Source organism: Elgaria multicarinata, chromosome 1 (assembly GCF_023053635.1).
Source record: "Elgaria multicarinata webbii isolate HBS135686 ecotype San Diego chromosome 1, rElgMul1.1.pri, whole genome shotgun sequence".
NCBI lineage: Eukaryota > Metazoa > Chordata > Lepidosauria > Squamata > Anguidae > Elgaria > Elgaria multicarinata.
Window position 1 is genome coordinate 216801283 of NC_086171.1, and position 60948 is coordinate 216862230.

Consider the following 60948-nt stretch of genomic DNA (forward strand, 5'->3'; position numbering starts at 1 on the left):
TTTTTTTAGTTTATTCAATTAAAGATAATGGATGAACTTGATCCAGTGATATCCTCTTTTCAAAGTCTGATAGTCATTTAGCAAGAATATCAGATATCACATTTAGTAACTAGGGTAGAGGACCTCACTATTCTGTAAATTCTTAATGTGATGGATGGGCTTCTGAAATGGTATTAATACATGTGTGGATTCTTCCCCTATATGGCTCGGAACCAAACTACCTTCTCCCATAAAAATGTCCCTGGATTTTAAGACCTTCTGGAGAGGCGCTTCTCGGAAAAGACCACCTCGAGTGCCCCCCTGCCGCCCCTTTGCCTCTTAACGCCCCCCTATGCAATCCCACCGCCCCCAAGGGGGCGGTACTGCCCACTTTGGGAACCACTGCAAGATGAGAGTAATTTTTTTAACAAGGAGCTAGCTCCTTGTTAAAAAAATTACTCTCATCTTGGTAGTGGATTGCAGGAAACAGTTTGATTCCAGAGAGGGGAGGAAGATCCTTAAGGAGGGATAGATTTTGAGTGGATTGATTTGCCAGAACCTCCCAATCCAGTTGGTTTCCTATACAAATAGATTTAGAGGTCCAGCTGGTTTTCCAGCCATTCACTCTCAGATTTCCTGGTGGCTCAAAAGATGAACTGCCATGCTGTGTTTTTTCAAGGAGGTTGAGGTGCTGATAGGTTTGAGAACACAATAGCACAGAATATGAAGTTGCCTTGTAATACACGTCAGACTCTCAGTCCATCTAAGCCAATATCGTTAACACTGACTGGCAGCAACAGCTGTCTGGGGCTTCAAACTCAGGTCTTTCCAGCTTACTTGGAGAAGCCGGAGATTGAACCTGGGACCTGCTGCACGCAAAGCAGCTGCTTTACCACTGAGCTACGTTCTACTCCTTTCCTCCAAGGAAGCCAGATTCCAGCTGGACATCAGGAAAAAGTTCCTGACTGTTAGAGCAGTACGACAATGGAATCAGTTACCTAGGGAGGTTGTGGGCTCTCCCACCCTAGAGGCCTTCAAGAGGCAGCTGGACAAGCATCTGTCAGGGATGCTTTAGGGTGGATTCCTGCATTGAGCAGAGGGTTGGACTTGATGGCCTTGTAAGCCCCTTCCAACTCTGCTACTCTATGATTCTATGATGCTGCTTAGTGGTGGTGTGTGGGGTGGCTGGCAACATGGGGCCCTCCAGATGTTTTAGCCTACACCTCCCATCAGCTTTAGGCGGTGGTGTGGGGTGATGGGAGTTGTAGGACTGAACATCTGGAGGACTACCAGCTATCCAGTTCCGTAGTAGAGAAAGGGAACTAGTCATCATTTAGTTGGAAAACCAATTTTTATCAAATCAAATTACTTTCATATTTAACCTCCCCTGCAGATTAAAAAAAGTTTTTCCATCATCAGCCCTGTCAGATACTGTATTTTCAACTGAAACACACTGGCCCCATTCAGAAGACACCTTAAACCACGGCTTTAACCATGGTGACTAAGGCAAAAAGCCGGGCCGTGTTTAGAAGGCACCTTAAACCATGGCTTTAACCACGGTGACTTGGGCCTTAGCTTAGGGTGACCCTATGAAAAGGAGGACAGGGCTCCTGTATCTTTAACATTTGCATAGAAAAGGGAATTTCAGCAGGTGTCATTTGTATGCATGTCGCAGCTGGTGAAATTTCCTCTTCATCACAACAGTTAAAGCTGCAAGAATTATACTGCAGCTATACTGTGACCAGATTTAAAAGAAGGCAGGGCACCTGCAGCTTTAACTGTTGTGATGAAGAGGAAATTTCACCAGGTTCTCCATATATACAAATGACACCTGCTGAAATTCCCTTTTCAATACAACTGTTAAAGATACAGGAGCCTGGTCCTCCTTTTCATATGGTCACCCTACCTTAGCTAGACCTAAGGTTTATCCTGGGATCGTCTCAGGGTCGTCCCTGCCTGCGCCCGGGATCCCCTGTGTGTCATTTACATGAACAGGGATGACCCCGGGATTATCCCGGCATAAACCTTAGGTCTAGCTAAGGCCTAAGGCAAAAAGCTTTAGTCATCATAGTTAAAGCCATGGTTGCCATGGTTTTAAGGTGTCTTCTGAATGGGGCCACTAAAACTTGCCAGCATTTTAACATCTTCATTGTTCTGGAACATGGCAGCAACTGAACATTATGAATGACAACGAGGTGTTGAGAAGTCAAATGAGGGATCCTTTTTAGGAACTTCATAAATGTTTTATGGTTCACATGGAAAAGCCCAGTAGCAAAAAAAAGATGGGTTAAAAACAGTAAAACTATACAGCGGTTATCAATCCTGCAGAATCAAATTGTCCCATTGATGTTTGTGGATGCTTTGGCAAGCAGCTTCCAGCAGGGGCAGTAGAGAGATGATGCATGGAGTTGGAAGAGTTTATTGATTTGAACCCATAGAGTTGTAAAGGGAGGACATTCCAGAACTGAGGTGCTAGTACTGAAAAGGCCCCGTGTATGAACGGGGGAGTAGTGGAGAAATGAGCAGAACTATAATGTGTGCTTCTAAATATTCTTCAGGCCGTTAGATTGAGCAACTCCACCCCCTCCTCCAGCAGTAAGGTCAATTGAAGATCAGCCTACCTTTGCCCCACCGTTTTTGGCGGAAAGGTGGTATATAAATAAAATAACTCTTTTAAGAAGTCAGATGATCAACCTACAAGCGAGTGCCTTGGACTGAGGTAGTACTGGGAGCTCCTGCCCCCCACCCCCACCCCCGGGGCCGGCCTTTCCCCTGGTGCTATTTCTCTCTTTCTGCAGGAGAGAAAAGCAGAGAGACCTTGGGTCCGGCCTTTGAAGCCAAGGGAATAAATGCAGAATGGCTCTACTTGCAAAGGCTTATCAGGGTGGACTCCTTCCCCCTTCCTGCCAGTTGAGCAATGGCTTCTTCACTTATCTCATGGCGGCAATCCAGTAGGTCCATGTTGCCTGAGGATTGGGCCCATAGTTTTCACAAGCTAGGTGTTTGCAGACTGTCTGAAGCTGTTGCTGATTTCAGACAACACTGCAAGTCCGGTCATTGCTGTGGGGCGCCCTCTCCACCAAGGCCTGGCCTGATCAGGGGTCTGGAAACAAAACCCTATGAAGAGCGACTGTAGGAACTGGGCATGTTTAGCCTGGAGAAGAGAAGACGGAGGGGAGACATGAGAGCACTCTGCAAATACTTGAAAGGTTGTCACCCAGAGGAGGGCCAGGATCTCTTCTCGATCCTCCCAGAGTGCAGGACACGGAATTATGGGCTCAAGTTAAAGGAAGCCAGATTCCAGCTGGACATCAGGAAAAACTACCTGACTGTTAGAGCAGTATGACAATGGAATCAGTTGCCTGGTGAGGTTGTGGGCTCTCCCACACTAGAGGCCTTCAAGAGGCAGCTGGACAACCCTCTGTCAGGGATGCTTTAGGGTGGATTCCTGCGTTGAGCAGGGGCTTGGACTCGATGGCCTTGTAGGCCCCTTCCAACTCTGCTATTCTATGATTCTAGTTACTTGTGCATGCTATGGGGCAAGTGCAAGGGGACAAAGTCAGCGCAGCCCTTCTCCTTCTGTGCCCACGGCCACCTCAGGATCTGCACCTCCCTTTTGCCTTCTGCAGGGCCTCCATGCAATGCCCCCCCATTAAATGCCAAATTGCAAGCAATTATTTTTGCATCCCTGGTAACAGAGCGGTGGGCAGCTCTGTCAGGATAAAAGTGTGGGATTAACTCGAAAGAAAGAGGCAGGCGCAAGGAAGTGGCAACGGGATGGATCGCTGGCAGAGGCGCTTCAATGGAGCTCCATGCTGCTTTCCACTGAGTTGCGACAGCTGACCTCCAGGAATTGAAACCACCTTGCTTTGAGTCCGTCGCTGAGTAAGAAGAGAGAAAGAGGGCTAAGATCCGTGTCCCCACCCTCCACTTTTCATTGTGTGATATTTAAGAGCAGTGAGATCTCGTTTCTGGAGCTGGGGTGTTCCTAGAAGCAGGTGGCTTATTCTTTCCCCCCATAGAATCATCATAGAATCATAGAATAGCAGAGTTGGAAGGGGCCTACAAGGCCATCGAGCCCAACCCCCTGCTCAGTGCAGGAATCCACCCTAAAGCATCCCTGACAGATGGTTGTCCAGCTGCCTCTTGAAGGCCTCTAGTGTGGGAGGGCCCACCACCTCCCTAGGAAACTGATTCCATTGTTGTACTGCTCTGACAGTCAGGAAGTTTTTCCTGATGTCCAGCTGGAATCTGGCTTCCTTTAACTTGAGCCCGTTATTCTGTAGTCCAACCTATTTGGAGGGCACCGTGGCTATCTTAGAAAGTATATATAGGATTGAAGCCAGTGTGGTGTAGTGGCTAAGGTTTCGTGCCAGGAATTGGGAGATTCGGGTTCTTGTCCCCACTCGGCCATGGAAACCCACTGGGTGACTTTGGGCCAGTCACAGACTCTCAGCCCAACCCACCTCACAGGGTTGTTGTTGTGAGGATAAAGTGGAGAAGAGGAGGATGTATCCTGCCTTGAGTTCATTGGAGGGGAAAAAGGCGGGATATAAATGCAAAAATAAATAAATAAATAGATCTTACTATAAGTGCTTGGAATGCACCGCTTTCCAGAAATCAGGGCGCCATGGAGGCTACCTTTGAATGCATCCTTTTGACTGATCAGTTGGGCTTAGGGTGACCCTATGAAAAGGAGGACAGGGCGCCTGTACCTTTAACAGTTGCATAGAAAAGGGAATTTCAGCAGGTGTCATTTGTATATACGGAGAACCTGATGAAATTCTGTCTTCATCACAACAGTTAAAAGTGCAGGAGCTATACTAGAGTGACCAGATTTAAAAGAGGGCAGGGCACCTGCAGCTTTAACTGTTGTGATGAAGAGGAAATTTCACCAGGTTCCCCATATATACAAATGACAGCTGCTGAAATTTCCTTTGCAATACAACTGTTAAAGATACAGGAGCCCTGTCCTCCTTTCCATATGGTCACCCTACTTAAACTAGGCTTGTCCTGGTGCTGGTGACAGAGGAGAAGAAAGGAAATTGAATCATAGAATAGCAGAGTTGGAAGGGGCCTACAAGGCCATCGAGTCCAACCCCCTGCTCAATGCAGGAATCCACCCTAAAGCATCCCTGACAGATGGTTGTCCAGCTGCCTCTTGAAGGCCTCTAGTGTGGGAGAGGCCACAACCTCACCAGGCAACTGATTCCATTGTCGCACTGCTCTAACAGTCAGGAAGTTTTTCCTGATGTCCACCTGGAATCTGGCTTCCTTTAACTTGAGCCCGTTATTCCGTGTCCTGCACTCTGGGAGGATCGAGAAGAGATCCTGGCCCTCCTCTGGGTGACAACCTTTTAAGTCTTTGAAGAGTGCTCTCATGTCTCCCCTCCATCTTCTCTTTTCTAGGCTAAACATGCCCAGTTCTTTCAGCCTCTCTTCATAGGGCTTTGTTTCCAGACCCCTGATCATCCTGGTTGCCCTCCTCTGAATACGCTCCAGCTTGTCTGCGTCCTTCTTGAATTGTGGAGCCCAGAACTGGACGTAATACTCTAGATGAGGCCTAACCAGGGCCGAATAGAGAGGAACCAGTACCTCATGGGATTTGGAAGCTATACTTCTATTAATGCAGCCCAAAATAGCATTTGCCTTTCTTGCAGCCATATCGCACTGTTGGCTCCTATTCAGCTTGCGATCTACAACAATTCCAAGATCCTTCTCCTTTATAGTCTTGTTTGAGACTGAGAGCCTTGGCCCATGGAGGTCTCGCCACCCTCTTTGGGGAGGTTACTTAGCCTGGATCAAAACAGGAAAAAGCAAAGCGCTCTGGTGATGCAGCCACTTAAGCGTTAACTTAAAACATACAGATATCCATCAATGAAGCATCTCCTGGTTAGTTAACATTTCGAGTTTAAGCTTCTCACTAAACTACTCAATAAAGCTGATCTAAACAGCTGCTGCTATATCTGAGCTACTCAGGCCCCAATTCTAGGCATGTTTAGACGCTGGCTGGGGAATTCCGGGGGTTGAAGGACTTTTTCTGTCTAAACATGCCGCCCTCAGCAGCTCAGTTATAGCTGCGTTATCATAACCTGAAAAGAATCTGAGGTCTTGCATAGGTTTGCAGGGGTGTTGGTGGTGGCTGAGCCTTTTTAAAATAATGGGTTTGATCTAGCCAGCTCAGTGCTTGGGCAGCTGACTCAACTGCCAATCAACTTGCAAGGAAAGGCTCCCTGGAAATGAAACCAACCTGGAGGAGGAAACCAGAGCCAAGCAATCACTTCAATGTGGAAGGAAGATTAGCTCTAAAAATAGCTCAGTGGGAGGAGGCATCTGCTGCTGATAGAAGGGAGCCAGACCTTGTATCCTGTTTACTCTGGAGCAGGCTTCCCCAACTTGGCATTCCAGATGTGTTGGACTATACATCTTCCACAGGAGGTGCAGTCCTACACATCTGGGGAGCACCAGGTTGGGGAAGGCTGCTCTGGAGGATCTTGGTCAGCCTGGCTACATATATTCCCTCCAGTATCAGAGGCGGAATGCCTTTCAGTGCCAGTTGTTGTTGTTATTATTATTATTATTATTATTATTATTATTATTATTATTATTATTTATTTATTTATTTATTTATATAGCACCATCAATGTACATGGTGCTGTACAGATAACACAGTAAATAGCAAGACCCTGCCGCATAGGCTTACAATCTAATAAGTTGTAGTAAACAATAAAGAGGGAAGGAGAATGCAAACAGGCACAGGGAAGTGTAAACAGGCACCGGGTAGGGAGAAGCTAACAGTATAGAGTCAGAACAAACTCAATATTTGAAGGCTATAGGGAAAAGAAAAGTTTTTAGCTGAGTTTTAAAAGCAGTGATTGAGTTTGTAGTTCTCAAGTGTTCTGGAAGAGCGTTCCAGGCGTAAGGGGCAGCAGAAGAAAAAGGACGAATCCGAGTAAGGGAAGTGGAGGTCCTAGGGCAGGCGAGAAGCATGGCATCAGAGGAGCGGAGAGCCCGAGCGGGGCGATAGTGTGAGATGAGAGAGGAGAGATAGGCAGGAGCTAGACCGTGAAGAGCTTTGAAGGTCAGCAGGAGAAGTTTATATTGGATTCTGGAGTGAATTGGAAGCCAATGAAGAGATTTCAGAAGTGGAGTGACATGGTCAGAGCGGCGGGCCAAGAAGATGATCTTAGCGGCAGAGTGGTGGACAGAGACCAGCGGACTGATGTGAGACGAAGGAAGGCCAGAGAGAAGAAGGTTGCAGTAGTCCAACCGAGAGATAACCAGTGCGTGAACGAGAGTCTTGGCAGAAGAGACAGACAAAAATGGTCGAATCCTGGCAATATTATACAGGAAGAAACGACAGGATTTAGCTACTGCCTCGATGTGAGGAGTAAAGGAGAGCGAGGAGTCAAATATAAAGCCAAGACTACGAGCTTCCTTGACCGGAGTAAGCGTGACATCGTTGACAGTAAGAGAGAATGAGAGGTGAGGAGAAGGTTTAGGAGGAAAAACAAGCAATTCAGTCTTTGCCATGTTAAGTTTCAAACGACGATGAAGCAGCCAGGCTGAGATATCTGAAAGACATGCCGAGATACGATCGTGAACATCTGGAGAAAGTTCCGGAGATGAGAGATATAATTGTGTATCATCGGCATACAGGTGATATTGGAGGCCGTGAGATTGAATAAGCTTACCCAAGGGCAGCATGTATAGAGAGAACAACAACGGGCCAAGCACCGAGCCTTGTGGAACCCCAACTGAAAGGGGAAAAGAGGAGGACGAGCTGCCGTTAGCCAACACGCTGAAAGAGCGACCCTCTAGATAGGAGGCGAACCAGTTATAGACAGAGCCACAGAGTCCAAGGTCATGGAGGGAATCTAAGAGAAGATCGTGATCAACCGTGTCAAAGGCTGCGGTTAGATCGAGGAGAATAAGAATGGAAAAATGGCCTTTAGACTTGGCAGTAAGAAGATCATTGGTGATCTTGGTAAGGGCTGTTTCAGTGGAATGCAAAGGACGGAAGCCAGATTGAAAGGGATCCAGAGCAGAGTTATTAGAGAGGAAGTCAAGACAACGAGAGTAGACCAGACGTTCCAGGATCTTTGAGACAAAGGGCAAGAGGGAGACAGGTCGGTAGTTAGACAGGGATAGTCGATCAAGAGTGGGTTTTTTGAGAATGGGCGAGACTGTAGCATGTTTAAAAGCAGAAGGAAATGAACCAGAGGACAGAGAAGAATTAATGATGTGAAGCAAGGACGGGAGGATAGCGGGGATAAGATTAATAAAGTCGCGAGAGGGAATCGGATCACGGGAACAAGTGGAAGGCTTCGACGAGCGCAGTATTTTAGACAGTTCATCAGCTGAGACCGAAGGGAATGCCGAGAGAGTTGCAGGAGGAACTGACAGGTGAGGGACAGGAGCTGGAAGCGGAGCAGAGCTGGCTAGATCGGAGCGTATAGTTTGGATTTTAGCATTGAAGAAAGAGGCAAAATCATTGGCAGACAGAGAGGCGGGGAGAGATGGTGGATTAGGCTTCAGAAGAGAATTGAAGGACGCGAAGAGCCGCTGAGGGTGCTTAGCATTTGACTGGATCAACATTGAATAGTGCTGTTGTTTGGCCAGTGAAATGGCAGAAGAGAAAGAGGAGAGAACAAATTTGTAGTGGACAAAGTCCGCCCAGTCCTTGGTCTTACGCCACAGGCGTTCGGCTGCCCGGGAACAAGAGCGAAGGTAGCGGAGGAAAGAGGTGAGCCACGGTTGGGGTTGAGAGGGGCGAACTATCCGAGTTGTAGATGGAGCAAGATTATCAAGAGTTGAAGATAAGGAGGAGTTAAAGGAGGAGACGGCTGAGTCCAAGGAGACGGCTGTGTAGACAGAAGGAAGAGAGGAGGCTAAAGACTGAGAAAAAGCCTCATAGTTGATAGAATGCAGGTCACGACAAGGGCGTGAAGCGGGACGTGAAGGAGGGGGATTGTGAGTAATATTGAAAGAGACTAGATGATGATCTGACAGAGGAAAGTCAGCAATAGAAAAGTCCAGGACAGAGCAGTTCCGAGTGAGGACAAGATCCAGACAGTGTCCAAGGGAATGTGTGGGTGCTTCAGACCAGAGCTTAAGATCGTAAGAGGAAGATAAGGAGCGAAATCGTAAAGCTGCAGCATCGTGAGGGTCATCTACATGGATATTGAAGTCACCTAAGATCAGAGTAGGAGAGTTGTCAGAGAGGAGAAAGGACAGCCACGAGTCGAGATCAGAGAGAAATTTAGAGGATGAGCCAGGGGGGCGGTAGAGAACTGCAATCCGCAGTCGCAGCGGAGTGAAGAGTCTCACCACATGTGCCTCAAAGGAGGAGAAACAGTGTGAAGGTGGAATGGAAAGAGGCTGGAACTGGCACAAACTCGATGATAAAAGACCCACACCACCACCTCGACCCTCTGGGTGACTCGAGTGAGAGAAAGAGAGTCCTCCAAGGGAGAGGGCAGCAGAGATGGCGGTATCATGGGCAGGAAGCCAGGTTTCAGTAAGAGCAAGGAGGTGGAGAGATCTAGAGAAGAACAAGTCCTGGATGACAGGGGCCTTGGAAGCAATAGAGCGACAGTTCCATAAGGAGCACGAGAAAGGCAGCTGTGAGGGGGGGAGACACCGAATAGGAACTAAGTTGGGAGAGATGAGCTTGGAGCGAGCCATAGGGAACAGATATGATGAGAAAGGAATTAGGAGAAGAAATGGGGAGAGAGATAGCAAGTAGGCAGGGAAGTAAGACATGCGCAGGACGGGATTAGCCAGAACTAGCCTGGCCAAGACCAGTATCAGCAAGCATGAAGGTAGGTACAGTGAAGTGCAGACAGATAGGGTATGATAAGGCAGTCACATTGCCAGACTAATAACCCGACAGTGCGGGAGAGCATGTCTTGTAGCAGAGGTGGTGAAGACCGGTCCGGGGCTGAGGTTCTACCTCTGAGGTAAAGAGTTCCGCTTGACGGCTTCACACTCGCGCCGAAGGCTCGCGCCTCCAGCAAGCTGGAGTCTTAATTACCTGCAGGGAGGGGAGAAATCAGGTTTCGGTTTCAAACTGGCCAATGCAGCTGGGGACATGAGCGAGAGGAGGGTGCTCTTGTGCTCCTGTTCTTCTGGGCTTCTTGCTGGGGCATCTGGTTGGCCACTCTTGAGAGACAGGACACTGGGATGGACCTTGTTCCAATCCAGCATGGCTCTTAGGTTCTCTGCCCTGCCGTCCTGCCTGGCTAGTAGCACCATAATTTTTTGTGAACCGCCCAGAGAGCTCCGGCTATTGGGCGGTATAGAAATTTAATAAATAAATAAATAATGCCAAGGAGTTCCAACCAAATACCTTCACACTCCCAACTCTTCGTCTGCCTGGGTACGGGGTGGGGAATGATCTTGGCTCAGTGGAAGAGCTCAACTCTACAGCCCCTAGGCAGAGTCCGGGTGGGTGGGGGGCATCGGATAGTTTGGATTCGTGGATCCGAGATCGGAGACCGTACTCTGACCTTGGAGCCAAGGATCCGAGCTCCTCTTCCCCCTTGCAGCCAGCATGGAGGGAAATGTGCCAGCTGCCGCTTAAGGTCGTAAAGGTGACCTTGGAGAAGAGGGAGAGGGGACTGGGCAGGCCAGCTTGTGCTGTCCCCCTAGGGCCATAGCTAGACAGGACGATATCCCAGAGATCATCCCTGTGCGTCCACATGACACACAGGGGATTATGGGAGCCCTCCCTTTCCCCAGGATATGGCTCCACTTTTGTAGCCCGCTTTTTCCACAGTATTGGGGATGATCCCGAGACCGCGGAACATGTGGGTGGGCATCGTGGTTTGTGCTGGCTCCTCGTGATTACTACAATGCGTTATACGTGGGGCTGCCTTTGAAAACGGTCCGGAAACTTCATCTGGTACAAAACAGGGCAGCAAGGTTATTAACAGGGACTGGCCGGCGAGACCACATCACGCCAGTCCTTTTCCAGCTTCATTGGCTGCCAGTTCAGGTCCGGGCCTGATTCAAAGTGCTGGTATTAACATTTAAAGCCCTAAACGGCTTGAGGCCAGGCTATCTGAAGGAACGCCTCCTCCCGTATGTAAATGCCCAGACCCTAAGGTCATCTACAGGGGTCCTTCTCCACGAGCCCCTGCCAAAGGAAGTGAGGCAGGTGGCTACCAGGAGGAGGGCCTTCTCTGCTGTGGCACCCCAGCTGTGGAATGAGCTCCCTAAGGAGGTTCACTTGGCCACCTACATTATATGTCTTTAGACGCCAAGTGAAGACCTTTTTATTCTCCCAGCATTTTAGCAGTTTATAAATAAATTTTAACTCGGTGTTTTAAATTTGTAATTTTGCATTGCTGCTGCTGTTTTTATCTGGTTGAGCTTTTATATTGTATTTTATAGTATGGTTTTATACTGTTGTTTTATACTTTGAACGTTTTTAATTTTTGTGAACCGCCCAGAGAGCTCCGGCTATTGGGCGGTATAGAAATGTAATAAATAAATAATAATAAATAAATAAATAATAATTGCGAGCAGCTGGGAACCACGCATGGGGCGCAGAGATCCTCAGGAGCTCTGCGCCCATTGGGGGTGAGGTGGGGGAGTGGGAAAAATTGTTTTAAATAAAAAAAACCCTTACCATTTGCGTACAAGCGCTCCTGTGCTCGTCTCCTTTAAGAAAACAAACAAAATGGTGGGCATGACGTCCTGTTCCTCACGTCGTCGCGCGCTGTGTGTAAACAGAGGGGGAGATTTCGCGATGATAATCTCTAGCCTCCTTTCTCCCGCTCCGCAGAGCCCCAGCTGGACGGGCGGCTTTGGAGGCTGACGGCCATCCTGAAAGGATTGCTCCCTAAAAGGATCAGGCAGCAGGTGATGGGAGGGAACTTTGTCTGAGACCCCGAATTGCTGCTGCCAGTCACGGCAGACATCATGCAGCCTCCTCTGGAGACTTGACAATTCCGGTGTGCCTCTTCGCATCATAACCATGGGATGGGTCCAGTTATATCCGACTCAGGGGCTGCTCCAGGATCACCTGCCCTGCAAACGGAGCCAACTGGAAGGTGTCAGCCCTGGAGTAATGACTCCTACAGAGATGCAGCGGGCACTGCCTTTTGCGCTTTGGGTCCACAGGCGCTTTTAATTATTCGATGTGTCGTGGCACCTGGTTTGGGCATTAATGCCTGAAACCAAGGCATGGTGTTTATACGCATTCGTGTTCCACAGGAGGCATCTCAGGGACGATGCACAACTGGTGCGTTCTTCTTGTCTGCCTGAACCGCAAGCAGGCCCTTTCAGCTCTGTGAGCAGCGGAGCGGAATCCGGCAAGCCCGGGCAGCTCCCACCAGAAATTGTGTCTTTGGAGCAGATGTGCAGGATCAATGAGATTCCGACAAGCCGCTGGAGGGTTTACTCCACCCGGACACGAACGTGCCCTTCCTTCTTTTCCTTTGTCTGCCCTTTTGTCATGGAGGCTGCGGTGCTCCGGCAAGGAAGTGCTGAACGCACAGCGGTGTGTTGGAGGCGCTTGGCGCCGGTGAGCGCAGAGGGAGGACCCGGTCCATTTGGGCTCAGAAACGTATAGGCAGCCAATGCAAGCGGGCCAGAATAGGTGTTATATGCTCAGACCTCCCTGCTCCAGCTATCAATCTGGCTGCTGAATTTTGCACAAGCTACAGCTTCTAAACCATCTTCAAAGGCTGCCCCATGTAGAGGGCATTGCAGTAATCTAATTTGGAGGTTACCAGAGTATGGACAACTGAAGCCCGTTTATCCCTGTCCAGATAGGGGCGTAGCTGGGCCACCCACCGGAGTTGGTAGAAAGCACTCCATGCCACCGAGGCCACCTGAGCCTCAAGTGACAGAGATGGTTCTAGGAGAACCCCCAAGCTACGAACCTGCTCCTTTAGGGGGAGTGCAACCCCATCCAGAACCGGTTGAACACCCCCCCCCATCCGATCAGAAGAACCACCCACCAGCAGCAACTCAGTCTTGTCTGGATTGAGTTCCACCAAGTCTGCTGAGACCTCCTTTTCCTGCATGAGTGTTGATGTTTTGGCTCCATGAGCAACGGCACTCACAGCCTGAACATCAGAAATGGAGGGGATGATGATAATAACCAAACATTATAAGAAGAAAATACATCGGAAACAGAATAGCCAGAGAAGTCAACTTGCATCATAAGGATGAGGCCTTCCTCAGGCAGCCTTATGAGCCATCACAGTGAAGTCCCTGCTGCTCCTAACTGCCATCATATGAATCTACAACATAAGCATGGAACAAAACCAGCGGACTGGATCTCAGCTGATGTGTGGGCTCATATAGGAAGATGTCAAGGATGCAATCTGTGATCCAGTTCAACTTTCCCGATCCTGTTCATGTAAACCAGGATTTTTCAACCTTTCTACCTTCACGGGGCAGCTCCTACATCGATTTGTGAGTTGCAGGATCCTTGCGCATCGCAGAAGATTCTGGGGCACTTATTAAGGCATCGCGCTCGGTTCCTGCAAAGCGAGGCTCCTTCGCCCTCCTCACTGTTGCTTTCACAAGAGCTAGAAACTTGGAAATTGCTTCCCTAAGATGCTCAGGAAACCTGAGATTTCTGGCCAGTGGCAGAGCTTTGCCGGTGATCCTGACACAATTATTACTGGAATCGGGGAGGAAAAGATGGCCGACGGATCCCAGACAAATTATTATCGTGATGGGGCTGCGATAGAATTTAGTCCCAGGGAGGAGGCAGCATAGCTATTCTCTGGGGAAAATGCTACTGATTCTGTGGTTGAAGTGAGAAGCTCTCTTGGGCTCATTTAACCTTGGCCTTGTAAGTGAAAATCCATTTTTATCGCACCTTCCAGAGCAGCTTTTTACATAACGCCCCATGCAAACAATCCCTTAGAAATGCTGAATAGCCTTGGACCGTGATAAAGTCAGCCTCTGCTTTGGCTGAGAAGGAAAGGGATGTTGTCCATCTTCATTCCAGTAGCAAGCCATTCTCCTGCTCTGCCTCCCCTGGCAGCAAAAGGCTGGCGCATGTCTACACCAGTTCAACGGCAGACTGGTCCCAGTTCTCTGAGGGCTGCACTGGGTATTACAGAGTGGGTTCAGAAAAGGTGCTGTGATGACAGTTGCTACAAGGTCTTGTTGACCATGTATAAAGCCCTGCATTGCTTGGGTCCTGGATACCTGAGCACTCGCCTTTCTCCTGGGTCTCACCATTGGCAGACTCGCTCTCAGGAGCAGGGTGCCCTGATGGTCCCCCGCTACAAATTGGAAGGTGCGGGGGCCAGGGCTTTTTCAGTGGCTGGCCCCCGGTTATGGAATAATGTGCAACTGGAGATTAGACAGGCTCCCACTCTCAATTGCTTCAAACGCCTTTCTAAGGTAGGGTGACCATATGAAAATTTGGACAGGGCTCCTGTATCTTTAACAGTTGTATTGAAAAGGGAATTTCAGCAGGTGTCATTTGTATATATGGAGAACCTGGGGAAATTTCCTCTTCATCACAACAGTTAAAGTTGCAGGTGTCCTGCCCTCTTTTAAATCTGGTCACTCTAGTATAGCTCCTGCAGCTTTAACTGTTGTGATGAAGAGGGAATTTCACCAGGTTCTCCATATATACAAATGCCACCTGCTAAAATTCCCTTTTCTATGCAACTGTTAAAGATACAGGAGCCCTGTCCTCCTTTTCATATGGTCACCCTATGTAAGGCATTTTTTATTTTCACAAGAGTTTGGGGAGGGGGTGGTTTAAATTGCAGTTGAGGGCTTTTAATGGTTTCAGGGTGAGGGTTTTAATGGAATTCTCTTAATGTGGGTTGAGGGTTTTTAATGGAATTGTTTTATATGAGATTGTAAAGTGCCTCGATGCCAGAAATGGTGAGGCGGTGCTATAAAAATGCTTTAAATGATAAATAAATAAATAAATAAATAATACATTACTATAGAATATTCCAGTTGCCCTCGCCTAAACTTGGTTGGGTCTCAGAGTGTCCATGTGGTGTCAGCATTAGTGCAGGGATGAGAAATTTTAGGACAAATCTTTGGCCCTAATGGGGTCCCAATCCGTCCCTCTCCATACCGTGTTCCCCTGGTTCCAATGGCTTTCCCTTGACCACCAACTCTTTGGTGGCTTCCCAGATTTTGCATAGGTTTCCCCCTCCCCATCCTAAAATGTAGAAATGCCTTTCCTAAAGCTTAGTGATGGTAGTGAGAGCTTTAAGTTACAGTATGCTGGAATCTTTTGGTGTATTGGGCCCTGCCACGACACAGGCTCTGAATAACAGACCCGGCCGCGGCTACTCCCTGCTCAAGCCAAGCACCACCCACCACTTGATACGCCTGAGGCAAGGGACAAAAACCACCTTCCTCCAAACTATGTGGAGAAAGGGGTTTAAATGGAGATGGATTTTAATATATAAAATAAAACACTGTGAGTTATATGTGCTGAGGTGAATGATTGTCAGAGTGGGTGTTAAATGAGTAAACTTTAGATGATAAATGCCAAACAGACACGTGGGATTTTTGTGGTAGTTTTAAAACAAAACAATCAAAATTTATTTTTAAAAGTTCACAAGCTTTGTTTCAACTAACAACATTTAAAAACCTTTTTGAAACCTTTCATACAATCCTGTCACTCATTCACATACGCGTTTTCCTTTTTCTCACACAATCACTCTTGAACTTCCTTTATTATCAGTATTGATTAATATACATCAACTAAATGTGTCTGTAGCCTTAGGGGGCAGGATTGAGAAGAACAGATCTGGGGATTTTATTGATGAATGTATTCATTTGATTCATAAGTATGTAATATGTATTCATTTAATTGTTGTAAACTGCCCAGAGAGCTTCGGCTGGGGGGCGGTATATAAATGCAATAAAATAAATAAATAAATAAATAAATTCATACCCTACCCTACCCATTTCAGGCTGGATATTGCTTTTAGCCAACACAACTCGAAGATTTCGCTGTTCTTTCATGGTTTCTTGTTTTTATGGATACACCCCAAAGTGGTGCCGTTTAAGTACAATGGTCTGTTTCCAATGTTGGTCCTGGTTGAGGTAGAGACGTCGAAGTGAACGGGACTTCAGTTAGATGAACATTGGCTGAAACCCAAGCGTAGGACTTCTTTCCATTGAAAATTAACTCTGCCTGTTCATTGTGTGGCCGTGCTTTGACTTCACTTCCTGGGTCACATTTAGAAGAATGAATAAGCACAGAACAATGGTGAGATTTCCCAATAAACTTAATGGTGTAAATTGATGTGTACTGTTTTTGGTGTTAGCTGAAGACCACATTTCCTGAAAGCCCATCCCGAAGGTTAAGATGAAGAGGGAAAGGCATGCCAGCTGGGAGACGGAAAACGATGAAAATCTGGCTTTGCTCAACGGGAGCTGCAGCGACGAAGCCGAAGACAAGCGAGAGCCCACGTTGGCAGTCAAAGGGAAGCGGACGAAGTCAGGTATGGTGGTGGAGAGAGTGCAGCCCCTGTTCCCGCAGCTCTTTCATTCCCATCAGTTGTTAGAGGAGCCCTGAACACCTGCCAGGTCAGACTGTGTGATTCCCAAAACTGTTGTGCTTGAGGCCAGTCAAAATATTTTGGCACTCGGGAGCAGAAGATCCTCTCCCTGTTCCCAGCTGCGAAAACACAACAACAATAAGTGACTACTCATTTTGCTGCCCTTTCAGGACACCCAAAACGGCTGCCTGAGGTGGCCTCCTCACTTGGAGGAGGCCCATAGGGGGAAGGACCGTAGCTCAGTGTGACAGAGCCCTGGCTTTGCATGCAGAAGAGCCCAGTTTGAGCCTTGGCATCTCCAGGTAGGGCAGGGGAAAAACTCCTGCTTAAAACCCTGGGAAACCGGCTGCCAGTCAGTGCTACAATACTGGGCTAGGTGGACCCAGGGTCTGACTCAGTAGAAGGCAGCCCCACAATGTTCCTATTTTGCCTAGTGGTAGGACAGGCCCTGGTTGTGCTCAGAAGAACGATAGGGGTTGTGTGGTGGTGGTCTTAAAAAGAGGAGCAGTGAATTGGAGGGAGGCTGCCTTGTTTGGCCATGCCGTCCTTTTGCTGACCTTCCCGGTTGCTACCCCTTCCGTAGAGCCAATGGGCCGTGGATTTACCAGCGACTCGGCCAAACAAGCAAGCATAGTCAGCTTGGGCTTCTTGCTCAGGAGGAGGCAACTGGTGATCCATGGCCAGCTTGAGGAGATGCTTGCAAAACACAGGGGCCGAAAAGGAGCCCATGGAAAGTCCTGGGATTTGTAAGCATGGAGGGGGTCAAAGGCATGTTGGTAGCCTCTCAACGTCGCTGTCTGTTCTGCTTTGTTTAAGGCCAGCTAAAGGAGCTGGAGCCATACTGAACAGTTGGTTGGGCGTGGATAGGCTGCTGAACCTGGGGTCCGGGAACTCTGGGGGAAGTGGGCGGGCTCAGAATCATCAGGTGCCTAGTGCATGGAAGATGGACCATCAAGGCCCCAGTGCAGCTTTGGACAACTGGTGAGCGTGCCTTCCCCGACCTGGTGCCCTCCAGATGTGTTGGGGGATTATGGAACTTTCAGTTCAACATATCTGGGGGGCACTAGGAGGGGGGAGGCTGTGATGGGCAACAGAAGGAAGGAAGAACTCGAGAAAAGTTCGCCTGTGGTACCACCAGAAGCCACCTGTGGCTGAACAGAGTGGGATGAACACATTTCGAACGGGATGTTTCCCAGAGGCTGCGGTTTATCCCAACCTGATTTCTGGAGAACAGGTGGGGAAAACGTCCAGGCTTTCCTGTTAACTCGAGACAACGTTCTCCTCGATGCAGATGCCGGTGACTCAGAAAAACTGTCTCACAAGACAAAGGAGAAGAAGAAGGGAGATGTGGTTGATGAGATCCCTAAGGAAGGCCAGGAGGTAAGTTCTTCCATGTGCTGGATGCCAAGTTGTGTACTCTGGGTCCTTCCTACTCGGAAGGTGTGCATGGATTGACCTTTCATGTTTGCAACGTTGTGCCATGTTTGTAGGGAGGGGCTCTTGCCTTCATGTCATGCCTGGGGGCTTCCCAGAAGCTCCTGGATGGCCCCAGTCAGAAACCGAATGCTGAACTAAATGGAGATTGCCTCTGATCCAGCAGGTGCCATTTTTGGCCTCCACCCGCCTATCCCGTTCTCTCTGTTTTCCCCTCTTCTCTGCAGTGGCCATTTTCCTTGCTTGCTCTCACTCCCTTGCCCAGAGTATGCTGAATTTTGAGAAAGGTTAAAGGTCATGGTTGCAGTGGCTATAGGTCCCTAGAGCTTGAAGGCACCTCATGGGATCACCGAATCCAATTCCCTGCCAGCAGCAGTAGCAGCGTCCTACTTCCAGGTTCTTTGTCAGGAAAGCATTTCACTCACAACTTCACCCTGAAAGCAGATCAAAATACCCACACACAGAAGTAGCCCTACCAATGTTCTGAGTGTGGGAAAGGTTCAGCAGTAGATTAAGCCTTAAATGGCATCAAGGAAATCACACAGGGTAGAAGCCCTATAAATGCTCAGAGTGTGGAAAGAGCTTTGTGATGTTTCACTGTTATATGCTATATAACTGATATGTAAATACCATTTAGACTTCATATGATAAAGCTGGTAAGTAGTTAATTCTGTTGGGAGGGGAAGTGAGTGAATGGCATTTTGGAGTGAATGCTGATTGGCTGTTGGATTTGAGTGTGTGACGGGGAATGACAGTATACTGTTTTCATGTCTCTGATGGTTTTTAAATTTTGTATATTTTTAATGTTCACTGTTTTTAGCTTTTGTGAACCGCCCAGAGAGCTTCGGCTGTGAGGCGGTATATAAATATAAATTAAATAAATAAATAAATAAGGAAGCCTTGCTTGAGCCTCCTTCCCATCCTCTGATACAGGGCTGGAAGTGACCTAAGAGACCAGGTTTATCTCTTAATTGGCAGGCCGCCAGTCTTGGCTAGTGAGCTGCATTTCGCTTGGTGTGTGTGCGCCAAAAATTGAGATTCTCGGAATGATGCGTTTGACTACAGATAGCAAATTCCGTGCAATAGCCAATGCAATCGGGGAACCGTAGAAGATGCATGTCCCTGATAAAGATTCTCCACCCACCAAAGTCTGCTCTTGAAGTTGAATGCTGTGTTTCCTATTCATTGCATCAACATAAAAACATCAGAAGTGCCCTGATGGATGGTCCATCTAGTCCAGCACTCTGTTCACACAGTGACCAGCCGACTGTTGACCAGGGACCAAGAAAGCAGGCCATGAAGCAACAGCACCCTCCCACCCATGTTCCCCAGCAACTGATGCATATAGGTTTACTGCCTCCGATATTGGAGTTAGCACGTAACCATCAGGAGCAGTAGCCATGGACAGCCTTCACCTCCAGGAATAGATCCAACTCCATTTTAAAGCCATCCAAATTGGTGGCCATCACCACATCTTGTGGTAGTGAATTCCATAGCTGGACCTATGCTGTGTCCAAACTCCCATAACCCTGACTCTTCTGTTGTTCCACTGCCTTGAATGGGGCATTTTGCTCTTTTCCTGATGTACATAAGAGGAGCTGTGTTGGATCAGACCAAGGCCTTTGCTAGACCATGGGTTAGCCCAGGATGAACCCCGGGCTCGCCCCTGTGCGTTCAGATGACACACAGGGGATCCCGGGCTCAGGCAGGGGTCAACCCTCCCTTGCCCCAAGGTAACAGGCTCTCGTTGTAGCCTGGTATTTCCCTCGGGCTGAGCGTGTAGGCCATCCTGCTGCTTTTCCCAGCTACAGCAATTACTCGCGAGTAGCTGGGAAAAGCGATGGATGGGGCGCAGCGCTCCACAGGAGTGCTGGGCCCATCGGAACTGGGGGGGGGTAGATCGGGGAGGAGGAGATTGGAGCCGGGGGGAGATTGGGGGTGGGGAGATCGGGGGCAGGAGGAAATGTTTTTTTTAAAAAAAACAATGTTACCTTTCGTCGTTGGTGCACTCCTGCGCACCCTGCCCTTTAAGAATTTTCCAAAAATGGCGGACGCGACACGGCTTTCCTGCAGCCCGTCACGTCTGATGTCTGGATTGGAGCGATGGCCCGTGCTACTTGTACCACGGGCTCGCCCCTCCTCCTGCACGGATTCCCAGGTAGGTCTAGCAAAGGCCCAAGAGTCCATCTAGTCCAGCACTCTGTTCGCATACTAGCCAACCAGCTGCCTGGCATACTGCCTCTTAATACTGGAGGCAGCATGGAGCCATCAGGACTTGTAGCCATTGATAGCCTTCTCCAGGAATTTGTCCAATCCCCTTTTAACTACGTAGTCCATCACAACGTTCTTGTGATAGCGAATTCCATAGTTTAACTATGCATTGTGTAAAGAAGGTCTTCCTTTTGTCTGTTGTGCATCTCCCACTAGTTTCATCGGATGATGAGCCCAATGGGTTCTAGTATTAGATCTTCTCCAGGCTAAACATGCCCAGTTCTTCCAGTCTTCCGGGCACCACAGCTCAAGAAGGATGCAGACGAGCTGGAGGGTATTCAGAGGAGGGCAACCAGGATGATCAGGGGTCTGGAAACAAAGCCCTATGAAGAGAGACTGAAAGAACTGGGCATGTTTAGCCTGGAGGAGAGAAGATGGAGGGGAGACGTGATAGCACTCTTCAAATACTTGGAAGGTTGTCACACAGAGGAGGGCCAGGATCTCTTCTCGATCCTCCCAGAGTGCAGGACACGGAATAATGGGCTCAAGTTAAAGGAAGCCAGATCAGGAAAAACTTCCTGACTGTCAGAGCAGTATGACAATGGAATCAGTTCCCTAGGGAGGTTGTGGGCTCTCCCACACTAGAGGCCTTCAAGATGCAGCTGGACAACCCTCTGTCAGCGATGCTTTAAGGTGGCTTCCTGCATTGAGCAAGGGGTTGGACTTTATGTCCTTATAGGCCATTTCCAACTCTACTGTTTTGTGATTCTATGAGAGAGGGAGAAAAATGTCTCCGTATCCACTTTCTCCGTGCATCATTTTGTACACCTCTACCAGGTCTCCCCTTAACTCTTCTTTTCTCTGAGCTAAACAGTCCCAGCTCTTGTAACCTTTCCTCTTAGGGGAGTTGTTGCTGCCCCTGGATAATTTTCGTTGCTCCTTTCTACACTTTTTCCAGCTGTACAATACCTTTTTTTTTAGGTTTGGTGGCCAGAAGTATACACAGTATTCTAGGTGTGGTCGCACCATAGATTTGTATAAGGGGAGAACGATGAAAGCGGAGTCTTTCCCATTTGTGCTTTTTATACTGTATTTTGTATTTGTGCTTTTAACATGTTGGTTGTTTTATTATGGTTTTAATTTTTGTGAACTGCCCAGAGAGCTTCGGCTATTGGGCGATATAAAAATGTAATAAATAAATGAATAAATAAATTGTTTGCATGAGGAGAATTTAGGCAATAAGCTGCCTCTGTCGCCTTGGTCCCCAGGTACGGACACGTGGTAACGCTGGTTGGGAGAACAGCTTGCGGCAGAAGCCCCCACCCCGCATAGTCTTTCAGGCTGGACCAGCTTCACAGGAGAAGAAACCGAAAGATGATGTGGAAAGTGTGGAGGGCTTCAAGGAGCGACACAAAATCAGGGTAGGGTTCCTCGTGGGTAAGGCGTTGGTTCAGGTTGGCGCCTGCCAACGGGGCATTTCCAGGGAAATAACACAGAGGTCTAACTTGTGATCCTGAAAATGTCCCAGGGCTGCAGGTGGTACTTTGCACTGCTAGATCAGGAGAGGCCAAATAACCTCTCCTGATCTAGCCCAGGAGAGGTTATAGCCCAGAAATAAGTTCTGGGCTTCACAATACAAGAAGGACGCAGACAAGCTGGAGCGTGTTCAGAGGAGGGCAACCAGGATGATCGGGTCTGGAAACAAAGCCCTATGAAGAGACACTGAAAGAACTGGGCCTATTTAGCCTGGAGAAGAGAAGATTGAGGGGAGACATGAAAGCACTCTTCAAATACTTAAAAGGTTGTCACACAGAGGAGGGCCAGGATCTCTTCTCGATCCTACCAGAGTGCAGGACACGAAATAACGGGCTCAAGTTACAGGAAGCCAGATTCCGGCTGGACATCAGGAAAAACTTCCTGACTGTTAGAGCAGTACGACAATGGAATCAGTTCCCTAGGGAGGTGGTGGGCTCTCCCACACTAGAGGCCTTCAAGAGGCAGCTGGACAACCCTCTGTCAGGGATGCTTTAGGGTGGATTCCTGCACTGAGCAGGGGGTTGGACTTGATGGCCTTGTAGGCCCCTTCCAACTCTGCTATTCTATGATTCTATGAACCCAGCTTTCTTCACTGGTATGTGTCTATGGTAACTTCGAGGCTCGACTCTTGCAATGCACTGCACATAGGGATACCTTTGTGCCTAGTCCGGAAACTTCAACTAGTTCAAAATATGGCAGCCAGGCTGGTCACCGGTATACCACATTACACGTCTTAAAATCTCTTCACTGGCTGCCAAGTAGTTTCCGGGCGAAATATAAAGTGTTGGTTATCACCTTTAAAGCCCTACATGGTTTGGGTCCAGGCTACCTGCGGGATCGCCTTCTCCCGTACAATCCGCCCCGCACACTCAGGTCCTCTGGGAAGCGTTTACTCCAGTCAGCCACAACTAGGCTGACAACTGTTACCCAGAGAACCTTCTCTTCTGCCGCCTCCAGGAATGGCTTGCTGGAGGAGATTCGTCAACTTAATGCTCTCTCTGAGCTTAAGACAGCTACAAAGACTAGTCTCTTCCAACAGGCCTACCCAGATGAATTTTAAACCTGAGAATGTTAAGATGTTGTGATTGTTATTTTAATATTGTATTGGTTTTATATTCTCTTTTAACAAGTTTTTTGTATTATATTGTATTTAATACAATATATTAAAACTTCCTGACTGTTAGAGCAGTACGACAATGGAATCAGTGACCTAGGGAGGTTGTGGGCTCTCCCACCCTAGAGGCCTTCAAGAGGCAGCTGGACAAGCATCTGTCAGGGATGCTTTAGGGTGGATTCCTGCATTGAGCAGGGGGTTGGGCTTGATAGCCTTGTAGGCCCCTTCCAACTCTGCTATTCTATGATTCTAATGTTGTTCCCTGTCTAGATCCAGAGGGAGAGGCGGGTAAGAAATATTATTATTATTATTATTATTATTATTATTATTATTATTATTATTATATCACAAATAATCATGGTAGTCCTCATGGGATGCGTATATGTGTGGGAAATGGGATGGGGATCTTCAGTAGCCTTCAGCCCTAGTTTCTGGGCCATAACAGACAAGGATGATTCATCCCATTGTGATGGTTGGCTGCTGTCTCTTCTGTCTCCTTTGGAGTCTCTCCTCCTTTAGTCCTGATGGAAATTCAATTCCTTCTTCCTCTCACCAGTATTCCAAGAGGATCTCTGCAAACTTCCAAATTGACTTCTCAGAGGAAAACTCCATGGAATCCAGCCATAACACCAGCAACACTGGGGTCCCAAATAGATGCCACTACTCAGGGGGGCTGAGAAGTATGGAAGAATACCAGGTAGGAGCAAGCTGCAGAGGTGTCCCAGCCATGCTGGCCACAGAGGGGGCTGACGGAGTTCTCCTGCTGAAGCCAAGCAGGTCTGGGGGTCAGTCCCAGCTAGGATCACAAGTCAGACTTTTGGGTTCAAGTGATTTTTATCCCCCTCTTTTAGCACAAGTGCTCTCTGGGCAACTTACAGATCCACAAGCTAAACAAAAGACAACAATTATGCAAAGCAGCAGCTTAAAAATATAGCAGCCGGATTAAAAAATCACAGTTTTATTATTTTAGTTTATCTATTTATTACATTTATGTACTGGCCCATCGCCGAAGCTCTCTGGGCGGTTTACAAAGTAGATGAGTCATTAAATGGTTTGAACGAAGGTTGCGATGGGTTCTGCTGTTGGCGGTGGGGATCACTGCTGTGCAGAATTCCAGCCCTCAACCCCCGGGGCTTTTCCTCCAAGCCGCTTGATAGAAACCTCAGAAGAACCTTGAAGCTGGATCACCACCAAAGGGGTCCGACAAGCCCGCTATACAGTGGCTAGTCAGATAGCCCCCAGGGAAGACCAGAATCAGGGCCTGGGGGCAATGGCTGCCCCCCATTGCTTGCCTCCAGCATCTGCTACTCAGGTTGACTGCCTCTGAATCTGGAAGTTCTATAGAGCTGTGACGCTCTATAACAGCCTTCCTCAACCTGGGGCGCTCTAGATGTGTTGGACTCCAACTCCCAGAATGCCCCAGCCAGCTCTGCTGGCTGGGGCATTCTGGGAGATGCAGTCCAACACATCTGGAGCGCCCCAGGTTGAGGAAGGCTGGTCTAAAAGATGGACCATCGCTCCGACCCAGCAACTCACTCCTGGGCATTCTGGGAGATGCAGTCCAACACATCTGGAGCGCCCCAGGTTGAGGAAGGCTGCTCTATAAGAACATAAGCAGATCATTGTGGCTCAGACCGGGGCAGTTCTGCTAGTCCCAGCTGCATCCATCCCCAACCCTGGCTAGCCAACGGCCTCTGGGAGGCTGACAGGCAGAGCCGATGACCTCACAGCACAGGTATTCACTGGAGGTGCTGTATCATGGTCATGACTAATTAATTGCCTTGGTCAACCTCTTAGTCATGATGGCTACGTGATGCCTCCCGTGAGCTCCATGAATTATAATCCCTTTTGTTTGTATACCTTTGTCTCACTTGGCTTGCAGGATGGAAAGGATTTTAGGATCGGGGAGCTGGTATGGGGGAAGATCAAAGGCTTCGCTTGGTGGCCCGCCATCGTGGTGTCGTGGAAGGCCACGTCCAACCGCCCAGCGGCCCCCGGGATGCGCTGGGTCAAGTGGTTTGGCGATGGGAAGTTTTCAGAGGTGAGGGGAGCGGAAGGAGAGACCCTCGAGTGAACCTGCCGTTTAGTCAACCCCGAGGGGGTCGGTGGCATTTCAATTATTATTATTATTATTATTTATTTATATAGCACCATCAATGTACATGGTGCTGTACAGAGTAAAACAGTAAATAGCAAGACCCTGCCGCATAGGCTTACATTCAAGCGATGCCCTTTGGCGTCGCGCCCTTTCAAAGAGGCCTGCCCCCTCCGTGAAAGAGGGAAAACCAAACCCAATGCAAAAGGAAAAGCCAGCCATGGGCACGATCCACCGGCTAGTTCGCCGGCACGCACCCCTTTGATAAAATAAATGAGAGAGAGCGACAGAGCGTGCTGACTTCCTTAGCCTTGCTTTGCCTTTCTTGCTGTGTGAATTACAGAGTTGAGCTGTTAATACTGACGAAGGAACAAGAAGTCTTTGCAGGCCGAATCCTCCTTTGGCAGATCTCAAAGTTGCTGCCTGCCTCTGCCAGAGGTTGGGAGAAACGATGACAAATCTATGGGTACTAGATGATGACAATGATAATAATGAATAACAATAACATGAGCCCTTTATGTAGTACTTTAGAATACTCAACAATCCTTATGATAGCCTTGTTAGGTGGGCTAGCATTTTTCTCCCAATATTGCAAACTCTTTGGGGTGGAAACTGAGTTGTTTAATCCCACACAGGGAGTTGATGGTTGAGGCTAGATGTGAGGGCCTTCTCCAGATCCTCTGAACTCACACTGACAATAGCTCTGCTCCGTTACCCTACTAGTAATGGTGTCTAGTAGCTCCAACGTCAGTGGGGTAGTAAATCCGCTCCGGGTTTCAGTCATAGAGTTCCTTTAGATTTCTGACTGGAACCCGGAGCGGATTCTCTACCCCACGGGCATCAGACCCACCAGACCCCATTGCTTCTCCCTATCGCTTTAAACATCTTCTGAGATTCACAGGAGGGGCAGACATATAAAACAGTGCCGTAGGTCTGTCCCTGGCCCCCTTGCTTTCTATGGACATCCACCCCACCCACCCATTAAAACTAAGCCATGGCCCTTCCCACTGCAGGTCTCTGCAGACAAACTGGTGGGACTGGTGGCATTCCGGGAGCATTTCAACAACACTACCTTCAACAAGCTGGTGTCCTATCGACAAGCCGTTCTTCATGTTTTGGAGGTAAACAGGGAGAATGAGTGGGAGTGGATTGGCAGAGACGTGTGTAACCTGGCCACTGGGGTGGGTGGGTGGCATTCGCACCCAGCGGGGTTGCAGCTGCAGCAGCGGTGAAACATTCCTTCACATGCAAAGGCAGTAGGGCTGGCTGCTGCAGGAACGTTGGCCCTCTAGGTAAGGTGCAATTTTATTAGTTCTCTTAGTTCCTGAACGGGATGAAACGGGTTCATGAGGCTTCTAGCTGTTCCAACGGCCCCCTGCCTGGTCTTTCTCTGTGATGAACAGGGCGTTTCTTCGCCTTCCAAGGAGGAGGATGGAGCGTTCTGGGGTTTTGCCTCTGATCTGGCACGTCCATGAGATCCCACAGCCGCTCTTTGGCAGGGGCTGGATGTGTGTCTTGGCCCCAGTCCCCCTACTTTGTAGTCACCGGTTCTGTTTGGTAAGAGTCTCAACGACTTTTGCACATTCCAATGCAGTGAGACGGTGGCTAGCGAGCACCGAGCAAACTCCTTTGCCCCCCCTCCCCCCGCACCCACCCACAAGCTGGGCTGCCCACTGAGGCTGCTGGGAGATTTTGGCAAAAACTTCTCCTCTTCCTCCTCCCGGCAGGTTGCGAGCAGCCGAGCCGGAAAAGTGTTCTCCAGCGCTCCGGGGGATTCTCTGGAAGACAAGCTGAAGCCCATGGTAGACTGGGCTGACAACGGGTTCAAGCCCATGGGAGGCAAAGCGCTGAAGCCCCCCAAGACCACAGGTAGGGAGCTTGCAGTTGCGGGCTTTGGCGGGAGGAGGTTTTGGCAGGAGGGGGGCGGTCATGCGTGGCTGCCACTGCAGGAAACGCGCTTCCACCAGATCTGCTCATTGCAGCCCCCATTTTGAACACGGCCCATTGCCTAGGGTGACCCTATGGAAAGGAGGACCGGGCTCCTGTATCTTTAACAGTTACATAGAAAAGGGGAATTTCAGCAGGTGTCCTTTGTAGATATGGAGAACCTGGTGAAATCCCCTCTTTACCACAGCAGTTAAAGCTGCAGGAGCTATATGAGAGTGACCAGATTTAAAAGAGGGCAGCTTTAACTGTTGTGATGAAGAGGGAATTTCACCAGGTGCTGCATGCATACAAATGACACCTGCTGAAATTCCCTTTTCTTGTACAACTGTTAAAAATACAGGAGCCCTGTCCTCCTTTTCATAGGGTCACCCTACCGTTGCCTTGTGTACCAGGCCCACCTTGCTAGTTCAATTTATTTATTTATTTATTTATTACATTTGTATCCTGCCTTTTTTCCGCCAAGGAACCCAAGGCGGCGTACATAACCCTCCTCCTCTCCACGTTATCCTGTCTATTCAATGCTGCGTATTCTGCCTAGAAGCAGCCTTCGTGGGTCTCAAGGCAGGAGCCACCCAGGGCCGGCGCCAGAGTATATTGTGCCCTCAGCAGGCGCGTTCTGAAGCCTCCGCTCCCCCCACTCGCTCACTCACCACTACCCCCCTGCCCACTTGCCCCCCGCCCCTCCGTTCGCCCACTGCTAGCCCCCTCGCTCGCTCGCTCGCTCGCTCACTTACCGCCCGCCCGCTGCCCTCACCTGCACACTCGCCACCCCCACCCGCTCCCTCCCTCATTCACTCACTGCTCCGGCTCCCCCCTCGCTCGCCGCCCGCTCCCAGCTTTGAAGCCAGGATGCTGGGGTTGGGGGGCGGGGCGGAGGCTTTGAAGCGGCGCGCCTGGAAGTGGCTTCCTGGCGCGCCGTACTGAAGCCTCCGCCTCCAACCCCAGCGTCCTGGCTTCGAAGGAGCCAGGACGCTGGGGTTGGGCGGAGGCCGGGGCGGCGGCTTTGGAACAGTGCGCCCGGAAGCCGCTCTAGGAGAGCAGCTTCCGGGTACGCTGTTCGGCGCCCTCGTTTGCTTGGCGCTCTAGGCTGCCGCCTGAGTTGCCTCTATGGCAGCACTGGGCCTGGAGCCGCCCCTGAGAGGTCATCACCAAACTTGCGATCTGCCTCTGGCGCAGCTGCCTCGCTCTGTTTCTGACTATTTCTTTCCGTTCTTCTTCGTGGTCTCTGTGCATCACACTTAATGGGGCTCTGCGCCTGCGCGGAGCCTCGATCGGACTTTTAATAGCTGAGAAACTTTTGGGTGGGAACTCCTCCCCCACCGTCAGGGCGTATATATGTGGTGTTCCCGCCCACTCCCTCAGTTCCTCGAGACCGCCGCCGCTTTCGCTGCGTCAGGACTAGAGTTACTTCTTACTCACCTCTGCTGAGATCTTCTTCGTTTCTTGCTTCTCTCCTCTCCGTGTTTTTCTTCTTCATCTCTGGAGATAATAAGGAAAACAAGAACAGAAATCAGAAGGGTAACATTATCCATAGCGTTCCCCCGAGCGCATGGCCTCGAAGGCCCCGTTTACAAAGTGCAGCCAGTGTGGTAGTAAATTGCCACCATCCGACGGACACAACCTCTGCCTTCTGTGCCTCGGAGAAACCCACATTGTAGAGTCCTGTAAACACTGTATGTCCTTTTCCAGACAAGCAAGGAAAAACAGGGCAGACAGACTGAAATCTCTTTTGTGGCAAAAGGCCCTTAAATCAGTCGACGCTGGGCGTCAACCCAATATGGCGTCCATCGACGAAAATACCGCGTCTACCTCAAGAAACCCGCCTATCAGTCTCCCTAACTCTGGGAACTCTACGGCGCAAAATGCGGCTAAAAAACTTGCTAAAAAGGCAAAAAGGCCTAAAGCACCGGCCGAAACCCGGCCGAAGAAAAGAAAGGAAAAGAATAATAATTCTACTCCTAAGACGCCACCACTGCCGCCTCCCATTATGGGTTCCCCAATCCGAGTACTGATACGGTCTCCATTACCTCCTCTGGTGATCGAGCCTATCTCAACAGCATCGGAAGGGGAAATTGTGGAATTACCTCCTCGCAATCGAGAGCCGACCCCAGCTACTCGAACCCGAGAATCATCTCCGGACCGACCAGTTCCATCGAATCAAGCAGCCTTTAATACTTCCCCTCGGAACCGGCGTACTCCACCTCGTTCACCCTCACAATCCCGCTCTAGGGATAGGGAACGACAGGCCTACCAACGCTCGGAACATGATCTATATCGTGCTCGCTCCAGGTCACCGCATAGGGACTGGGATCGGTTTTATGAGCATTACCCCCCACCAACACATCATGTGTATGATTATTGGAGGGGGTACCCACCCCATCCGAGCCCAAGGTACCAGGACTCGTACTATGAGCCCTCATCGCATACGCCCAGACAGAGGCCTCCCACGCCTCCCCCACCGATACCACCAAGAGGGATATCATTGACCGCCACACGGAGAGTACGGAGATCCCCACTACGGGACCGTCCGCTTCCACCTCCACCGAACCGGCAACAGCTACCACCGCGAAGTGCCAGGCAGGCCTCTCCTATATCGGAGGATGACTACCAATCCGATTCATCCTCAACTCAATCGCCTGTTCCATCCATGCCATCCCCGGCCAACACGGTACCGACAAAAGGCAGAGTGTCCCCATCGGAAGAGCTTGGTTTTTTCTCGGACCAAGTACTTTGGATGGCCCAAAGTCTTGGAGTTGATGCCCAACAACAAACTGAACAGGTCAAAGACCCTGTGTATGACGCGATCTACACAGCATCAGCGGTACCAGTATCCGTCCCACTTCTTCCGGCTCTCCTCCAGACCATACAACAAACTTGGGATACCCCAGCAACCATTACTTCGGCATCGAGATGCCTCGAATCCATGTACAGAGTGCAAGAGAAGGATGCCGCTTTTCTTTTCTCACATCCGCGCCCAAATTCCATAATAGTGGAATCAGCACAAGGGAGAACTCACAGACAACATAGTGCACCAACCGATAAAGAAGGCCGAAAACTCGATGCCCTCGGAAGGAAGTTATATTCCACTTCCGCCCTGGGCCTTCGAGTCTCTAATTATGGAGCGATGATGTCCAGATACCAGCTTTTTCTTTGGGACAAAATTGGATCGCTTTGCGACTATCTCCCTGAAGACCAACGAGAACTGGCTAGAGTTTTTCAGTCGGAGGCAATGAAACTCTCCCGTCACCAAATAAATACCACTCGCCATCAGACAGACTGCCACGCAAAGTCTATGGTTGGAGCCATCGCATTGCGCAGGCATGCGTGGTTGCGTTCAGCAGGTCTCACTCCAGAAACCAGAACCAGAATCGAAGAGTTCCCCTTCGACGGGGAAGGCCTTTTTAATTCTAAAACAGATGACCAACTGGATTCTGTACAGAAGGCATGAACCACGGCGAAAAAGATGGGAATCGGCCAACCACCTGCACAACCAACCACTAGACCGCGCAAGTGGTTCAGACAACAAAATCCCTACTATAATAGGCAGTTCACGGATCGCACTCCACGGTACCAACCTCAACAACAACATAAACAGTACCAAGCTCCCAAACCGCGCCCGACCCGAGGTCGCACTGAGCCACCACAGCGACGTCATCTTTGACGCCCATTCCGTTGCGCCCGTTATATTTGGCAACACGTTAGCCCAGTTTCGTCACACTTGGGGCTCCATCACTACAGACACATGGGTATTAGACATTATCTCAAACGGATACCGTCTAAAATTCAACACCCAGCCACCACTCGGAATTGTAAAGATCACCCCTTCGACACAGGCCCTTCGGTTGGAAACATCCACTCTCCTACAAAAAGGAGCCATACAACAAGTGACCACCAACCCCTTTTCGGGCGGTTTCTTCTCCCGATATTTCACCGTCCCCAAGAACGACGGGGGACTCCGCCCCATCTTGGACCTCCACCCCCTAAACAAGTTCATTTCGACCGAAAAATTCAGAATGAACTCACTGGGAACAATCCTACCCCTGCTACGTCAAGGGGTATGGTTCGCATCTATCGATCTCCAGGACGCATATTTTCATATTCAAGTACACCCCAACCACCAGAAATACCTCCGTTTTGCAATCGGGTCACAAGTCTTCCAATTCAAAGTCCTTCCATTCGGCCTCTCCTCTGCCCCCAGAGTCTTCACAAAATGCATGGCTCCCGTGTGTGCATTCCTCCGGACTCAGGGCCTCGAAATTTACCCATATCTGGATGATTGGTTGATCGTATCGACCAAAAAGGACAAACTCCAATCCGACCTCGAATACACCCTCCGTCTCCTAAACGACCTCGGCCTCTGTGTCAATTCCGAGAAATCCAACCTACAACCTTGCCAAACTATACAGTTCATCGGAGCACAACTAAATTCTCAGAAAGGAAGGGCCTATCTCCCCAGAGACAGAGCCACCAAACTCCTATCTCTCGCCTCCACAGTTTTTTACAGCAGACGCACTACTGCTCACACCATTCAGAGACTACTAGGCCATATGGCCGCAACCGTAGCCGTGGTGGAATGGGCACGTCTCAAAATGAGACCCACACAACTCTGGCTACAAGAAGTCTTCGATTTCGAGTCCGACGGCCGTCGGATCCACCTAACCATCCCAGATACCGTAGCCCGATCCCTACTCTGGTGGATGGACATGTCAAATCTAATTCATGGAATTCCATTCCTGACTCCCCCTCACACAAAGACCATCACAACAGACGCTTCCCTTACCGGATGGGGAGCACATTGCGGCCCCCTCCAAGCCCAGGGTCACTGGTCTTCCATAGAGGCACAGTTCCATATCAACAGGCTAGAACTCCTGGCCGTTTGGAAAGCAATGCTCGCATTCGAGCCAATAATAGCGAACCAGTACATACAAATTCTAACAGACAACACATCCGTGTTATGGCACCTGAACAAACAAGGTGGCACCCATTCGCCACCTCTCGTCAGCCTCACCATTGACATATTGACATGGATTGTGTCCAAAAACATACGGCTCAACGCAGTCCATATCGCTGGTGTCTCCAACACCCTAGCAGACTCCTTAAGCCGCACACCAAAAACATCCCACGAATGGGAACTAGCAACCGAAGTTCGCCATTCTATATTTCTGGAGTGGGGACAACCCACCATAGACCTCTTTGCTTCCCCACGGAATGCGGCATGCAACAAGTTTTGCTCCAGAGTGTGGCACCGTGCATCCCTAGGGGACGCGTTCTCACTCCACTGGTCCGGGACATTATTTTACATCTTCCCGCCTTTTCCCCTTCTCACGAGGGTCATAGCAAAAATAGCCAAGGACAACACAGATGCCATTGTCATCGCGCCGTGGTGGCCACGCCAGACCTGGTTCCACACACTCCTCCGTCTAGCGCAACGAAACTATATCAACCTTCCGTTGCTACACGACCTCATATCCCACACTCAGAACAGGGTTTACCACCCAGACCTCAAAACCCTGAAACTCACAGCATGGAGGATACACCAAGAACCTCGATACCTACTCGAGTTCAAAGAATCCTAGACGCATCTAAAAGACCTGCAACAAGACGCTCATATGCCGCTAAGTGGAAAACTTTCCAACGTTTCGCATCCGATAACTCACTGGATCCTCTCCAGTGCTCAATAACGGATATACTTCAATTTCTGACTAACCTCTTCGACTCCAGCCTTAAACCATCATCGATCAAGGTATACCTAGCGGCCATATCGAACACCCGCTCCGCTGTCGAGAGCTACACACTGTTTCGCCACCCTTTGGTGCGATCCTTCCTAAGAGGTCTGAATAACCTTGCACCCCCGCTCAGAGATCAAGCACCAGCATGGGACCTACCACTGGTTCTGAAAATGCTTACTACTCGCCCATTCGAACCCATGGCATCCTGCACTCTCCAACATTTATCTTGGAAAGTCGCATTTTTAGTGGCCATAACCTCAGCCAGAAGGGTTAAGCGAACTTTCAGCCCTAAGGATTGACCCTCCTTACCTGACATTCCACAAAGAATCGGTGTCCTTGCGCCCGGACGCTTCCTTCCTTCCGAAAGTTGCATCCGATTTCCACGTGAATGAGGCCATCTCCCTTCCAATCTTCTTCCCGAATCCGTCTTCTGACCTAGAAAAACAATTACATTCATTAGACGTTCGCAGAGCCTTGGCGTTCTACAAGAATAGAACCCAGCCTTTCAGCGCCTCGCAAAAACTGTTCATCTGCTATGGCGAACCTAAAAAAGGCACACCTGTTTCTAAACAACGTCTCGCTGCCTGGATTCGACAAACAATCCAATTGACATACGAAATTGCAAAAAGGGACCTTCCACCTACAGTGAGGGCCCATTCTACACGCGGTATAGCAACCTCTACCGCTTTCGCCAGAGGAATTCCCCTTAGTGACCTCTGTAAAGCAGCGACTTGGTCTTCGCATTCCACATTCATCAGACACTATAAGATGGATGTACAAGCAAGATCTACGGCTCGCTTTGGGAAAGCTGTGCTCTCATCAATCCTACAATGAGACACCGACCCTCCGCCGGTAAGTCAGCCTGCTAATCGCCCCATTAAGTGTGATGCACAGAGACCACGAAGAAGAAATTCAGGTTGCTTACCTGTAACTGTAGTTCTTCGAGTGGTCATCTGTGCATTCACACTACCCTCCCACCGTCCCCATTATGGTGTCTATACACTCCATACCGATGTTGGTTTCTCCCGAATCCAGAGATCGTCGTCGGTCTCGAGGAACTGAGGGAGTGGGTGGGAACACCACATATATACGCCCTGACGGTGGGGGAGGAGTTCCCGCCCAAAAGTTTCTCAGCTATTAAAAGTCCGATCGAGGCTCCGCGCAGGCGCAGAGCCCCATTAAGTGTGAATGCACAGATGACCACTCGAAGAACTACAGTTACAGGTAAGCAACCTGAATTTCGTAATCTGCCCATCTTCCGTGGAGCCCACAATAGGTTCCTCAGTGATGTCTGTCCAGGCGCTGGCAGAACCTGCGAGGCCCTGGGCCTTTTACGTCCAGGAAACGATCACCCTGGTGGGTTGACGGTTGGGGCACTGCTCCTTGTACCCCACTGCCTTGCAGGGTTTGTAATTTCTTGTATTGTTCGTTTACTGCTATGGCTCCATTTCTTGCATCAGCTCTGACCTTCTCCTGGGAGCTACAGTGGAGTAGCAAGAGAGCGGCAGGTGCTATGACTCAGGCCCAGGTCACACCAATTAGCAGATTCATTTAAATATTTGGCTTCACTTCTATTCCCATCCCCCCCCCCCCCCCGCTTTGACATGGCTTTCCTCCAAGGAGTTTGGGATGGTGGACGTGGTTCTCTCTCTGCTCCCCGGTTTTATTTGCCCACGAATCCTGTGAGGGAGGTTAGGCTGTGGCTGGCCGCAGACAAGCTGGAGCGTGTTCAGAGGAGGGCAACCAGGATGATCAGGGGTCTGGAAACAAAGCCCAATGAAGAGAGACTGAAAGAACTGGGCATGTTTAGCCTGGAGAAGAGAAGATGGAGGGGAGACATGAGAGCACTCTTCAAATACTTAAAAGGTTGTCACACAGAGGAGGGCCAGGATCCAGCTGGACATCAGGAAAAACTTCCTGACTGTTAGAGCAGTGCGACAATGGAACCAGTAACCTAGGGAGGTTGTGGGCTCTCCCACACTAGAGGCCTTCAAGAGGCAGCTGGACAGCCCTCTGTCAGGGATGCTTTAGGGTGGATTCCTGCCTTGAGCAGGGGGTTGGACTCGATGGCCTTGTAGGCCCCTTCCAACTCTGCTATTCTATGATTCTACGATTCTATATTACCCAGTGAGTTCATGGCTTTTTGGGCATTTGAACCCAGTGTCCCCAGTCCTCGTCCTACCATTACACCACACTGCTCTCAGGTGAAGTGTTGAAGCCTTTCCTGGGATGTCCAAAATTGGGCTGCTGACGCAGGGTTGGCGCGTTCAAATGTGCTCCCCTAGGGAAAGCCTAGATGGCACAGTCCAGGAACCGGTTGAGCTCCTTGCCTGCCCCCTGCCTGAAGGAAGCCTGGGCCACGGGTGCAAAGGGCCGGCTTCTGTGGACGGCGGGACCTTGCAGGACCTCAAAGTGGGGCAGCCACATTCTGCAAAGGCAGGGGAAACCGGACGGCCACTCGAGTAGCGGGGATTGGGATGGGAGCCTAGGCATGTGCTGAGCGGAGGCCGCAAGGCTGCGTGTTCCGGGAGACGCTGCTGGAAGCATGGAGGTAAAGCCCTTTGCAACGGAGGGCGAGATGCTTGCAGGTGAGGAAGGCTGGGAGCCAGCACAGAGCAGCTCTCAAGCGTGGCTAGAACAACCGTGGAAATGTGGCCGCTTGAGCAGAGGTGGCGCCCCAAGCCGACTGGGCTGCCGCCCTTCCACTCTCCCGTGCTAACGTGGGCTGCTGCCCTGTCCTTTCAGAGAGCAGAGCCCTCAGCAAGAGCAGCGCCGAAGAGTCCGCCCCCCCTGAACCTGCCCCCCCGACCAAGCGGGTCAAGACAAATGTCTGCAGTGGTGGCAACAAGGAGCAGACGGAGGTGAACCAAAGCCGAGGTAATGTGTGTGTGTGTGTGCGTGTGCAGGAGGGGGCAGGGCCCTTCAGAGGCTCAGTTTTAGGGTGACCGCATGGAAAGGAGGACCGGGCTCCTGTATCTTTAACAGTTGTATTGAATGGGGACTTTCAGCAGGTGTCCTTTGTAGGCACGCAGCACTTGGTGAAATTCCCTCCCCATCACAAAAGTGAAAGCTGCAGGAGCCCTGCCCTCTTTTGTATCTGCCTGGCACCCTGATTGTCCAAGGGGGGCTGTTTGAGAAGCAACGGCGTGCCTGCCTGCCTGCCGGTTTGCACGCTGAACTCTCTAAGGGAGAGGATCATAGGCTTGTAGAGTTGGAAGGGGGATGGAGGCCATCTATTCCACCCCCACCACCCCACGCTCAACGCAGCACCTGCCATGCAGGATGCAACGACCACATCCCTGACAGAGGGACCCGTGAGAGGGGCTCGCTCACTCACGCCTTGTTGCCACTTTCTTTCCAGAGCGGATGGTTTCGGAAGTGAGGAATAACAAGAAGAGCTTGGAAGGTAAGGAGTTCGCTCAGCATCAAAAGCTGGTCTGTGGGCAGACCAGGAGTCTTGTCTGACAGCCCCCTTCGGTAGACATGGCAGACAGGAGACTCACCTGCACACCTGAATAGCTCTTTGGAAAAAAAGTAATATTCAACTCACTAATGCTGGTGTTGCCTGTGGGTGGATCTACGTTCTTCCGTTCAGGATATGGGCCTTTCCAGGGGTGAGATCCAAGCTGACAATTCAGTAGCTAGAGGAGAAGGCTATCCATCACTACTAGCCCTGATGGTTGTGTGCCATCTCCAGTATTCGAGGCAGTAAGCCTGTGTGCACCAGTTGCTGGGGAACATGGGTGGGAGGGTGCTGTTGCATCATGTCCTGCTTTGTTCATCCCTGGCCGATGGCTGTTTGGCCCCTGTGTGAACAGAGTGCTGGACTAGATGGACCCTCGGTCTGATCCAGCAGGGCACTTCTGATGTTCTTAGCTTCATTTTTATCCAGTTTTCAGAGTTCTGTGTTGCTCTCATGCCTTCTGTGCCCGATAAAAAGCAACGCCCACATTGCCCTTCCTCTTGGCCTTTTTTTACCTTCCTGGAAAGCAAAGTCCATGCAGCAAAAGTGGGCTGTTGTGAGCCTCCTGTAAGAGGGTGTAAGGGTTGCGTGAAGACCCTTGGAACACAGGTGACAATATAAATGAAATGCACTTATTAGTGGAGGGCGGAGCTTTCTGTAGATTCCCCCCACATTTGGGGAGATTTATGCATACAAGTCAAATTTGCACAAATCTCAGTGAAGGTGGGGGAAAAGTGCTGCTGTCCAGGGAGGCGATGAACCAAAGGAGTAAATTAACTAGCGTCCTGTCAAGATATAATAGGAGTTATTATTAGAAAGCTTGCGAGGAGCAGCTGGATTTTTCGCTGCTCTTGCCAGGGGACTCTGTAGCTCTTTCTGACAAGCCACACACAAGCCATCACGCCGGCTTTGCAGGTCACAACAAGCCACTCTGAAAACAAGCCACTCTGAACAACCCCTCAACAAGCCATGGGTTCTCAGGGTGGCTTATGCGTGGTTAACAAACCATGCTGAGGAAACTGCTGGGTTCGGATGTCACAACAAGCCACCATGAAACAAACAAGGTTGACAGCCCACCATGGGTTGTTGTGTCATGCCAACCAGGGCAGTGCCTCCTAGATTCTCCTACTAGCAACAGGGTGTGTGGACTTGCGCTCCCTTCTTCTACCAAGATGAGTAGCAAACAGATGTTCTGAATACCGCTGAAATAGATGCAATGTATAAGATTAAACTTGGCACGAGCTTATTTTTTTGGTCTTTGTTGTCATGCAGTCATGACAATTAGCAATTCATTTCCAATTTCCATTCTGTCATTTATGAATGTTCATATACCAATAAGGAAGAACTAATTGGTGTGAAGTATGATGGAGATACAACTGGAGTTGGAACTTGCAACCTCCTGTACACCAAGCATGCACTCCATCACGAAGCTGGGAGCCCTTGCAGATGGGCCTGGGCCCCCAAAAGCAAGCACCCCCCCCCAGCCTTTCACATTATAAACATACATCGAGGGAGCAATCCTATGGTCCCTAGACAGCGTCTCGGGGTGGAGCATAGGAGATTTCGGATCCTGGATCTGAGGTTGGAGCCAGAACTCTGACTTTGCATCTAGAAATCTGTGCTCCTTTCCCTTCAGCGCTGACGGGATTGCATCCCTCCGAGGTCACCGAAGAGATAAAGGGGGTGTTTTCATGGGTGAGGGTGGTGGTGGAGAGGAATGGGGAGGCTGGCTCACACAGTATCCACAGGCCCCTCCAGCCTCCTTCCCACCTCCTCCACAGCACCTCAGCTAGATGGGCGAAAAGCCCGTCTAGCGAACCTGCAGAGCGGGAGGTGCGTTGGAGGCCACGGTTGCCTCTTCTGCACCGCCCACTCGGCACTGGACACTCACAAGCTGTCGCACTGGGAGGCTTTCGAGGATCAGGCGTGGATCTCATGGGATTGTGCCCTTATTTGCTTTCCCCAACTTTGCTCTTCATTTCTGTTCCTGGAATAGAGCTCATAAACGCTGTGTGTTTTGCCTAGCTCAGAGCATTACGTTTATCTTGGATTAGATAACCTTTCCTGACCTGGCACCTTGTAGAGGTGTCAGACTACGACTCCAATCATCCCCAGCGAAATACAGCAATTGGCCCTGCTGGCTGAGGTTGACGGGAGTTGTAGTCTGGCCCCTCTGAAGAGCAGCTGGTTGTGAAAGGCTGCCTTTGCCTTAAGAAACGCTCTTTGCAAACCTTCTGACCCGTCTTGTGCTCCCTGAACAGACAGCTGTTTATCGTGTGGGAGGAAGGACCCCGTGACTTTCCACCCGCTGTTCGAAGGGGGCCTCTGCGTCACTTGCCAGGTGAGTGGTCAAGCGCTGGGGATTCCATTCTGTGACATAGGTGAAGCAAGAGGGAAGGGGAGGGCAGGGTCATCTCCAGAAGCTCTCTTTGGAATGAAGCCACCTGGTCTTCCTTGTCCTGTTTTGTACACGTACACCTGCCCCTCTCCGCATCGGTTTGCATGAAACTGATGCAAAACAAGAACACCTGTAAGGGGGGTGTTTCCCAATCCGCAGCAGCCCACAGCACTCTGAGGCAGATGTAGAAGAGTCCTGTGATGAGGGTCCAGAGAGTGACCTGCTAAATTCTAGAAGGTTCCTCCCGTCTCCCCAGGTCCCCCCCACACCAAAGGGGCCATGAAGTCACCCCGTGGCCAACCAGTGAGAAACCCACAAGCAGGACATAAGTGCAACAGCACCCTCCCACCCATATTCCCCAGCAATTCTGCCTCTGATACTAGAAGTAGCATCGACCCATTATTTCTGGTTGCCTTCTTTTCCAAGAACTTTTAACGCCCCCTTTAAAATCCATCCAAATTGACGGCCATCATGACGTCTTGTGGAAGTGAATTTATGCACTGCATGAAGAAGTCCTTCCTTTTATTTGTCCTGAAACTCCCCCCACACTCAACCAGCTTCATGGGATGACCTGTTGGGTTCTAGTATTATGAGAGGCGGAGAAAAATGTCTCCCTGTCCACATTCTCCACACCCTGCATAATCGGGGTTGAATTGGATGGAGGGGAGGCATCATTAGGAGGCAGGGGTGGGCGGGCATGTTCTGAATTGCTCAACACACTGACTAAAATCTCTGCAGTACTGGAGATACAGCCCAGCAGGAAGCCTAGGTGGCCTCTCTGGAATTGGCCACTGAGAAGGTGCAGGGAAACCAAGGCTGTCCTCCAACAAGACCAGGGCATATTTTGTTCCAAAGCCAGGCCCAAAACCAGATTGAAACAGGCCCAGAAAGTCTCCTCACAGATCGCCTGTAGCGAGTGGTATCAGCTTGCCCCAAAGGAGCAGGTTCAAGAGCGGCTGGTCCTTTCCTGTGTCCAAAGAGGGCTTCTAGAGCCGTGGCCAGGCGGCATCCCTTCCTTCGGAGAGATGTGGGACTCGCGATCGCCTTGACCAGCCACTTCTCAGCCAGGAACGGCAAGGCTGGGAGGGACCCTCAGGCTGGAACCCACGGCATTTATCCGAGCGAAAGTTTTGGCCCTTACAGGCCCAGAATGTGTGCAGAACTGCTTGCAGGCAAAGCCTGCTTTTAGCCCATTGGGGCACGTGCGCCCATGGGCCAAGATGGGCCGAGATAGCAGCTATGATGGCTGAGGAATGGTGGGAGTTGTGGTCCTCTCCCCAGGGTATGCTGTAGTCCCAACACATCCGGAGGGCATCAGGTTGAGGGAGGCCGGTCTGCTGGCTCTGTGTTCTTTGATGCCTGGATTTGGGCCTCGTGCTGCCCAGGCAGTCCCAAACCATTGTTCCACCGTGGGCCTATTTTCTTCCAGGATCGGTTCCTAGAGCTTTTCTACATGTACGACGATGATGGCTACCAGACCTACTGCTCCATCTGCTGCGAGGGCAGCGAGTTGCTGCTCTGTGATAATGCCAGTTGCTTCAGGTGGGCTGCACCCTCTGCCTTGTTCCAGGCCTGGCGCGCCTCCTCTGCCCTCGTTCCCCTGTCGCAAGCGCCCTTCCCTGCGCCGGAGAGGTCGCTCTCCAGAAGAACTCTTGAAAGCCTCTAGTGTGGGAGAGCTCACCACCTCCCTAGGTAACTGGTTCCACTGACTGTTAGAGCAGTACGACAATGGAACCAGTTACCTGGGGAGGTTGTGGCCTCTCCCACCCTAGAGGCCTTCAAGAGGCCTGGACAACCACCTGTCAGGGATGCTTTAGGGTAGATTCCTGCACTGAGCAGGGGGTTGGACTCGATGGCCTTGTAGGCCCCTTCCAACTCTGCTATTCTATGATTCTATGAACTCTCTTTTTTAAATAGTTTTTATTTTTATAGTTCTTGTTACAAAGGTCAAATAATACAACACATATATACATTCTGACTCCGTACAAAAATAAATACATGTTCCAGTCTGTGTTTGAGGTTGCTTAACATTAATTTAATCATTTAATTTAGGGCCTACGGAAATTAGTTCTTTGCCCATCCACTTATACTTTCCATAACTCTCTATATGCCAAATTTAGCTTTGTTAAATTTATACAAAAGATTAGATATCAAGCTTTTAAATAAGGAATTAATAAGCCCCAAAAGGAAGAGGGGCCAACCAAGGGCAAGATGGAGGGATCATGTTCTGGAGGTGACGGACTTGACCTTGGGGGAGCTGGGGGTCGCGTGGGCTGGTCCATGAAGTCACAAAGAGTCGGAAGCGACTGAACGAATCAACAACAACAACAAGCCATCTGCTATTGGCAGCTAGGTGGTTGATAGCTAAGCACGGGAAAGATGGCAAAGGACTCTATATTGATAATTTTACCAAAGGGTGTGGCAGATGGGCCTCCTAGAAACGTTGACGCAAAAATTGAGGAAAGCACGAGGGCAACGAAGCGAAGATAAATTTGAGGGGGTGTGGAGGAAATTTATTGAGCATGTGAGCAAAGAAGGAGATGGACGAACACCGGAACTCCTCCTCCGACGCTCCGTAACACCGTCCCCCCATCTCCTTTGGCCTCTTCTCTGCAGGTGCTTCTGCGTGGATTGCTTGAATGCCCTGGTGGGGCAAGGCTCGGCCGAGGCCGCCAGGAAAGAGGAGCCCTGGAGCTGCTTCATGTGCCAGCCGCAACGCCGCTATGGGCAGCTGCTGCGACGGCATGACTGGAACACGCGCCTGAAGGAGTTTTTCACCAATGAGAGCGGGAAGGAATACGTAAGGAAACGGGGTTTGGGAGCCAAGTGCGGAGGAGAGAACCCAGTCGTGGGAGCGGGAGAAGAAAGTCCTAGTAGGAGAAGAGGGTCCTCGTAGACGTGTCTCCCTTTCTGTCCCTTTCAAATTCTATTATTATTGTCTCTTTTCTCGTTTGTGGTGGGTTTTCTAGACGGGCATGATGGGCTTTGCCAGGTCATGCTGTCTTTTACAGATTCAGAAATTTCTTGACAATTGAGCATGTTTTAAGTATGACTGCTTTCTGGCTGTTGGTGTGGATGGATTTTGGTAGACCCAAAGCTTCATCCCACGTCCCTGCTTCCCTCGGATTATCCCCGTAGCGCTAAGCTTTCGTGGTTGTTGTTGTTTTTGCTACTGGGCGACAGCGATCCTTTGCATACCAGGAAGTGAGTTTAAGGGGGGAAATGTAAAAAAATCATAAAAAATCAACGGATGACCCAAATCAATCCAAATTTGGTATGCTTAAAGCTCTCCCTAATATCGATTACTGTGCCAATTTTGGTGTCTTTATCTTTAAAGCTTATGTAGATGTAAGCATTTCTTTAAAATCCTGCTCCTGCGCCCCAGCGGCGGCTTGGAAGATACGCTCAAAAAGAAGGGGCTAAATACGGCGAATCTTTTGGCCTTATTGCACAATTAAGGCAGGATGCACGGGAGTACATCACAATCAAAGCAGATTATAAGGTGGAAAACTTCTGAGTCCTTTGCATGCAATTCGCAGTGATGGCACAGTATAATGCTGGTGTGATAAAACTCCCAGTTTCTGAAGGTTTTCTGTATAGTTTTTTGACGGGAGGTCGGTGACTGATGTGACTAATGGGATGATTGTGTCCTTTTCCTGTTGCCATAGTTCTGTAACGATCATCATCATTATAGTTATGTTTTTATCCCACCTTTCCTCCAAGGAGCCTAAAGCGGTGTACGTGATGCTCCTCTCCATTCTTTCGTCACAACAACCCTGGGAGGTTGCCAATCCCAAATAAAGGAGCCCCTCCCCCAGGTTGTGCATCTGATGGGTCAGAAAAGGGCTGGAAACTGGTTCCTATCTGGTCTCTGAGCCACCCATGATCAGTAACTCTGTCTTATCTGGACCAAATGGCTATTTATTTGCCCTCATCCAGCCCATCAATTTGATTTGAGAGCACTAACAATAATAATGGTTTATTTATTTATTACATTTCTATACTGCCCAATAGCCGGAGCTCTCTGGGCGGTTCACAAAAATTAAAACATTCAAAGTATAAAACAATAGTATAAAACCATAATATAAAATACAATATAAAAGCTCAACCAGATCAAAACAGCAGCAATGCAAAATTACAAATTTAAAACACCAAGTTAAAATTTATTTATAGACTGTTAAAATGCTGGGAGAATAAAAAGGTCTTCAGCTGGCGTCTAAAAGCATATAATGTAGGTGCCAAACGAACCTCCTTAGGGAACTCATTTCACAGCCGGGGTGCCACAGCAGAGAAGGCCCTGCTCCTGGTAGCCACCTGCCTCACTTCCCTTGGCAGGGGCTCGCGGAGAAAGACCCCTGAGGATGACCTTAGGGTCCGGGCAGGTACATATGGGAGGAGGCGTTTCTTCAGATAGCCTGGTCCCCAAGCCGTTTAGGACTTTAAATGTTAATACCAGCACTTTGAATCGGGCCCAGACCTGGACTGGCAGCCAATGAAGCTGGAAAAGGACTGGCGTAATGTGGTCTCATCGGCCAGTCCCTGTTAGTAAACGTACTGCCCTGTTTTGTACCAGTTGAAGTTTCCGGACCATTTTCAAAGGCAGCCCCATGTATAACACATTGTAGTAATCCAAACAAGAGGTTATCAGAGCATGGATAACTGTAGCTAGGCTATCTTTGTCCAGATAAGGGCGCAGTTGGTATATCAACCTAAGCTGATAAAAGGTGCTCTTTGCCACTGAGTTCACCTGTGCCTCAAGTGACAGTTCTGGATCCAAGAGCACCCCCAAATTATGGACCTGATCCTTTAGGGAGAGTGCAACCCCGTCCAGGACAGGGCAAACATCACCTCGCCGGACAAATGAACCACCCGCTAACAGTACCTCCGTCTTGTCTGGATTGAGTCTCAGTTTGTTAGCCCTCATCCAGTCCATTACCGTGCCCAGGCACTGGTTCAGAACAGTCACTGCCTCACCTGGGTTTGATGAAAAGGAAAGGTAGAGCTGGGTATCATCCGCATATTGATGACACCTCAGTCCACAGATTAAAAACCAACAATAATACCCAGCAGGATCAAGGTGGGAAATTTTCCTAAAAGTTATGTCAATAAGTTTAGCACAACTACTACATTTGAATTGCACAATACACAAATTAAGCAATCCAGATTTGCAGTTCTTGGGTACAACAACGGTACAGTACTGTGAAGATTTTTTAAACTTTTAAACTTTTTTCTTTTAAAACTTTTCTTTTTCCTAAAGCGTTTAAAACTTGATTTTGTTCTGACTTTATACTGTTAGTTTTACCCTACACAGTGCCTGTTTACCCTACCCAGTGCCTGTTTGCATTCTCTTCCCCTCCTTATTGTTTTATTATGGTTTTATTAGAATGTAAGCCTTTGTGGCAGGGTCTTGCTATTTACTGTTTTACTCTGTACAGCACCATGTACATTGATGGTGCTATATAAATAATAATAATAATAATAAAGATGTTTTGTGTGGTGACAACTAAATGATGCAAGTGGAGTCACGCGCCCTAGTGACCAGGAGTGACTGTTTCATGCTTACCTTTTTCACTGCCTCTCATCACAGGACGCACCAAAAATCTACCCTCCCATCCCGGCAGCAAAGAGGAGGCCAATCAGAGTGTTGTCTCTCTTCGATGGCATCGCAACAGGTAAGATGCCTCAAGTGTTTTCACTTATTTTTTTATTCATCTATCGACATTGATATACCAGTTTATTGGCTAAAAATCCATCAAGGTGGTGTGCAAATTGAAAACAATTGAAAAGCTTTCAACAATAAAAGCAAAAAGGGGTAAAAACAATTAAAACATTAAAAACTGCACATTTTAAAAGTAAGAGATGCGAGTTTACACCCTTTCGAAAGGCCAAGACATTGGGGGTCAATTTTACTTCTTGTGGGAGCACATTCCATAGTTTGGGGGTAACGAATGCTTCTTGGTAACCGGCAACAAGGTAATATGTGTTGCTCTAGAAACCAGGTTCAGATCCCAGGTTAGCCGTGGCAGTGGGCAGGTTGCATAACTGAAGATAGAATCATAGAATCATAGAACAGCAGAGTTGGAAGGGACCTACAAGGCCATCGAGTCCAACCCCCTGCTCAATGCAGGAATCCACCCTAAAGCATCCCTGACAGAGGGTTGTCCAGCTGCCTCTTGAAGGCCTCGAGTGTGGGAGAGCCCACAACCTCCCTAGGTCACTGGTTCCATTGTCGTACTGCTCCAACAGTCAGGAAGTTTTTCCTGATGTCCAGATGAGTTCCCTTCATCCTTGGCTCACCATCACTTTCGTCCATCTCAGTTTTTAGGGCAGGATCCAAAGGGCCCCTACCATAGATAGTGATCAGCAGGTAATGTACTTCCCAGTTTAAGCTTTTTGTCTGTGCCTGTAATGATTAAACTCACTTTCCATGGAAACCGGCCCATTTTCATGTAACGTTTGCCTAAGAACATAAGGGCCATGCTGGATCAGACCAAGGTCCATCTCGCCCAGCATTCTGTTCACACAGTGGCCAACCAGGAAACCAACAAGCAGGGCTGGAGGGTGCAGCAGCACCCTCCAGCCCATGTTCCCCAGCAACTGGTATACAGAGGCATGACACCACCTCTGATCCTGGAGGAAATATATAGCCTTCAGGACTAGTAGCCATTGGTAGCCTTCTCCTCCAGGAATGTATACAACCTCCCCCTTTTAAAGCCATCCAAATGAGTGGCCATCACCACACCTTGTAGCAAATTCCATATGCGCTGTGCTTGCCAGTGACCAGTGAGCCAGGGATGTGCTACTGCAGCATCTGATGTACTAAAGCTAGGCGTAACTGGCCTGGCCTTGTGGCAAGTACATTTAAACATTACAGGGGTACATGGGGCACTTACACAGGTAAATGCTTTACCTGTGGGCTGTCACATGTCTGTCCTATAATTTATTTCAGCTTCAAGCCCCCTGCATAGGGACTGTGATGTCTCTGTGCTGGGAACAAGCGTAGCATACTAAGGGCGCTTTGATCATGTTAAATTATAACTGTTGGGAACAAAACGGTACTCTGCCTTACTAGGTCAATGTGACGATGGACAAGAACATTCATCATCACTGCTAAGGACAGCTCATCCCACAGTGGTGGTCGGCTTCTCCTTCCGCAAAGTTTGGCAACTTTCCGGATGGCCTGTATTCTCCTTCGTTAAGGCCAGTCTGGTTAATATGATACCATTTCTACTACTGTCCGTGCTGTTTATCTGTATCCCATCCTGCAGTTCTCGGCCTACCCCAAGGCGTTCATGATTTGTTTTTGTCTCATCGCTCTGCGACATCCAAAATATTTTGTCGGCGGCCTCGTTTCCCATCAAATGGCGTTGACGGTGTGCGTGGCTATGCCCAATTCCGCACTGAGAAGTCATTCTGCATTCCTAAGCAATGATCAGGGCATGCACAACGTTACCACAACTCCTGTGGATGTGAATACTGCACATCGTGCCTCCCACAGCACGGGATGGACATTTAGGGGCCATGTCAGTTGGTGGGGAAATGCAAGAGGAATCCACTTTGTCTGCGTGACCCCTTTTCTCACCTGAGATGTTTCTGCTCAACAGGCTACCTGGTTCTGCGGGATCTGGGCATCAAAGTGGAGAAATATGTCGCCTCTGAGATCTGCGAAGAATCCATAGCTGTGGGAACGGTGCGGCATGAAGGGAACATCAAATATGTGCATGATGTTAGGAACATAACCAAGAGAAATGTAAGGAGATGTGCTGGCGTGTCCTTAATGATATCTGGGTTAGGTTTCTTGGCAGAGATAAATGGCTTGCTTGCTTGCTTGCTTATTTATTTATTTATTTATTTATTTATTTATTTATTTATTTATTACATTTATATACCGCTCCCATAGCTAGAGCTCTCTGGGCAGTTTACAGAAATTCTAAAATTGAAATAAAAATGAGTATACAAAATTTAAAATTCTAAAACGCACAACATACACACATAAAGCATTAAAAACTGTTAAAAAACCAAACATGTGGGTGATTTAAGATGTGCTGCCATATGCCTGGGCAAAGAGGAAAGTGTTAACCTGGCGCCGGAAAGATAGCAGCGTTGGTGCCAGGTGAGCCTCGTCAGGGAGATCGTTCCGTAGTCTGGGGGCCACCACCGAAAAGGCCCTGTCCCTCGTCGCCACCCTCCGAGCCTCTCTCGGAGTAGGCACCTGGAGAAGGACCTTAGATGTTGAATGTCGTGACCGGGTATATTCACGTCAGGAGAGGCGTTCCGTCAGGTATTGTGGTCCCAAGCCATGTAAGGCTTTATAGGTCAAAACCAGCACCTTGAATTGGGCTCGGAAACATACAGGCAGCCAGTGCAAGCGGACCAGAGCAGGGGTTATATGGTCGAACCTTCTGGTTCCCGAAATCAATCTGGCCGCTGCATTTTGCACGAGCTGCAGCTTCCGAACCGTCTTCAAAGGCAGCCCTACGTAGAGCGCATTGCAGTAGTCTAACTTGGTGGTTACCAGAGCATGGACAACTGAAGCCAGGTTATGAAGCCTTGTTGTGTTTGTTAGGAGACAGGCCTGGGGATCTGGTGCAGTGTCTGCTCCAGGATTTGTGTGTGTGTGTGTGGGGGGGGGGGGCTGTAAGGTGAGGCACCCTCAGTGGGCTCCCTTCGCCTGGGAGAGCTGGGGGCATGCCTCATGCTGCGCCTGGCCTCATTCGCAGCGTCCTGCAAAGTGAGAGTGGTGGGCGGTTGAGGAATTCAAAGACCCTTTTGGAGGTGCTGGCAAATGCCGGACAGTGCCACCCTCTGGAGCGGACCCTGACTTAGTGGCCACGGTGGAATCCGTGATCCAGTCCGCTTGGTGTGAGGAGCTTCCTATGGGTCAGTCAAGAGGGAGGACAGGTTGGAATCCGGAGAGGCAACCTGGAGTAAGTTGAGGAGTGAGCCGGAGCGAGCGGAAGGGGCAGACGTTGTGGCCGGGGGAGACTGGTCCGGCAAGAGCCTTACCTTCCTGGAGGTGGTTGTCAAGAGAATACCCACCTGCTCTGCAAGGCTCGGAAGTCTGCATTAGAAGCTGGCCACGTCCAGGCCTGCCAGACTGTGGTTGGCAGGAGAGAGCTCCTTTAGCACTTGCTTGGTTGGTCAACCGGCTGCGGTTGGTGCCTCTGGACTGGAAGGGGCTCGGCTCTAGCCACACTAGAGCCAGATTCGCACAGGCCGGACCATGGAATGCAGGTCGTCTTCGCCCTGGGCAGGTGGGCTTTAAAGGAAATGTGGCACAGCTTTTTTCACTTTGTGGAGGAGAAATCTAGAATTAAAATTTGTATTTGATTCTGCTAAAGCCCGACCCCTTCTCTCTCTGTGTCCGTCGTAGATTGAGGAATGGGGCCCATTCGATCTGGTGATTGGCGGGAGTCCCTGTAACGATCTCTCCATCGTGAATCCTGCCAGGAAGGGCTTGTACGGTAAGCGGTCCTTAACCTGGAAGAGGAGATCAGGCTGAAAGGGACGGGCCCCGTCCGTCTTGATCCCAGCCTAGGGCAGTTCTGATGCCAAAGGTTGGTTTTGACCCACCTCCTTTCACTCTTGCAGAAGGGACCGGAAGGCTGTTTTTTGAGTTCTATCACCTTCTGACTTTCGCACGCCCCAAAACTGGAGAAGATCGTCCGTTTTTCTGGCTGTTTGAGAATGTCGTGGCCATGAGAGTCAATGACAAGAGGGACATCTCTCGTTTTCTGGAGGTAATAGCTGCTGATTGGTCTACGCTGCCCTGTGGCGCCGAGGGCCAGATGTTTCCCCCAGGTTCTGTTATTTCATCTTGGCCTTTCCAGCTGCCTCCTCCCAGCTTAATAAATTGTCAGCAGAAGCCAGTGTTTGAGCACATCTACACCACAGATATAAAATAGTCTAGTCAATGACTCTTCCCAGGAAACCCTGGAAAGTGTGGTTCTGTTATGGGGGGTAAGGACCACTCAGAAACCTCACCAAACTACAGTTCCCAGGGTTCCTTGGGGGGAAGCAAAGGCCATAGCTGGGGTAGCGTAGTGGTTAGAGTGTTGGACTGGGAGTGAAGAGACGCAGGTTCTAGTCCCCGCTTGGCCATGAAGCTCACTGGGTGCCTTTGGGTCAGTCACTGACTCTCAGCCTAACCTACCTCACAGGGTTGTTGTGAGGATAAAATGGAGAGGAGGTGGGTTGTGTACGCTGCCTCCAGCTCCTTGGAAGAAAAGTGGGATAGAAATGTAGTGAATGAACGAATAGCATTTAAAGTTGATCTCCCCAGCGTTCCATAAATCCTTAAGGGCTAGAAAGATCCTTTTTTAGAACAAAAGTCCCTGGAAGATGACTGACCCTCACCTGTGTCAAACTTGTTTATGATCCCTGAATTAAGGACTCCCCATCTTTCTTTGTCTGGGATTCTAGTTGGAAACTTCAGGGTTTTGAAAGTAGAACAACTTTTCTGGGGTGTTCAAAGGAAGGAGTGAGTTTCCATTGAGTTCATGTGACTTAACTGTTCCTGTACTTAAGTATTTATTTTTATTTATTTTAAATATTTCTTGGCTGCCTTTCAGGGCGGAAGCCCTCACAAGGCGGCTTACAACAAAAACATACATAAAAATGGCTTGAAACATTTAAAGCGATAAAAACACAGTAAAATAGCAATTAAAACAATTAAAAACTAACAATGAAATCAAGAACAGTGGCAATAGAAGCAAAACCGTACTCATCAAGAGAAGGCCACCATAAAATAAAACATTTTAAAGGCCTTCTTAAAAGCCTGCAGCCTCGTGTGGCGCGGAGTGGTAAGCGGCAGTTACTGCAGCCGAAACTCTCCCCACGGCCTGAGTTCGATCCCAGCGGAAGCTGGTTCTCAGGCAGCCGGCCCAGGTTGACTCATCCTTCCGAGGTCCCCAGCTAGCTGGGGGAAAGGTAACCGTGACTGGGGAAGGCCATGGCAAACCACCCCGCTACGAAGTCTGCCAAGAAAATGTCAGCGAAAGCAGGTGTCCCGCTAGGAGTCAGCAATGACTCAAGTGCTTGCACGAGAGGTTCCTTTCCTTTCCTAAAAGCCTGCAAGGATGGTGCAAGGCGGATCTCTGATGGGAGTTTGTTCCACAGGTGTGGGGACACTGCTGAGAAGGCCCCTCTCCCTTTGCTCAGCTAAGACTTGCTACAGTGATTGTGCAGTGACTTGGTTACTAGCAATCCATTTGAGTTGTTGCATCTCTTGATGTTTCATAGGACTTTAATTATACAATAAAATTTAAACTCTTACATCATGGGTGGAGAACCTGTGACCCTCCAGATGTTGTTGGATGGCCAATGGTCAGGGATAGTGTAGGTTGTTGTACAGAGGGAGACATGATAGCACTCTTCAAATACTTGAAAGGTTGTCACTCAGAGGAGGGCCAGGATCTCTTCTCGATCCTCCCAGAGTGCAGGACACGGAATAATGGGTTCAAGTTAAAGGAACCCAGATTCCAGCTGGACATCAGGAAAAACTTCCTGACTGTTAGAGCAGTACGACAATGGAACCAGTGACCTAGGGAGGTGGTGGGATCTCCCACCCTAGAGGCCTTCAAGAGGCAGCTGGACAACCATCTGTCAGGGATGCTTTAGGGTGGATTCCTGCATGGAGCAGGGGGTTGGACTTGATGGCCTTGTAGGCCCCTTCCGACTCTGCTATTCTATGATTCTCCCATTCCCAGTATGCATTATATTCCAGAAAAAAGTCCTACAACTCCCAGCATGTCCCAGTCAGCATGGCTACTTGGAGCACGCTCAGAGTTGTAGGATTTTTCTGTCTAAACATGCATAGGATTGCACACTAACACTTTCTTGTATTGGCTTTTGGAGGCAAAGACTGGTCTTTATTGTTTCACGCAGCATCTAACCCTGCTTTCATAGGAATTGGGAGCCGTTCTGCCGTTTCTCCCTAAATATCCTCTCTTTTTCTCCAGTGTAACCCGGTTATGGTTGATGCTGTCAAGGTCTCAGCTGCACACAGAGCACGATATTTCTGGGGCAACCTGCCTGGGATGAACAGGTAATTGGGGATTTCTCGCGCGTGCGCGTGTGTCATTGACCACCCCATGTGTGTGTGTGTGTGTGTGTGACAGCCAACCTGGATACCTCGACAGCCTTTTCCCATATGCTCCTTCCTGTATGCTCCAGTCCTCATCTGTTTGTTGATAAGTTTGTTGGAGGAATAGAATGGAGTGGTGGAAACCCTGAACAGAAGCACTTCATGCTGCAACGTTTGTTGCAGCGCCCCACTCGTCTAAGTGAACAAGAATTTGGTTAAAACGGAGAACTTGTGTGCAAAGGAAGTTTGATTGACAACTCCACACTTCCTTAGCAGAGAAAATAGGTGTACTCTCTGGGCGGTTTTTGTGAACCGCTCAGAGAGCTTCGGCTATTGGGCGGTATAAAAATGTAATAAATAAATAAATAAATAAATAAATAAAGGGGCGTGCAGTCTGTTCTCTCTTGAGGTTCTCTTCTTCCAGTAACGGTGAGGTTGCCTTGGCCACTGAAGCTACTCAAACGCTTTCCCAAGGTATTTTTCCCCCAGCGTGTGCTTAGTGTATCCTATACAACAGCCTTCTCAACCCAGTGCCCTCCAGAAGTGTTGGACTACAATTCCCATCACCCCTAGCTATGCTGGGTGGAGATTTGGGGACTTGTGGTCCAAGACCTCTGGAGGGCACCAGGTTGCTCTAAAATAATATGCTCCGTGGAGGATCCGGAAGCGTGGATTTCAGCCTGTCGTGATATTGTTCTGTTCGCAGGCCCTTGGTAGCTTCAAAGGGAGATAAACTTGAACTTCAGGATTGCCTGGAATACAGTAGGACAGCGAAGGTGAGGTTTGGTGTTTTGACACCCTTTCCCATTCCATGTTTCTCCCCTCTGTTATGCTTTGGAACACTCTGGAGGGTTGTGGGATACCGCCTGAGTCTCTCTTAGGCAACATTGCCTGTTCATTATGTAATTAACGGCGGATGTGCCGCCTGGCAGACACGGCGTCTCTCCCCATTGTCTGCTCTGCCTCCTCCTCCTCTTCTCAAGCTCTGTGTTTCAACCCCAGCCCTGGATTCTCCTTCCTGCCCCCAGCGACACCCGTGTGGTTCCCCTGCCCTCGTGGCCTTCTTTGCACAACGAGATAGAAAGACATTAACGCTGCTATCTCTCCTGCACTCCGCCCATGAGCAAAAATGTTAAACATCCCGGAAATGTGACAGGTTTTGGCTGGGAACTGTGGGGAAGCATTATGCTAAGCAACATGCCCCCCCCTTGGTTAAGAAATCCCTCTGTGTGCATGTGTGCAAAGACCCCCATCCACATTCCTGAGCATTCAGCTGATCTTCCTTTGACAGCTGATTGGGTATTTTTAGCTGTCGGGATGCCTCCTGCGCCTGTGCGGAGGGAAACGGCTCTTTCCAAAAGGCTCCGCACAGACAAGCAGACATGCCAGTGATGTCTGAGCGTGCTTCTGGCAGATGGAAGGGAAGCCTAGAATCCCTGGGGAGCAAGTCCTGTCCACGTGCCGCTCCTTGCTGGCTTCCCTGGTCCAGGCTCCTTCTGGGATCTGGGCCATGGACGCACCTTTTCATGCCCTCGACGTGGCTCTTTTTGCTTTTCTTCTTCAGTTGAAAAAGGTCCAGACCATAACCACAAAGTCCAATTCGATCCGGCAGGGGAAAGCCCAGGCTCTCCCCGTGCGCATGAACGGCAAAGACGACAATTTGTGGTGCACTGAACTGGAAAGGTGAGATGTGGGGCTGGGCGAGAGGAAGGGGGGAAGGGCGTTGGGTTGGGGGTGGGGAGGCGTTAGGGGAGCAGGCCGGGTTCGGAAGGAAGGAAACACCTTGTTCAGAGCCGTCTGTGCTGGGATAGTGAGGAAGGCTCCTCCCTGTATCTCTTGAACGGGGACAAATGTACAAATGACCATCAATAACGTTACACTTACTCCGGTTGAGGAAGCTCGTAGTCTTGGTTTTATAGTTGACTCCTCACTCTCCTTTACTCTTCATATTGAGGCAGAAGCTGTCTATATTTTTCTTATATAATATTGCCAGGATTCAATCATTTTTGTCTGTCTCTTCTGCCAAGACTCTTGTTCATGCGTTGGTTATTTCTCGGTTGGACTACTGCAACCTTCTTCTCTCTGGCCTTCCTTCTTCTCACATCAGTCCGTTGGTTTCTGTTCACCACTCTGCTGCTAAGATCATCTTCTTGGCTCGCCGCTCTGACCATGTTACTCCACTTCTGAAATCTCTTCACTCGCTTCCAATTCACTTCAGAATCCGATATAAACGTCTCCTGTTGACCTACAAAGCTTTTCACAGTCTAGCTCCTTCCTATCTTTCCTCTCTCATCTCACCCTATTGCCCCGCTCGTGCTCTTCGCTCCTCTGATGCCATGTTTCTCACGTGCCCAAGGGTCTCTACTTCTCTTGCTCGGCTTTGTCCATTTTCTCTCGCTGCCCCTTACGCCTGGAATTCTCTTCCAGAGCATTTGCGGACCATGAGTTCAATGACTGCTTTTAAAGCTCAATTGAAATCTTTTCTTTTTTTCTACAGCTTTTAGAACTTGACTTTGTTCTTACTTTCACACTGTTAGTTTTATTGTCCCCTGTGCCTATTGGGTGCATTCTCTTCCCTTTCTTATGAACCACCCAGAGAGCTTGTAAACCGCCCAGAGAGCTTCAGCTATTGGGCGGTATAGAAATGCAATAAATAAATAAATAATAAATAAATAATTATTATTTTATTATGATTTTATTAGAATGCAAGCCTATGTGGCAGGGTGTTGCTGTTTTATTCTTTTACTATGTGCAGCACCATGTACACTGATGGTGCTATATAAATAAATAAATAAACAATAATAATTTTTGTGAACCGCCCAGAGAGCTCCGGCTATTGGGCGGTATAGAAATGTAATAAATAAATAAATAATAAATAAATAAATAATAATAATAATAATAATAATAATAATAATACTTATTTTTTCCTGCTTGGTATGGGTTAATTACTCCTACCACCCTTTCATCAGCAGTAAGTCCCATTGAGTTCCATAATGTTAGAAAAATTGTTTATTACAACCCAATTAAATCAAATAAAAAGGCATCCGGATGCAGTTTCAAAAGGAAAGTTTATTTCCCCCTCAGGTACCAAAAAATCTCTTTGTACGAAGGTCCCTCTCCCTTGTCAATGTAAGGGAAAAGGCCCGGAACAGAAGTTTACATTTCATTTTATACAGGAGGTGGGGGAACATTGTATGCAAATAATTGGTTGCTTGCTCAGATCGTCACAGCTGATCTTCCTCTTTGTTTTCTTGACGTGCCCAGATGGGTGAGAGACCCCATTGACTTTGCAAACTCCGTTATCACATGATTCCCTTAGTAATGAATCCTGGGACCTTTCTGTCACGTATTCCATTGTCTTTAACTAATCCCTGTCCACCACTCCCTCCCTGGTTCCTCCCCCTCGCAATGTCCCCTGGGTGGTGGTCAATCCCTGTCCCACCTTGCCTACGTGGCAGAAACCTTCCTGCTTCACTCTCCCTTGGTGCCTGACATTTCTTTCGATGGGCGAGCTGCCCACCTCTTATTTCTCTCCCTGGTTTCCCACTGATCTGTGGGGAAAGGAAATAAGAGGTGTGTATGTGTGTGTCAAGCGCCTGGTAATTTAACCAGCGGCTAGGGCTCGTCTTTACCCCTGAGTAAGCGACCTTACCCAAATAGGTAAATGGGACCCCTCTCTCCCACCTGGGAGCAGGGGGTCTATTCTACTCATCTAAATCACTTCGAAATCATCCAAGGGTGGCATTTTGGGAAAGGGAAATGAGGGATCTTGGAAGAAGGACGGGAGAGAGGAGATGGGCGAAGGGAGTAGTGGGAAATCAGTTATTTTTCCTTAACAATAAGACCTACTCCTGGGTATGTTAGGCCCTCTGAAGAGTTTGTGGGGATGGACTCAGAGGAGGAGGAAGCAGAACCGGTGCAGACAGAGGCTAGTGTCACGGCTGCTGAACTGGGGCCAGCTGGGAGCGGGGCCAAATCAGAGAATGAAGTGGGGGCAGAGTCGAGTGTGCCGGTAATTAAACCAGCAGGGAGTTTGGCCAATTCAGAAGACACAGAGAGAGAAGCAACAAATTTACCTGCACAGTTGTTTAGGTAGCATAGGGTGGAAAAGGAAGCCCGGCGCAGGTCTTTGCGTATTTATGCTAGACTCCAGCTCAATAGGGAACACCTGTAGCTACCAGGGAGGGGTATTTCGAGAGCTGGGAAGCAACAGGAACTTTGCCAGAGATTAACTGAGCATCCTGGCGAAAGCTCTTGGTTCCTGTTTCGGATCTTCGTGACCATGTATCCTGGTTGGACATCGGACTGCCTTGGAATTCGTGACCTGCTTGTACCCCTGGACTTCTGGACTGTTTTCTTGGACTCTCTCTGCCTCTTGTAAGCCTTTGACTCTAGGAATGGAACTGGACTCTGCCTCATGCCTCATTGAGGGGAGACATGAGAGCACTCTTCAAATACTTGAAAGATTGTCACACAGAGGAGGGCCAGGATCTCTTCTCGATCCTTCCAGAGTGCAGGACACGGAGTAACGGGCTCAAGTTAAAGGAAGCCAGATTCCAGCTGGACCTCAGGAAAAACATCCTGACTGTTAGAGCAGTACGTCAATGGAATCAGTGACCTAGGGAAGTTGTGGGCTTTCCCACACTAGAGGCCTTCAAGAGGCAGCTGGACAACCATCTATCAGGGATGCTTTAGGGTGGGTTCCTGCATTGAGCAGGGGGTTGGACTTGATGGCCTTGTAGGCCCCTTCCAACTCTGCTATTCTATGATTCTAACAGTCTTGTAGTCTGATATTAAAGAGTTAACTGTGTTGTTTCATAGCACAGCTGAAGACGAACTCCACTGTTTGTTTGCTGGGTTTTAGGCTGAATTCACGGACTTGACTGGGCACGCTGCCCACGTCTGTATCTCTGTCTAATTAGCTGGTCTATTGGCTGCTTTCCCGGACAGAGTAGGTGTGTGAATAGGATTGCAGCCTTAATTAGGCCAAGTACTTTTTGAGGAAGGAGCCTATTTGAGGACGGAGCCAACTCTTCCCCCACCCCCGGACCAAAAGGTCTCATGAAAAAGGAAATACCGATTTACTACATTGGGAAAATAACTGTAAAAATAAAAAATGGATGTAAAATAGCGAGATGTGTCACCATGTAAATATTGAGGGTGCTCTTTTTTGTGCGGGGAACAATTTGAAAGGGTTACTGACTCAGGGGAGCATCTTCTAGGATTGGGATCCATGTTGGGAGGTGGAAAACATGAGATCTAGAATGTTTGGGAAAGTGGAGATGGAAGGAGCATGGGAAGAGAGCAGAGGGGGGGGGTCGTCTCCCCAAGATTTATTTATTTATTTATTTATTTATTTATTTATTTATTTATTATATTTTTATACTGCCCAATAGCCAAAGCTCTCTGGGCGGTTCACAAAAATTAAAACCATAATAAAACAACCAACAGGTTAAAAGCACAAATACAAAATACAGTATAAAAAGCACAACCAGGATAAAACCACGCAGCAAAATTGATATAAGATTAAAATACAGAGTTAGAACAGTAAAATTTAAATTCAAGTTAAAATTAAGTGTTAAAATACTGAGAGAATAAAAAGGTCTTCAGCTGGCGACGAAAGGAGTACAGTGTAGGCGGCAGGCGGACCTCCCTGGGGAGCTCATTCTACAACTGAGGTGCCACAGCGGAGAAGGCCCTGCTCCTAGTAGCCACCTGCCTCACTTCCTTTGGCAGGAAGTGAGGCAGGTGGCTACTCACGGAGAAGGACCCCTGTAGATGATCTTAAGGTATGGGCATGCACATATGGGAGGCGGCGTTCCTTCAAATAACCTGGCCCCAAACTGTTTAGGGCTTTAAATGTCAATACCAGCACTTTGAATCGGGCCCGGACCTGGACTGGCAGCCAATGAAGTTGTAAAAGGACTGGCGTAATGTGAACTCGCCGGCTTTCTGATGCTTCTGTTCTCATGGCTAAAAGTTCTGAACTGGCTGTTTTGGCTTTGCAGACGATGGAACAAAGGCTGTGGATGAATGCACAATGAAAACAGGAATACGATCCCACCCCACCCTCCACACACCAGGGGTTAACAGAGCTTCCTCTCACCCCCACAGTGCAGGGAACAGGCATATCCGCAATTTGAATACCTCCCCCATTTTTCAAGTGGGACGTCCATCTTTTTTTACTTTTAAGATATGATATGTTCATTTATTCAACAAACACCCATCCGTTCCCTTATTATTATCGTTCTATTTTAAAATACCTTTAGAAAATACTTTTAGAACAAGGACAATCAATTTTAAAATACTTTTAGAAACTACTTTTAGAGGTGTGGGGAGGGGAAGTGGCTTCCACAACCTCACAGGCTCCAGCCAATCAGTGTCATACACAGCCAGCTTTGGCTGCAATGAGGCGGTCTTGGCTTCCCCTTGAGCTGGACCTCACATGGAGAGAGCAGCCTGTCCACGTGAGCCTCCACAGCAACTACAGTACTCCGATTATGTGCCATTTGTACAACAGTGGCCGTATAGAATCATAGAATAGTAGAGTTGGAAGGGGCCTATAAGGCCATCGAGTCCAGCTCGATGGCCTTATAGGCCCCTTCCAACTCTACTTTTCTATGATTCCAAGAGTAAGAGCAGATTGCAGGACACGGAATAACGAGCTCAAGTTAAAGGAAGCCAGATTCCAGCTGGACATCAGGAAAAAGTTCCTGACTGTTAGAGCAGTACGACGATGGAACCAGTTCCCTAGGGAGGTTGTGGGCTCTCCCACACTGGAGGCATTCAAGAGACAGCTGGAGAACCATCTGTCAGGGATGCTTTAGGGTGGATTCCTGCATTGAGCAGGGGGTTGGACTCAATGGCCTTGTAGGCCTCTTCCAGCTCTGCTATTCTATGATTCTATAATTGATTCTATAATTTTATGAACGTAAGTGCCATGCTGGATCAGACCAAGGGTCCATCTAGTCCAGCACTCTGTTCACACAGTGGCCAACCAGCCATCGGCCAGGGATGAACAAGTAAGACACTGTGCAACAGCACCCTCCCACCCATGTCCCCCAGCAACTGGTGCACACAGGCTTACTGCCTCGAATACTGGAGATAGTACCCAATCATCAGGGCTAGTAGCCCTGGATAGCCTTTGCCTCCAGGAATTTATCCAACCCCCTTTTAAAGCCATCCAAATGGGTGGCCATCCCTACATCTTGTGGCAGTGAGTTCCATAATTTAACTATGCGCTGTGTGAAGAAGTCCTTCCTTTTATTTGTCCTGGATCTTCCACCAATCAGCTTCATGGGATGACCTCGTTGGGATCTAGTATTTTGAGAGAGGGAGAAAAATATCTCCCTTGTCCACCTTCTCCATAGAATCTCTTCCTTTCTCCCCTGTCATACGGAATTTGTGTGCCGCTATTTGCCTCTGGGTTTAGTTGGGGCTGTGAAAAGCAGTGATGCCAACGTGCAGGGAAGTGGGAACTTTGGCCCTCGCCAGGGAGCCTGCGTGATCACCACCTCGCCGCAGCAAAGGCTGCCGCCGGGCCACCTCTTCCAAACACTGTGCTAACGCTTCCATTTCTCTTCTGTTCCTTCCAGGATCTTTGGCTTCCCTCGCCACTACACGGATTTGTCCAACATGGGCCGTGGAGCTCGTCAGAAGCTGCTTGGCAGGTCGTGGAGCGTCCCCGTCATTCGCCACCTCTTTGCTCCACTCAAGGATTATTTTGCCTGCGACTAGACCGCAGGGGTGCCCAGGTCTCCTCCGATCCAGCGGCCTGGGGAGGGGAGGACAAGAATGAACCAGAAACGTTGCCCTCCTCCAAGTGCCACCCACAACATGGCATCCACCCCCACCCCCACGGGTGCTGGTCAGAAAGGACACCCTATATGAGGAGACCTTCTGGGAAGCTTCCTTTTAATCATCGGTGGCTTTCTAACGGGCTCAGAAGACTTCCACTTACCCAGCATGCAAAGCGCTTGCATGTGCACCGGGGCGTGGCAACAGCATCTATCAATCATGCCATATTCATGAGAAACAGCTAATCAGTCGCCGCCTGAGTGAACGGTGGTTTTCTGGAAAACACCAAACTTGAAATAGGGAGGATAAAAAGAATCTCTCAAGAAACAGTCGCTAAGAAACCAAAATTATAGCAATGAACCACTCTTTGAAAAACCAAGAGAGACATCTTCCTTCCTCCCTCCCTCCCTCCCTTTCTTCCTTCCTTCCTTCCTTCCTCTCCCCACCCCACCCCCCAGTTTTAAAGTTTTTTTTTTAATATAAAAACAAAAAACCGTTTTTGGGGGGAAAGGGACTTTGGCTGCAGCTTTACAGCATCATGAAAGAATGTAGAAATTCCTAGAAAGGGATTTAGCTGAATCAGAGCTGTGAGATAATCATACTAGTTAGAGCAAAAGAAAACCACAGCATCCGTGTGTATTTTTTTTTACTACATCATAATGACAACAAAAATACTTTAAACATAACTAATAATTTTAGGGCTGCGTTACTGAACAGAAACTTAATGCGCAGCCCGCTTGGATTTGTCTTGCATACACCCCGTTGAAGGCACGGTGCAAGCGCTTCTCTGAGCATCTGCACCCGTTCGAGAGGGCTTTTGGAGGGTCTTGAGCAGGGATGTTCCCAGTGGGTCATTCTCTTGGCCTTCAGGGTTGAGAAAAGAGAAACAACTGTGCCAGAAGGAAATTCTACAAGCAGGTGTGCGGCGGCAGACTGGCAAGACATTTTCCAAGAAAGTCTACAGACTGCGCAGTCTTCTGGCGAGAGGAGCAACTGAAGAACGGTCTTGACTCTCAACCTGCATTCTGGGCATCAGCCATGGTCTGGCCTTGCCTCAAACGGACTTCATATGGAGGGACGTCAGCTCTAGTCCTTCTTGATGCTGCTATTTTTGCCATGAATGTTAGCTTGGTCTTCAACTGACGTTGCCTTCTACCACTGATTCAATTACACAGAGGACGAGACTGGGATGCATCTACCAGGGAATAAAGCTAATCCTCGATTTTTGTACGTCCTGTTGGATTGACAGTCTACCTGTTGTAATTCTTCAGTCATCTCTCTCTACCCTTCACACCTCTGCCAAGTGCTAATAAGTTAGCATTGAGGCAACATTTGCTACAAACATTTGCACACTCACCTGTACAGGTTAAAGACCTGGAATGTAGGTCATACTCTTTCCTACGTATGATGCAGTTCTGGACTAATCATGTCAATGGCTTCTGTTCCATGGAGGATGCAGTTTGATGGTCCTTCCCCTTCTCTGGTGGTTCTGTGCCACATGTCGAGGAAGGGGGATTTCTCCAAATCAAATCAAGCCGATTTACAGCCTCGGATGTTGCTGTGGGTTTTGCTCATTCTAACCCACGACCACATGTGCCTTTAGAGATTGCCACTTCACTTGGATATAAAGCTAGGTCATAAGCAGGCTGGAAGAAACACCAAGAAACAAGCAACGTTGACAAAAAGGCAATCCATTGGGAAGGTCTCCTGAGTGAATGGAGTGCTGTATTAGGTGGACACTTGGTCTGATCCAGCACGGTTGCTCTTATGCAATGAACTGAGAGCATTTCATAAGACAAGGCTGCAACGGTGCCCATGCACTGCTCCCATTTGTTACAGTGGGGTGTGAACAGCAGGAGACCTTCCCAATGGATTGCACTCAAATTGGCTGGTTTCCCACTGACCATCAGTATTTCAGCTGTAGACCAAGTAGTACTTTGAGCTCATTGAACAAATGCCGAAATGCATCTCCCTACAGCGCTTCGGAGGTGTCAGCTTTGCTCAGATTTCTCTCCAGCCAGCATTGCATCAATGCTGAGAATTTGACCGTTTGCTTCAGTGCTTCCTTTGCTCACCTGGCATTTTCACAGGGAGCAGCAGCCTCAGCTCAGGAAAGTGTCCGCATGAGAAGCGATGTGAATTCAAAGCAGGGAAGGTGAGCCAGTCAACTATCACCACCCCCATCTCTCCTCTTCCTCTTCCTCCTCCATCTCTTCACCTGTTGTATGACTCAGGCATCATCTCTCTCATTGGTATTGCCACCGTGGTTCTCAAACTGCTCACTCTAGAGTTGACTTCACAGCTCGTACTCCACTGTATGGTATTTGGAGAACCATGGTCTTCGTGACAAGTCTCAGGGACAAGCTGGAGTCCATATACTCTGACTGTGAATTAATGCCAGTAACCTAGAGTAGAGGTGCCTCAGCAGACACTTATAGCTGCGGTACTAAATTGGGGAGGCTGAAGAAGTACCTGTCTTGCGTGTGTGTACGTGTGTGTGCATGAGTGCTTTGGATACACTCAGGGTGGGGAACATGTCACACACACCCCAGATGCTGTTGAATTGCAAGTCATCAGCCCGACATCCTGGCCGATGGTGAGGGAGTTGCAATCCAATAAAATCTGTTGGGCGCCGTGTTCCCCACC

At 49.1% G+C, this 60948-nt stretch overlaps 1 protein-coding gene across 1 annotated transcript; it reads left to right on the forward strand.

Annotated features, from left to right (window-relative positions):
* The first annotated feature begins 16300 nt into the window (after positions 1-16300).
* DNMT3B (DNA methyltransferase 3 beta) lies at positions 16301-58338 on the forward strand. The gene is made up of 20 exons (XM_063147468.1): positions 16301-16436; positions 17785-17873; positions 21407-21559; positions 23345-23485; positions 24671-24829; positions 25897-26004; positions 26611-26752; positions 35305-35436; positions 35921-35965; positions 38284-38363; positions 39850-39962; positions 41037-41220; positions 44008-44092; positions 46025-46170; positions 47794-47884; positions 48012-48160; positions 50381-50466; positions 51212-51281; positions 52070-52188; positions 58101-58338. The coding sequence occupies exons 1-20, from the start codon at positions 16301-16303 to the stop codon at positions 58240-58242; spliced, it is 2370 nt and encodes a 789-aa protein (XP_063003538.1). The 3' UTR covers positions 58243-58338.
* The last annotated feature ends 2610 nt before the right edge of the window (positions 58339-60948 follow it).

Coding starts and splice junctions, on each gene's coding strand:
- DNMT3B (XM_063147468.1), top strand. CDS start 16,301: ATGAAGAGGGAAAGGCATGCCAGCTGGGAGACGGAAAACGATGAAAAT. Junction 38,364..39,849: donor GCCTCTGCGTCACTTGCCAG/GTGAGTGGTCAA, acceptor ATTTTCTTCCAG/GATCGGTTCCTAGAGCTTTT. Junction 41,221..44,007: donor ATGAGAGCGGGAAGGAATAC/GTAAGGAAACGG, acceptor CTCTCATCACAG/GACGCACCAAAAATCTACCC.